We start from the raw sequence: 72,089 nt of genomic DNA, 5'->3' as shown, positions 1-72,089 counted from the left end.
GAAGATACAAACAGGACTGAGGGTAGGACCAGGGAGGTGAGGTAAGGCAGGACATCTCAGGCATGTCTGAGAGCAGGCACATCTCATCCATCTTGAATTTTGGGTGTATAGCAAGTGAAAGAAAGGAGGAACAACGGGAAAATGGTCACTGAATAATAAGTAAATTAATAAGAAAGAAAAATAGGGACAAAAGTTAACAGAACCTGGCTGGAAATTAGTGATATTAGATTCTATTCTGCCTCTGTCACTAACCAAATGCTGGACTTTGAATAGAAATTACTTACATTTTGAGACCATAATTACTCCATCAATAAATCAGTGTGTTAGACTCCTGCTCAGTCACTTGTGCATGAGTGGCTGCTCAGTCATGTCCAACTCTTTGCAACCCTATGGACTGTAGTCAACCAAACTCCTCTGTCCATGAGATTTTCCCAGAAAGAATACTGGAGTGGGTAGCCATTTCCTCCTCCAGGGAATCTTGCCAACCCAGAGATCGAACCTATGTCTCTTGTGTATCCTGCATTGTCAGCTGGATTCTTTACAATTTGTGCCACTTGAAGCCCTGTGGAGAGGGAGGTGGGAGGGGGGTTCAGGATGGGGAATACGTGTATGTCTGCGGCGGATTCATGTTGATGTGAGGCAGAACAAATACAATATTGTAAAGTTATTGGCATCCAATTAAAATAAACAAATTTAAATTAAAAAGATAGACTGTATGACAAATATTAATAATAGAGAACAAAAATATCAGTACAATTGAGGTTGAGAAACCCTCTTCTATGTTGTTAAGGAAAAATATTAAAATTTTTATCTTGGAACTTCCCTAATTGTCCAGTGGTTAAGACCACACTTTCACTGCAGGGGGCATGGGTCTGACCCCTGTTAGGGAACTAAGATCTTGCAAACTGTGTGATGCAGTCAAAAAATAAATAAAAATAAAATTTTTATCCAAAAATAAAAAATAAAAAAAGAAAGTTCGTTTTAGCAAACATTTTTTGCATGACTGCTAACTACAAAGCACTGAGTTTTGAAATAACTGAGATGATAGTAACCAGGAAATGCCAGAGTTCTGGCTGTAAAGGATGCCCTTTGTTCTCTGGTGAGTTCTATAAGCCCTGTTAAGTGGGGGTGTTCCTGGACCACAAGTTGATTAAAGCCAGAAGTGAGAGATGTGGCCTTCTTTGATATACAACAGATTGCATGGCACATGGCCTTTCACGATCAGAAGTATGATTGCAATTTCACAATGATCTCAACAACTCCACGCTCTGTCCCTACACCGTGCATTTATATTGTGTGGAAAGTATGAGTGAATGAACCACAACTGAGCACCTAGTGTATGCAAGAGGAAGAATTGAGTAATTTCACATAAATAATTTCATTTAACTCTTATGCAGCTTAGATATTATTTTCTTCATTCATTTTACAGGTGAGAAACTGAGACAGAGAAGTAAAATGGATTTGTCAAGGTCACTTTAATTCCAGATAGTTTGACTCCAAGGATAGAACCCTTTGGGGTGCACTATGGCACATCATAACATTAGCTTATTCTGAACAACATAACAGATAAACACACTCAAATAGAAGGCTTTTTCTGAAAACTAACCTTTGATGTAAAAGCATTTGGCAGAAAGTTCTGTTCATATGCACATTGAGACTGGCATCTTGTGGTGGATTCCTAGATTCAAATGGAGTTTTATGGGGTTGGGAAATCAGGACAATTTAATCATCATCATCATTATTATTATTATATATTCCTATTTGACATTTACAGAAATTGATTTATATGCATAAATCAATTCCTATAAATACAGATGGAATGAAAACCACAATCACAAAAAACTAACCAAACTGATTACATGAACCACTGCCTTGTCTAGCTCTATGAAACTATGAGCCATGCTGTGTAGGGCCACCCAAGACGGACAGGTCATGGTGGAGAGTTCTGACAAAATGTGGTCCACTGGAGAAGGGAATGGCAAACCACTTCAGTATTCTTGCCTTGAGAACACTATGAACAGTATGAAAAAGCAAAAAGGTATGACACTGAAAGATGAACTCCCCAGGTGGGTGGGTGCCCAATATGCTACCAGAGAAGAATGGAGAAATAACTTCAGAAAGAATGAAGATACAAAGCCAAAGCAAAAACAACACCCAGCTGTGGACGTGATGGGTGATGGAAGTAAAGTCCGATGCTGTAAAGAACGATATTGCATAGGAACCTGGAACGTTATGTCCATGAATCAAGACAAATTGGAAGTGGTCAAACAGGAGATGGCAAGAGTGAACATCAACATTTTAGGAATCAGTAAACTAAAATGGACTGGAATGGGTGAATTTAACTCACCTACTACTGCGGGCAGGAATCCCTTAGAAGAAATGGAGTAGCCATCATAGTCAACAAAAGAGTCCAAAATGCAGCACTTGGATACAATCTCAAAAAAGGACAGAATGATCTCTGTTCGTTTCCAAGGCAAACCTTTCAATATCACAGGAATCCAAGTCTATGCCCCAATCAGTAATGCTGAAGAAGCTGAAGTTAAACGGTTCTATGAAGACCTACAAGACCTTCTAGAACTAATGCCCAAAAAAGATGTCATCTTCGTTATAGGACACTGGAATGCAAAAGTAGAAAGTCAAGACATACCTGGAATAACAGGCAAATTTGGACTTGGAGTACAAAACAAAGCAGGTCAAAGGCTAACAGAGTTTTGCCAAGAGCATGCACTGGTCATAGCAAACACCCTCTTCCAACAACACAAGAGAAGACTCTATACATGGACATTAACCAGATGGTCAATACCGAAATCAGACTGATTATATTCTTTGCAGCCAAAGACAGAGAAGCTCTACACAGTCAGCAAAAACAAGAGTAGGAGCTGACTGTGGCTCAGATCATGAACTCCTTATTGCCAGATTCATACTTAAATTGAAGAAAGTAGGGAAAACCACTAGACCATTCAGGTATGATCTAAATCAAATCCCTTATGATTATACAGTGGAAGTGAGAAATAGATTCAAGGGATTAGATCTGATAGAGTGCCTGAAGAACTATGGACGGAGGTTTGTGACATTGTACAGAAGGCAGGGATCAAGACCTTGGGGATCAAGACATCCCCAAGAAAAAGAAATGCGAAAAGGCAAAATGGTGTCTGATGAGGCCTTAAAAATAGCTGAGAAAAGAAGAGAAGCGAAAGGCAAGGCGAAAAGGAAAGATGTACCCATTTGAATGCAGAATTTCCAAGAATAGCAAGGAGAGATAAGAAAGTCTTCCTCAATGATCAATGCAAAGAAGCAGAGGAAAACAATAGAATGGGAAAGACTAGAGATCTCTTCAAGAAAATTAGAGATACCAAGGGAACATTTCAGGCAAAATGGGCTCAATAAAGGACAGAAATGGTATGGACCTAACAGAAGCAGAAGATATTAAGAGGTGGCAAGAATACACAGAACTATACAAAAAAGATCTTCACAAGCCAGATAATCACGATGGTGTGATCACTCACCTAGAGCCAGACATTCTGGAATGGGAAGTCAAGTGGGCTTTAGGAAGCATCACTACAAAAAAAGCTAGTGGAGGTCATGGAATTCCAGTTGAGCTATTTCAAATCCTAACAGATGATGCTGTGAAAGTGCTGCATTCAATATGCCAGCAAATCTGGAAAACTCAACAGTGGCCACGGGACTGGGATTTTCATTCCAATCCCAAAGAAAGGCAATGCCAAAGAATGTTCAACCTACCGCACAATTGCACTCATCTCACACGCTAGCAAAGTAATGCTCAAAATTCTCCAAGTGAGGCTTCAACAGTACGTGAACCATGAACTTCCAGATGTTCAAGCTGGATTTAGAAAAGGAAGAGGATCCAGAGATTAAATTGCCAACATCTGCTTGATCATCGAAAAAGCAAGACAGTTCCAGAAAAACATGTTTTTGTTTCATTGACTACACTAAAGCCTTTGACTGTGTGGATCACAACAAACCGTGGAAAATTCTGAAAGAGATGGGAATACCAGACCACCTGACCTGCCTCTTGAGAAACCTATATGCAGGTCAGGAAGCAACAATTAGAACTGGACATGGAACAACAGACTGGTTCCAAATCGGGAAAGGACTACATCAAGGCTGTATATTGTCATCCTGCTTATTTAACTTATATGCAGAGTACATCATGCAAAATGCCGAGCTGGATGAAGAACAAGGTGGAAACAAGATTTCCAGGAGAAATATCAATAACCTCAGATATGCAGATGACACCACCCTTATGGCAGAAAGCGAAGAAGAGCCTCTCAATGCAAGTGAAAGAGGAGAGTGAAAAAGTTGGCTTAAAACTCAACATTCAGAAAACTAAGATCATGGCATATGGTCCCATCATTTCATGGCAAATAGATGGGGAAACAATGGAAACAGTGAGAGACTTTATTTTGGGGGGCTCCAAAGTCACTGCAGATGTTGACTGCAGCCATGAAATTAAAGGACGCTTGCTCCTTGGAAGAAAAGCTATGACCAATCTAGACAGCATATTCAAAAGCAGAGACGTTACTTTACCAACAAAGGTCCGTCTAGTCAAGGCTATGGTTTTTCCAGTAGTCATGTATGGATGTGAGAGTTGGATTGTAAAGAAAGCTGAGTGCCAAAGAATTGATGCTTTTGAACTGTGGTGTTGGAGAAGATTCTTGGGAGTCCCTTGGACAGCAAGGAAATCCAACCAGTCCATCATAAAGGAAATCAGTCCTGAATATTCATTGGAAGGACTGATGGTGAAGCTGAAACTCCAGTACTTTGGCCCCCTGACGCAAAGAACCGACTCATTGGAAAAGACCCTGATGTTGGGAAAGATTGAAGGTGGGAGGAGAAGGGGATGACAGAGGATGAGATGGCTGGATGGCATCACTGACGTGATGGACATGAGTTTGTGTAGGTTCCGGGAGTTGGTGATGGACAGGGAAGCCTGGCGTGCTGCAGTCCATGGGGTCACAGAGTCGGACACAACTGAGCATCTGAACTGAACTGAAGTATATAGATATATAACATATATTTAAATAAATTGATATATATTTGGTTATATATATATATATATATATATATCAGTTCAAATCCTGAAAGATGATGCTGTAAAAGTGCTGCACTCAATATGCCAGCAAATTTGGAAAACTCAGCAGTGGCCACAGGACTGGAAAAGGTCAGTTTTCATTCCAATCCCAAAGAAAGGCAATGCCAAAGAATGCTGAAACTACCACACAATTGCACTCATCTCACATGCTAGTAAAGTAATGCTCAAAATTCTCCAAGCCAGGCTTCAGCAATATGTGAACCATGAACTTCCTGATGTTCAAGCTGGTTTTAGAAAAGGCAGAGGAACCAGAGATCAAATTGCCAACATCCGCTGGATCATGGAAAAAAGCAAGAAAGTTCCAGAAAAGCATCTATTTCTGCTTTATTGACTATGCCAAAGCCTTTGACAGTGTGGATCACAATAAACTGTGGACAATTCTGAAAGAGATGGGAATACCAGACCACCTGATCTGCCTCTTAAGAAATTTGTATGCAGGTCAGGAAGCAACAGTTAGAACTGGACATGGAACAACAGACTGGTTCCAAATAGGAAAAGGAGTTCGTCAAGGCTGTATATTGTCACCCTGCTTATTTAACTTATATGTAGAGTACATCATGAGAAACACTGGACTGGAAGAAACACAAACTGGAATCAAGATTGCGAGGAGAAATATCAATAACCTCAGATATGCAGATGACACCACCCTTATGGCAGAAAGTGAAGACGAACTAAAAAGCCTCTTGATGAAAGTGAAAGTGGAGAGTGAAAAAGTTGGCTTAAAACTCAACATTCAGAAAACGAAGATCATGGCATCTGGTCCCACCACTTCATGGGAAATAGATGGGGAAACAGTGGAAACAGTGTCAGACTTTATTTTTCTGGGCTCCAAAATCACTGCAGATGGTGACTGCAGCCATGAAATTAAAAGACACTTACTCCTTAGAAGGAAAGTTATGACCAACCTAAATGGCATATTCAAAAGCAGAGACATTACTTTGCCAACAAAGGTTCGTCTAGTCAAGGCTATGGTTTTTCCTGTGGTCATGTATGGATGTGAGAGTTGGACTGTGAAGAAGGCTGAGCGCAGAAGAATTGATGCTTTTGAACTGTGGTGTTGGAGAAGACTCTTGAGAGTCCCTTGGACTGCAAGGAGATCCAACCAGTCCATTCTGAAGGAGATCAGCCCTGGGATTTCTTTGGAAGGAATGATGCTAAAGCTGAAACTCCAGTACTTTGGCCACCTCATGCGAAGAGTTGACTCATTGGAAAAGACTGATGCTGGGAGGGATTAGGGGCAGGAGGAGAAGGGGACGACAGAGGATGAGATGGCTGGATGGCATCACTGACTCGATGGATGTGGGTCTGAGTGAACTCCGGGAGTTGGTGATGGACAGGGAGGCCTGGAGTGCTGCAATTCATGGGGTCACAAAGAGTTGGACACAACTGAGCAACTGATCTGATCTGATCAGTTCATTAGTTTACTATTTATTTTGTGCTGCACTGAGTCTTCATTGCTTGACAAGGTTTTTCATTAGTTGTGGTACCTGGGCTTTTCATTGCAGTGACTTCTCTTGTTACCCCCGGGCTCTAGGGCATGAATACAGTAGAGTGGTACATGAGCTTTAGTTAGTCTGCAGCATGTGGAATCTTACCAGACCAGGGATTGAACTCATGTCTCCAACATTGGCAGGTAGATTCTTAACCACTGGACCACCAGAGAAGTCCAGTTCATTTGAATGACTATATAAGCAACAGACTTCAGCTTAAATTGGTTGAGCATTTCTAGCTGTGTGTATCAACCCATGTAACTCAGTCATGAGACATTCTAGGACTTCAGTTGACTGGTAAAGATATGAAGTGGAGCCAGAAATGGTGAGAACATGGGCTATGAGAATAAATTCACCTTTAGCACAGGTTCCCAAAGAGGGTGGCCAAATTCTCAAGTCATAATTCCTAGGTGCACTGCATGTGTGCTCAGTCGTGTCCAACTCTTTGCGACCCCATGGACTGTAGCCCACCAGGCTCCTCTCTGTCCATGGAAATCTTCCAGGCAAGAATACTAGAGCAGGTCACAATTTCCTCCTCCAGGGGATCTTCCCAACCCAGGGACTGAACTCGCATCTCTTGTGCCTTCTGCATTGGTAGGCAGATTCCTTACCACTGTACCACCTCGGAATTCCAAAATTCTTAGAGGGGAGATAAAATCTACATGCAAGCTGGGAAAGTCTTATCATCCATTGGGTCCAGACCAGTGGCAGAGGTAGGGCCACAGGACAGGCAACAGCAACGGCAATCTAAGTACTCAGCTGGGTGGAATCTGTGTAACACCAGGAGGACCACCTCACATAAATAAGAATTCCAGCTTATGGCAGAGTTCAGCTTTTGGGGGACCTACTAGGGTAAAAGGAGAGGTGGGATCTCAACAAGCCAGTCAGGGTTTCAGGACAGGCTTTTTGTCTCATTGGGCAAACTGGAGAGACAGTAGCAAGCTAAGTACAGGTCTGGTCCTATTGCCATGCAAAATATGGCAGTTTCGGCACAAGACTGACGTGTTACAGGCAGTGGGGGTTGCATCCCAGGCACACTCAGCTTAGGGCAACCAGATAGACTCTAGACCCACTGTCATGGGTAAGGGTAAGAATGAGACTTCCAACATATTTTGACAAGTTTGATTAGAATTGGCTCATATACAGAACTGTCCTGAGTGAAGACTATAAAGATTTTCAATACTTGCAGCTAAGTCTGGATCTAATATATCAAAAGGGGTTTAATTTTATTTGCATCCATCTTATAACCAAGTGATGTATTCTTTGCATTTTATCTCAGGTATGATGAAGTCCCCAAAGAATTGCATTCATATTCTTTTGTCATTATAATACTCAGTACTTATTGGATCTTTCTGGGTTTTTATATACTTTCATTAACATTATTACCATTGTAATGAAAACTCAATAAAACTGTAATATTGTTCTTGAATTGCTTTGTCAGCATCATTACAAAACCTAATGACAAAGTAATAACACTGTGATATTATGTATGTAGATTAATAAACTATGTTTTAGTTTTCACCAGAATATCAATTCAAAAAATATCACAGTCAAAATTTAACCTTGACTTTACAGCATTTCAATAGGTTTCTATAAATGTCTGCTAAAGCTTTGCAATTTTATGTCCATGTATGCTCAAAGTTCACATTAGTATCAACTCAATCACGTAGCTAAAATAATCCCTTTTAGCTCTTGAAATTAATTTCATTGTGGCTCACTCATGACCTCACAACAAAGTTCATCACAGAGGAACAAGAGGAAACAAAAGTTTTCTAGGTATTTCAAAATATTCTTGGTCAAATCTACTTTGAGGAAAACCATGGTGAAAGTATTATGTGTAATGTACACCTAACCAAAAGAAAGTGACTACATTTGTAGTGTTCTAAAGCCATTCAATTGCTTTTACAAATGCTGATTCCCAGCTGCAAACAAATAATTGGCATATAACAGGGAGCTTCACTGCTTGTCTCACCATTAATTGCCCATTTCATCTATGATTAGAGGTATGACGATGACTGATTTTTCAATAAATTAACCAAAACCAGGAAAAGCCTTGCAGGTGTTTCAGTGTCTAATTGCATCCTCTTATACACAGAAGCTCAAGAAGAAACATTGGACTTATTTAAATGCTTCCCCTAACATAATAATTTAACTCTTTGGTGGGCACATTTGCTGACAGAATTCAGTCATCTAACAATAGAATTTTTTCCAGAAAAATCAGCCTGCCATGAACACAAGCTGTTGGGTCAGTCTGAGGGACTGAGCAACATCAGAGAGCCACCCTAACCTAAATCAGGACCCCAAATCTCAGGAGTCTGCATCTACTTCTGGAATCACTTCCTCATGTCATCTTTTAAAAAATGATACAAATTCAGGAGAGCATATTCTTAATCTTTGCCTTGGGGAATAGGACTAACACCTTCATTATGGTCATTTGCTTTATAACCATTTTTTTCTACTATACTATTCAGAAAACATTTCTTACCTATCAGCACAATATTAGACCCTGGAAATATGAAAATGAATGAAACAAGCCCTTTAATCCTCACAGAGGTAGTCTAAGATAGGGCTTGAGATTGTAGACTTCTCAATATGAATCCTGGTTCTATCATCTCCTGGTCGTGTGCTCTTGCCCAGTGATGCCACTAGCCTGCACTATTTCTCCACATGTGAACTAGTATAGTACTAATACGACCCACCCACAAGGCTATTGGAGGTTACTATATACAAAGTGTTTACACAGTACTGGCTTAGCACAGGGTATTCACTGCTCACTATGTTAGCTATTAGCATTATGGAGTTCATATGTTCATAGGGAGACAGATCATATGTACTAAATATAGTTCAGTAAAGCCCTATAATGGAACTCTGAACAAAATGCCACAGAAGCTCTGATGAGAAAGAGAATCATGAATTTATTAATAATCAGTTTTATTTTGTGCTTTTTTTAAAGTAGTAATCATGGCTGACAGCAAGGCTGAGGGTCTCATAAGAGGTGACCTTTAAGCTGGTCCCTGAAGATTGAATTCACTAGTGGGGAAAAGGTGGACAGGATGTCCAGGGATCTGCAACATGAGGAGACAGTGTGGACAAAGGCTTAGCAGTGTGAGAGTGGGTGGTACATCCAAGGACCAGCAAGTGGTGTGGAAGGCACACAGAAGATGCCACCAGAAGGATAAGTCAGTGCCAATCATCACAGCAGCACCAGAGAACAATGTGATCAAATGTATGTTTTATAAAAATAACTTGGCTACTTCCTGGAGGATGAAATACATAAAAGAGAGACTGAAAGCAGTGAGCCTGTTACAAAATGATCATGGCAGCAAGAATGGAGAGGTGAGGACAGAATTCAGAGGGACCTGGAGAGAGAATAGAAAGCACTTAGTGACTGACTGGATGTGGGGGGCAGAGGAATGATTCAGGGGTGACTTCACATTCCCACATGACATAAGAAAAAAGGAAGAGATGCAAGTTTGGAAAGAGATAATGAGTTTGGTGCTATAAATATCAAGTTTCGGATATCTGCAGGAAGAATACCCAAGTAGGGAGTTTAAAATGTAATTCTGGAGAGCAAGAGAGACCCATCCATGATGATAAGAAGGGAAAGTAGAGTAACAGGAAGGAAGTAACACTTTAAAAAACTATATATCAGCTCAGTTCAGTCGCTCAGTCGTGTCCGACTCTGCGACCCCATGAATTGCAGCACGCCAGGCCTCCCTGTCCATCACCAACTCCCAGAGTTCACTCAAACTCATGTCCATCGAGTTGGTGATGCCATCCAGCCATCTCATCCTCTGTCGTCCCCTTCTCCTCCTGCCCCCAATCCCTCCCAGCATCAGAGTCTTTTCCAATGAGTCAACTCTTCTCATGAGGTGGCCAAAGTACTGGAGTTTCAGCTTCAGCATCAGTCCTTCCAAAGAACACCCAGGACTGATCTCCTTCAGAATGGACTGGCTGGATCTCCTTGCAGTCCAAGGGACTCTCAAGAGTCTTCTCCAACACCACAATTCAAAAGCATCAATTCTTCAGCGCTCAGCTATATATATATATATATATATATATATAGAGAGAGAGAGAGAGAGAGAGAGAGAGACACACACACACATACACACAGCTCAGCAGGTTCTATGGAGCAGAACCAGAACTGGACAGATTCTTTTCCAAAATAACCCATCTACACTAGCAAAATTGGTTCAGTCACAGTACCTTCATATGCCTTGTGCATTCACTCTGCCTTTTTACTCTCTTCCATCCAATATATACTGATTGAGCATCTATTATTGTGCCAGGTGCTGTTCTAGACTTTGGTGACTCAGAAGTGAAAAAGTCAAAACCCTGCCATCAGAGAGTTTATGTTTTACTGTAGGAGACAGTCAAAAAGCAAGTAATCAAATAAAGATAAAAGTCCAACTAAATAAGTGCAATAAGGAAAAAATAAAGTAAGTTAGAGAGTTACCAAGATGGGAGACGAAGGGGAACTCCTGAAATTGAGTAGCTGTCACCAAGGGAGTCAACCCTGATGAAATGACATTTTATTTATGCCCTCTCAATTGCTATTGGATATTTATATTAACTGTGCAATAGCACTGGTTGATTTTGATTTAGTGAATTTGATGGGATTAGAGGATTTGATAAATATCTACATGTGTATTATATCGCAAACATCAACATGCTTGTGTGTGCCGCGACACACACATGCCATGACACACACCACGCCACGACAGACATATGGCGCCTGTCAGGCCATCCCCGTGTCACAACAGGACACGGGCTGTCGCAGCAAACCAGGCTCTGTCGCAGGCCTTGGGTTTTGCCCTGGCATATCTCGCCGTGCTTTTCGTGGCAGAACCCAACACTCATGGTGCGACTTTTTTGTCACAGGGCAGTGGGGGTCACGACATCCCAGGGTCCACCGGGACAGGAAGGGGCAGGCGCGCTCTGGTTCTGTCCTCAGCGGGTCGCTGTTGCGACAGAAATGCCGTGTCGTGTGTCCCGGTCTCCATCCTGACACATCGGCTTCCTTGTTGTCTTGTTGAGATAGAAGCGTAAACGTGATCTTTTCCTTCTTGGAAACTGTGGTCTTCTTAAAGGCTTAGCTCCAGGCCCAACCCTGTGCCTGCTCAGGATGACCTGCCCTGAAAAGGAAAGCCAATTGCTTGAATGCAAAGTGGGTGGAGCTCAAACAGGAATTTACCAATAGCCCCCCAGAAAGGGCAAGAAAGACAGTGAACCCAGAGGGTTTCTCATTGTCTCGGATAGTCATCAGAAGTTTGCTTTGGATCCCCTCAACTGCCACCAATCGACGAAGTAAATTTGAAGATCTTGTCTTTGTTAAATGATTCATGCATTGAGCAACATCTCATCTAGGAAGCAGAGAGATACACTGGTTCTGAAGAGACATTTTAAATGGTGACCTAAAGTAATGGAGAAAGCCATATGAAAATTCAGAGGAACAGTGTTTCAGGCAGAGGGGAGAGCAAGTACAAAGACCCTAAGGTAGAAACCAGCTTGGTATGTTTGAGAGATAGCAAGGCAACCAAGTTGGCTAGAATAAACCAAATAGTCCCAGATGACACTTCTGGTACTGTTGTACTGTTGTCTTGTATTGCTAACTAAATACTGCTCCTAAGATTTTTTTCTGGATTTATATCCCATCTTTCTAACTCCACATGAGCCAACAGAAGGCAATATCTATGTTCCAACTTCATACTTCCACAGTACCTAGAACAGTGCTTTGTACACAGTAGGTGCTCTTTCTCCATTCATTTATGCGTAATTGTAATTAGTGGTAGTCTCAAGGCCTGTCTTGTCCCACTCTTAAACTTTTCTGGGCTAATTCCAGGGGCTGCTAATATGTAGTAACCTGCTAATAAGCTATTTCTAGTACTGCTATGATCAGTAAGAAACTCAAGCTACCTTGAAAGCAACATGCTATGCTATGCTAAGTCACTTCAGTCGTGTCCGACTCTGTGTGACCCCATAGATGGCAGCCAACCAGGCTGCCCCATCCCTGGGATTCTCCAGGCAAGAACACTGGAGTGGGTTGCCATTTCCTTCTCCAATGCATGAAAGTGAAAAGTGAAAGCGAAGTCGCTCAGTCATGTCCGACTCTTAGCGACCCCATGGACTGCAGCCTACCAGGCTCCTCCATCCATGGAATTTTCCAGGCAAAAGTACTGGAGTGGGGTGCCATTGCCTTCTCTGTGAAAGTAACATAGAAAGTCCAAATACAAGATTTACCTTTGCTGCTTGTAAACTTGATGGTTTTACTTCCAACACTGAAGATGGAAATATAAGGAAATTCACATACTTGGAGAAGCTGTCAGTTTTGCCACAATTCTATGCACTTAAACGTTATAGTAATATTATTATTATCCCACAGGGGTGTCATGAGGATTAATAAGACATTTTCAAATCACTTTGAGCTACTCCACTGGGGGGGTACTATAAATAAATGGTATGTGTTCCTCGTGAAGTGCCATTTTCGACATTAATTTGTTGTGATGGGTTCTGGTGTCCAACAGGGCTGGAATTTGCCCACCAACTTATTTCCTATAAACAAGAGACTAGCCATCAGAAGGCAGTGATTTTCAGTTAAAATAAATATGAATTGAAGTGAACTAGTCAGCAATCAGAAGAAAATAGGCTGCTGTTAGAAATCTAGTATTTATTAAGCACTCACAGTGATTAACATAAGAGTTTCACAGTGTGATACAGTAGAGTGAACACTAGATTTGGAAATGATCCAAGATTTTAGGCCCAACTCTGCCACTAACCAGCTGTGTGAGCTTGAACAAACTGCTAAACTTCTCTGGACCTCAAATATAAAGTAAGGGCCATCCTAAGTCACTCATAAGCAGTCTTCCAAACACAGCAAATGGATAAAAGTAATGGAAATAGTCATTTCTAAAGCAGAGAGATCACAGCAGGGAGAAGTTGTGACCATTCATCATAGGACCATCCTCTGTTCTGCTCTTCCTTGCCATTGATTAATATTAATTTCAGGACTAATTCCTGCAAATGGAGAAATTAATCACTTTCTAAGTCAGACATAGAAGTGCATGAAACATTTGGTCTTTAAAAATAGGGTCTTTGCCTTTCTACAAGCCAACCTTGCAGTAAGTCATCTGTCTTATTCTTAAATATATGAATGATTGATTATACTGCTACCCAACTATATTACCAGTTCAAATACAGTGTTTTAGTTTTGTGAGAGAGTATTTTACATGGTTGTCTACTTTTAACATGTTACTGCCTGCAGTACTGACCTGGAAGTGACATGGAAGATAAAAAGACAGTAAAGAACAGGGGTGCTATTTGTACTCAGAAGAGGCAGAGGTGGAAACCCTGTGGAGTAACTGAAGAATGTGCTGTACTGGGAGCTCAGTTTCTCCCCACCCCTCATCCCAGGAAACCCAGTGATCCTGGGCTCAGAGCAGATAGAAATACAAAGCATCACTTGTAGGGAAATTCAATATAACAAAGGTATCCTGAGTTCCTACTCTTTATCAGGGACTTTCATAGTTGCGAGGAATATAAAATTGGGTGAGATCTGGCAAAGAGCTGACTCATTTGAAAAGACCCTGATGCTGGGAAAGATTGAGAGCAGGAGGAGAAGGGGATGACAGAGGATGAGATGATTGGATGGCATCACCGACTCGATGGACATGGGTTTGGGTGAACTCCAGGAGTTGGTGATGGACAGGGAGGCCTGGCATGCTGCGATTCATGGGATCACCAAGAGTCAGACACAACTGAGCGACTGAACTGAATTGAAGATCTGGCTGTGCTCTAGAGCTAGAGAAACTCACAGTTGAGAATGATATGGAAAGCAATGACCACAAATCAGGCTTACTTCAAGTTGCATTGTCAGATGAGGGAACGGTCTACATAAGAGTTCCTCTTTTGTAAATGATTTGAATGATACCATGGAAAACACATTTTTAAGCCTACGGTTGACTCTAAATTGAAGTTGCTGAAATGTCTAGAAACAGAAATTGTGTTCAGTGTGCCCACAACCATTTGGAGAAATAGTTTATGTTCAAAGGGGAGAACTGTAAGCTATTATCTCCAGGCTAAAATCAAGCAACAGAGATACACGTTGCGGAAAGACTGTTGTCCTAGTTTAACAACTAGAGCGTGGCAAATTCCCCAGGCAGAGGGTCTGGCTCACACCCCTCCCACTACGGACTTGAGATGTGAATTTCCTTTCTCTTTTTCCTCTCATATTCGCATGGATAGGAAATCTTACTGGATTGGAATGACCAGGCTGCCCTCACCAAACCTAATTTGGTCCTCGATTCTTCCTAATGGCTAAAATCTCAGCTACCAAAGGTAGTGTCAACTATTCACTGCAGAAGCAAAATCTCCGAATGTCTTAATGACCATCTTCTTCTGACTCTGGGTGCGAAACTCCCATTACTCCGCTGCCCTTCTCAACCAAACAAAAGCTTAATTATCCCTCGCGGCCTGGAGCTCTTTCACCCTCAAGTGGGGCACCTGGCTTACCTCTTGTCCCAGGCGCCCACCTGACCTGCCACTCCATTCCTGGATAACGCGGCAGCCCCAGAGCAAGCCGCCGTCCTCCCCTCCCAACCTGCCTCCGCCTTTGACCACCTCGGCCCCGAGGAGCCTGCCTCCTCTCGCCCACCCAGGTGGCGCGTGCGGGGCGAAATGGGGAAGTCCCGAGATTGGGACACGGCCTCGGGGGGAAAGGGGTGCGGGAAAGGACTGCCTTGGCGGGGCGAGGGGCGTGCAAAATGTGAGCGCTCGTGTGACCCAGACCGGCGGGGAAGGGCTGGGCCGGGAGGCTCTCGGGGAGTGGGGCGCGCGCCCGCGCGGTGGGCCGGAATCCGGAGGGGACGCGGAGGGGCGGGAGCGCGCCCCGCGGGGGAGGGAGGAGGAGGGCTGAGGAGGCGTCTCCTCCGAGGAGCCGCGCGGACCGCGCCAGACCCAGACCGAGCCTCACGGCGGCGGCGGCGGCGGCTGCAGCTCAGCAACAGGCGGCGGGCTCGGCGGGAGGCGGAGGCGGTGAAGGGGCCGGGAGCGCGAGGAGAAGCGAGCCGGTCCCGCGCCGCCGCCGCCGCCGCCGCCTCTCCCCGCCGCATGGACGAGCACCTCAGCCTCCTGCGCTCGCCGCCGCAGCCCTCCGCCCGCCAGCGCGCCCACCCTCCGCAGCAGCCCGCGAGCGGCGGCGGCGCCCACACGCTGGTGAACCCCGGCTACACCGAGCCCGCCGCGGGCTCCGAGCTGCCGCCCGACATGACGGTGGTGCCCGGGGACCACCTGCTGGAGCCGGAGGCGGCCGACGGCGGCGGGGACCCGCCTCAGGGTGGCTGCGGTGGCGGCGGCGGCTGCGACCGCTACGAGCCGCTGCCTCCCGCGCTGCCGGCCGCCGGCGAGCAGGACTGCTGCGGGGAGCGAGTGGTCATCAACATCTCGGGGCTCCGCTTCGAGACGCAGCTCAAGACCCTCTGCCAGTTCCCGGAGACGCTGCTGGGCGACCCCAAGCGGCGCATGAGGTACTTCGACCCGCTCCGCAACGAGTACTTCTTCGACCGCAACCGGCCCAGCTTCGACGCCATCCTCTACTACTATCAGTCCGGGGGTCGAATCCGCCGGCCTGTCAATGTGCCCATCGACATCTTTTCCGAGGAGATCCGCTTCTACCAGCTGGGCGAGGAGGCCATGGAGAAGTTCCGCGAGGACGAGGGCTTCCTGCGGGAGGAAGAGCGGCCCCTGCCCCGCCGCGATTTCCAGCGCCAGGTGTGGCTGCTCTTCGAGTACCCGGAGAGCTCCGGGCCGGCCCGGGGCATCGCCATCGTGTCCGTGCTCGTCATCCTCATCTCCATCGTCATCTTCTGCCTGGAGACGCTGCCCGAGTTCCGCGACGAGAAGTACTACACCGCGTCGCCGTCGCAGGAGCAGTTCGAAGCGTCCAGTAACAGCACGTCGGGGGGCCCCACGGGAGCCTCCAGCTTCTCTGATCCCTTCTTCGTGGTGGAGACCTTGTGCATCATCTGGTTCTCCTTTGAGCTGCTGGTGCGGTTCTTCGCTTGCCCCAGCAAAGCTACCTTCTCGCGAAATATCATGAACCTGATAGACATCGTGGCCATCATCCCTTATTTCATCACTCTAGGCACCGAGCTAGCTGAGCGACAGGGCAATGGACAGCAAGCCATGTCCCTGGCCATCCTGAGAGTCATCCGCCTGGTGAGGGTCTTCCGCATCTTCAAGCTCTCCCGCCACTCAAAGGGGCTGCAGATCCTGGGGCAGACGCTAAAGGCTTCCATGCGGGAGCTGGGGCTGCTCATCTTCTTCCTCTTTATTGGTGTCATCCTCTTCTCCAGCGCTGTCTACTTTGCCGAGGCGGACGACCCCACTTCAGGTTTTAGCAGTATCCCGGATGCCTTCTGGTGGGCTGTGGTAACCATGACAACAGTAGGTTATGGTGACATGCACCCAGTGACCATAGGGGGCAAGATTGTGGGGTCACTGTGTGCCATCGCAGGTGTCTTGACCATTGCTTTGCCAGTCCCTGTAATTGTTTCCAACTTCAATTACTTCTACCACCGGGAGACAGAAGGGGAAGAGCAAGCCCAGTACTTGCACGTGGGAAGTTGCCAGCATCTCTCCCCTTCAGCTGAGGAGCTCCGGAAAGCAAGGAGTAACTCCACTCTGAGTAAGTCGGAGTATATGGTGATCGAAGAGGGGGGTATGAACCATAGCGCTTTCCCCCAGGCACCCTTCAAAACGGGCAATTCCACGGCCACCTGCACCACGAACAATAATCCCAACTCCTGTGTCAACATCAAAAAGATATTTACCGATGTTTAATATATGAAACAAGTGACATGCTGTGCTCAGTATTGTGTGGAACGTGCCCCCTTGGTCTGTGTAATGCCCTTGTTTTATACATTTTCAGACCATTCATCAAGGAAAGGACATGAAGAAGTGGAAAGCACACTTCATTCTCCCTCTCCCTACTGCTTCATACTGAAACAGGTGTCTGTTTTGCAAGTGGGCTGCATTCTCTCAGCTCTCCTTTCTTTAACCCCTCTCTCACTCTCTTAATATTTCAGCAACAAACTTACCTTAAACTTGATTTTTAGCACACGCTCTGTAAGAAAAAAGCAAAAACCAACCCAAAAAAAAAAAAACAAAACTGTACATCCTGGGAGGAAATGAAACTGAAGAGCAGTTAGAATAACTGTTTAACCTCAGAATCGACAGGAGTTGTTTCTTTACTAAGTAAAGCGGGAATAGACTTAAAGGATGCTTTAGTTTGATGGACCCTTCAACATTGTTGAATATTTAGTTGAATTGCCAACACTGTGGATATTTGAATGAAAAGTCTATTTAGAACAATGACTTGTAAACCCACCATAAATTTAGTTGGTTTTCAACTGGAATTTCTATTTGGGCCCTCCCCCCTGGAATTTTAAGGATCTCTAGAACTTCGGACTAAGGGAAATGCCTAAAATGTCCTAATCTGACTAATTAGTTTAACTCTTTGGGGCTTGTTAAACCTTTTAAAAGTATTAAGAGTAACAGATTCCTGTGAAACTCTGTGCATTCCAGCTAGTATCTATCAAAGTCTAGAAACAGATGTTTTCAGCGCTGCTTAGAGAAACAAAAAATTTTTTCCTAATGTGTCTGAGAGATAAGCCTCTGCAGTATCGCAAGAAGATTAAAGTGGCAGACACTCCTTCCAGCGGAAGTTACTAATTCGGACCCGACTGATGCAGTTCCCATAGCAACCCTTGTTTCCCGGGAAACCCGAAAAAGGTCGTCATGGCATCTCTTGCTCTCTAGCCCCACCCCCTAGCCCCAGCCGTTTCCACAGTAACCTTTCCAGATGGTTCCTCCTTACATGATTTCACAAGGAAAACCACTGTTTGAATAAACCGCACAAATAAAGTTAAGTCTGAGGATTCGAGGCGGTGAAATGAATCACAAAATGCTTTTTTATACAAAAATATTTTAAAAATCACTGACGTCATCCCATACTGACTGAATCGAAAAGGAAAATGTCGTCATTGGAATGTTACACATACACCACAATAGGCCGTGATTTGAATGAAATGCCAGTAATTGGGCAATCATTTTGAAAGATGCTTCTCTACTGTTTTCTTTCCCCAAGAAGTTTCAAGCCAACAAATGAAATTAAAAAGCAAATGTAAAAGCATTCTGCACATAAGCAAATGAAATGGTCAATCAGTATACCTGAAACTTTACTACAAGGAACCTTCAGACTTCCTCTTTTTAAAAAAAGTATCCAGATCCCACAACACTCACCATCACAGCCCTTGAAAAACTAAATATATTTGAAAAGTATAAAGGATGCATGCTTTTAACTGAGGGAATTGCAGATAATCAATGAAAAGGAGTCACAGGAAGTAACCAAACCTTGGGAAATACCTGCAAGTTTCAGCCATGTGCCAGGGGTGGCCAGAAGACAGACAGCATCAGGTGAGCACTGTGTGGGCTACTGGAGCACTCTCTTTTTCTACAGGGAACCAGGGGGATGCCATTCATATCTAGATTTGTGCTCACTTGCAAAATCAATAGGTTTATATTTATTACAGGCCAGGTGCCTTTTGAAGATCATTTATAATAGTTTTTCTGTTTGATGTCCAGATTGCCAACTATTGTTTGGTTTCTATTGTTTATTGCAAAAAAGTGGAGAAAAAAGTAATTTCTCTTCAGAATAACCTTCACCCAAACTGAGCTGAAAATGACTCTATTCCTTTTACTAACCTCTTTGGCTTCTGAACAAGCTGTTTCCCATGAAAAAAGGGTAAAAGGCAGACCTGCTGTTAGATTATTGGTCTGATTTCATTTACATAATTATGTAGTAGTATGCAGTAGTACAGTTCTCAAAACAAAGATGGATAAAATTGCAACAAGGGTAACATTTTATTTTAACATGTTATTTTATATACATTATATAAATTATACATTATCCACAATTGCTTTTTGGATTGATAGGTTTAACTCTTTTATCCTAGGGTAAATGAGAGTAACCCTATTTTTAAAGCTCATAAAATATTTTCAGGTAGTCAGAAACCTACTTACTTTATTATTTTGCATTTGAGAGAGTGAAAAATAATGATTAAAACTATAAGGGGGAAAGAGAAAAGGAAAGACAAAAAAAAGAAAGAAAGCAGAAAATCTGTGTACCTGTCATAGAGTCATTGTTCTTGTCTATAAGCTTTGAAATAAGCTTTATCTAGTTCCCTTTGCTACTTATTTGAGCCTTTAACATTGATCCACCTTTTGACCAAACGTTTGGTATTTTTAATGACCAGAAATTCTTTTAAAGACCCATTTTGGTGGTGATATGTTAGACACACAACAGTCATTACATAAGAATAATTTTTGTGTCTGTTCTTAAAAGATGTAAGCATAAAGATAAATGAAGTGCAGTGACAATTTTATTCAGTTATTCAGAAGATATAGAAACCCTGATAGTTCTATAAGTAAATTATGGTTGTGCTATAATTTTGGAATTGTATGGTTTTTAAATAACAGTAATACAAAGAAGACTATTTTTTAGCCAGAAAAATATTGCTTTTGAGTCATGACTTTAAGGTAGTATTATTGCTTCTGGTCGCCATATTGTAAACTCCTTGAAGGTTATAGGTTCCCTAGTCCTGACCAAGTTTTGGCCTCTAGTGCCCGCACCACATGTAGCATTGTGTTTGTATTCAGTACATATTTGACGAGTGAATGGCCATTATGTTACAATAATGTTGTTTTCAGGTTTTTAATGAAGTGATTTATAGCATAAGTTCTGCAGTCATATTGCCAGAGTTTGAATCCTGACTCTACTGTATGACCTTGATCAAATTATATAATCTCTCTGTGCCTCAGTTTCCTTATTTGTACAATAAATATAATAAATAATACCTCATAGGGTTGTTGTAAATATTAAATGTTAATACAGGTATATTGTGTCAGAGATTTTGCCAGAGATTATATTACATTATATTATTTTACATTATTACATTATTTGCTAAGAGATTACATTATTATTGGGATCATTACTCACAGGCCTTATACCTGTGAGCCTTGTGAATGGTGTAAAAAACATAATCAGAGTCTTACTATTTACTTTATATAATAACAATAATAATTACAATCTGTTAAGGGTCAATCACATCTAGAACACTTCTCAACTCTGCAAGGTAAGTGGTATTAACCCCATCTTAGGAGGGTAAAAAATAGATGGTTAAGGCTAAGTCATTTACCCAAGACTTTGCAGCTAGCAAGAGATCTAGCATGATTTAAAGGTAGTCACTGTGGCCCCAAAACCCATGTTCCTTTTACTGAATGACTTGAAAGAGACTGAGAAAATAAATAGCTTATACTTTCAGATTTGACTTCAGCCCATGTTACTAATTAATGAATTCATGGAAAGATCATAGCCCCAGAAACCTAATCATTCAGTGTACTGAAAATTAACCCTTTTTAAACCGTCAGATATTTTTAACCATAGGAACCAAATATGGTATTTAAATCAGATGAAGAGATTGACTTTTCTAGTGATAAAAGATTATTTTCTTACCCGACTGATTTATCTAGATTTAATATTAATTTAATCAGTCTTGGTAGTGATACAATGGTTATTAGGACATTATCCAATGGATAATGGATATTTTTCAGGTTTAAGATTAATTTCCTATTTTTATGTGTTTTACTCTACAATAGATGATAGTATTATGCAGATTATTATTTTTCTATCTTCTCATTCTTTAATTGGACTACTGAAGAACCATGCCAGAAAGTAGTATAAACATTTTGACTCTCCCTTGTTAAGAAAGGGGAAATTACATAGAACAAATGCAGGGAAACCAGGAGATTGCCATTTTAACTGAAATTTGACATTATTGCCTTACTTAACCACTCCATGACTCTTTAAGAACTTCTGTGCTGGGGAAAAAAAAAAAATCAGGATATAGCTGTGTCCTACATAATAATTGTAGCCCCTTCCTCAAGGTCCTAAGGCATTTAGAAAATGAAATTGGATAGTGAATTGGGCTTAGAGCAGGATACTAAGGAGCCTCAGTTTACACATGCTAGTTAACTTTGTTGAACCATAGACTTCACTGAGCTCAGTTGCATGTCCTGGATGTTGAAAGGTACACCTAGGTCTGTATGTACAAGAGATTCATGGGAGGAGATGTGACTTGGATCAGTGCATATCCATCAGCACCCTGGGAAAATATATATACCCTACCGCTGGAGAATCCAGAGATAAAAACAATAGCATTATTTTATTTTTTATATTGTGTTTTAAACAGATATTATAGCAAACTTAAATACCCACCAACTAAGGTGATATAATCACAAATGACTACACATAAGAGGAGTGTTACATTAATTATTTCTCAACTTTGAAATAAAATTTTGGGATTGAAATTTTAGATGCACAGTATGAAGAAATTTAAAGTTATGGTTCATTTACATAAAACTTATTGTTTGCCTCTTTGGCATATAACATACTCAAGTAATTGTTTTGCTGATTGTACATAAATCCAATATATATACTATATACCAATAGTCTATTCTTTTGAGAACCATAATTTCCTGACTTCCTATACATTTAAAATTTCAACATTTTCTACAGCAGTTCCAAGATCTTCCCATCTCTCAGCTGTGAATAGAAGTGCTAATCCCTCACACTAAGAAATGCAAAGAAGCACATGTGTCCCCCAGTTTGAAGACTCATGCAAACACTGTGAGATAGAAGTGAGGAGCATAAGAATGGAGAAGAGGATATTTAGAGATTGCATTTTAGGGTGGGATTTTTTTTCTTCCTGTTTTGTATTTGGCCTTTTAAACTAAGGAAGATAAAACTACTGCTTTAAAACTAATTTCCTAATGCCATTTGCAGTGACATGGATAGTCCTAGAGAATGTCATGCTGAGTGAAGTCAGAGAGAGAAGAAGTATCATATGACATCCCTTATATGTGGAATCTGAAAAGAAATGATACAAATGAACTTATATACAAAATAGAAGCAGACTCACAGACTTAAAAACAAGATTTTGGTGGCCCAGGGGGAGGGACAGTTAGGGAGTTTGGGATGGGTAGGTACACACTGCCATATTTAACATGTGTAACCAACAAGGACCTGCTGTGTAGCAAATGGAACTGGGCTCGATATTATGGATGGGAATAGTCTGGATGGGAATGGGGTTTGGGGGAGAACGGATACATGTGTATGTATGACTAAGTCCCTTCACTGTTCACCTGAAACTATCAGCTATACCCCAAAACAAAATTTAAAAAACTACTAATTTCCTACGTTTCATTTAGTAATTTTATATATAATAAATCACTTTTTTTAAAATAACCTGCTGTAAATGGTTGATAGTCTTTGAGAGAAAGCAAATCAGAGAAGACAGAAAGGAGAGAAAACCACGCAGAGCCCAAACCGTATGGTTGTGACTCAGCCCTAAGCCTCCTGCATGAAAATGGCAATTGCCATATACTAGATAATAGTATTCTTTAAATGATTTAGACAGGTTAGAGCATTTCAGATATTTGTCTTTGTTTTCAGTGATGCTATGAATGAATTTTGTCTTTGACATTGTAAAGAAAAAGCATTTTGCAAAAAAAACTTTTCTGTGGTTTTTCTCTTCTCTTTTTTTTTTGGTCATGGATGTGTTTTTTCTTATATTTCAGATTTTGCACTATTAACCATCAAATGCTTTAAAGAAGTGATCTGAAAAAGAGGCTCCATCATTTTCTTGGGAGCCATTTTATTATTGCTGCAACCTAAACAGTGCAGAATAGGAACTCTTGTCCAAAAAATAAATCTTGGGATTTCTGATTGTTAGTCAGATAGCATTCAAGTAGACAAAAGATCACATTTCATCCTATCTAAAGAATGTTAGGAATAAATCTGTGTATGCAGGGCTCTGACTTTGCAGATTCAGGGATCATAGCCCCCATGGTGCTGGTAGGAAATGGAGAGATACTTTTTCCCTTCTGATGAGCCCCCAACCTCCCCTCACCTCTTCCTTGAGAGTATAAAGGCTCTGGGGAATCTCTATGGCGATTCCCCATTACCTCTTTAGAATGAAAGTCAGCATTGCGCCTGTGTGTTATAGGGCCATCAGCACAGCTCTTTCAGTTGTTTTCTGTTGTTTATTTTAAACTCCTTTCCTTTAAGAATCTTAAGGTTCTTATTTTTATACATTTAAACATTTCCTTAAATTAAAGCATTTAATTTGAAAGAGAAGCCCATGGGATTAATTTATTACATGCACACACTTCACCTTTTCATAAGTTATATCCTGTCCTATATGATTTTTATCTGTATATGCTTTTTATCTGTAGATCTAAAGTCTAATTCATTTTCTGACAATTAATGAATTTCCAAAATATTTGTTTTCATTCATATGTGCAGCATAAACATTTATAAATCATTTTAATTTTTTAAAGCCTTTTAAAAGGAAGATTTATTGCCAAGTAGTCTCAGTGTATCAATATCTATTAATGTAGTAATTCAAAGAGAAGTGAATATATTCAGTCTATCACTGAGTTCTGTCATTTCACCTCCTAAATGTCTCTAAAAAAAACCCACTTTTCCATACTGCTGCCACCACCACTTTACTCCACATTCCTATCATCTCTATCCTGGATAAGTGTGAAGGTCTCTCATTTGGCCTTCCCACATTTCCTGGGGCCAATCTGACCCTTTCTCCACCTGGTAACCAAAATGATCTTTCTGAGACTCAAATCTAATTATATCACCTGCCTCTGCTTAAATTTTTTTCAAGATCTTTTTCTTGTTCTTAGGGTCTCATGTGTGTGCTCGGTCATGTCAGACCCTTTGTGACCCCATAGATTGTAGCCCATCAGGCTCCCAAAGGCTTAACATAGATATCAGCGCCTCACATGATCTGGCTCAGCCCTCATATCTAGTCCTATCCTATACCTGTGTTCCTCCCCTCATTCTATTGTATTCCAACAACCCTGGTCTCCAGTTATAGAATAAGCTCTCGTTTTACCTTAAGCAATAGGGATCTTTGCAAATGTTCCCACTGCTAGCCCCTTCCTTCCCTCCTCACCCCATTCACTTCTATCTTTACTTCAATACTTCCTCCAAGTTATCTCTCATGACTCTGGTCTTGTCTATTCGTCTGTTATGGTGTAGTTCATCAAATTTAAGCTGCTTTTGTTTACTAGAGCCAGCATTATTTTATATGCCACTAAAAAAAAAAAGAAGAAGAAGAGAAAAACTGCCAGTTATAAGGGAAAGTACCAGAGATTTTGAGATACATCCCAATTTCATAGCTGCTCAAATCTGGAAAAGTGTGTCTTGGAATGAATTACTATAGTATATTATCTTGACATAGCTGTAGTTTTAAATTAATTTATGTTATATAATTAGTGTCTGTTTCCTGTATAAGAGTGGGGACTGTGTCTCTCTTTGTTTACCATTGAATCCCTTCCTGTTCTCTCCAGACAGGCTTTCACCCCTACCAGTTCACCAAAATCATACTATTTAGGGTCATGGTGACCTCCTGTAGCTGTATCCAGTGGCCGTTTCTCAGGACTCACTTCATTTGACCAATCAGAAGTATTTGGCCCTATAGAATACATCCCCACTCCTAGGAAGAAATGTTTCATCTAACTTCCAGGATACTACACTGAATTTCCTTCCTACCTCTCTGACCTCTCCTGTTCAGTCCCTTTTATTGGTTCTTCTGCATCCCTCCTGGGTCTTAATGTTCAAGAACCTCATGGGCCATGACTTAGTCCTTAGACCTCTTTTTCTTCTCCATTCAGTCTTATTCTCATAGCTTTAAATGACCTATACATAAATTTGTATCTCCCACTTGGCCTTCTCTCCTAAACTCCAGATTGAATTTCTGACTGTCCACTTGACATCTCCATTTGCATAACTAATAGATATCTCAAACTTAATATGTCCAAAACTGAGCTTCCTTCTCCTCCCCGACCCCTCCCACCGCCCCCTCCAAGCCCATGCCTCCTGCCTTCTTCCATACAGGACAAAACAAAATGCCTGGTGTATTTGAGGAAGAGCAATATGTATTTGAGGAAGTCACTAATCTACCTTTATAAAAAATTGTAATTAAAATCAGTCAAGAGTGACTATATGTCAGATTTCAAAATGTAGTAAGCAACTAAAAACCATAGACAGAAACAATTTCTCCAAGTAAAAACTGTGTTTGAATTGCTTTATTCCTAGATTCTATAAACCTTATACCTGCAAACATTTTAACTCATTATGAAAGGTCAATTTGTATTACTATGTAGCTATGTGCTTTGAGGAGATTTATTTTTAGTAGGCCTAAATACTCCTCTAAGTAGTATTGCTTACACCTCATGGCTCATTTTCTCATGACTTTCAGATTTTTGACAAAGTTCTACATCTTGGCACATTACCAGTTTTAATTACTGAGTTAAAACGTTTTTTGCTTGCCAAGACTATAATTTCCAAGAGGCCAATCAGAGAACTATACATAATTCAGCAAGAACTCTTTCTAGACTTTGGGGCTAATTCATGACCAATTAGTTGGTAGAATTTGTAGAGGTCGTTGATGTGCAGCCAACACCAAGTTATTTAGTGGATGTCAAAGTATAGACTCATGAAAACCAAGTTCCCATAAAACCATGTTACAGAAAGATTTCAAATTTTTCCTCATCAAACACAAATTGTTGTTGGTAAGTCACTTTTCGACCTGTGGACTGCAGCATTCCATCCTTCCCTGTCCTTCACTATCTCCTTGAGTTTGCTTAAACTCGTGTCCATTGAGTTGGTGATGCCATCCAACCATTTCATCCTCTGTCACCCCCTTCTCCTCCTGCCCTCAGTCTTTCCTAGCATCAGAGTCTTTTCCAGTGAGTCAGCTCTTTGCATCAGGTAGCCAAAGTATTAGAGCTTCAACTTCAGCATCAGTCCTTCCAATGAATATTTAGGATTGATTCCTTTAGGATTAACTGGTGTGATCTCCTTGTTGTCCAAGGGACTCGTAAGGGTCTTCTCCAGCACCACAGTTCAAAAACATCAATTCTTCAGTGCTCAGCCTTCTTTATGGTTCAACTCTCACATCCGTACATGACCACTGGAAAAACTATAGCTTTGACCATATGGACCTTTGTCAGCAAAGTGATGTCTCTGCTTTTTAATACACTGTCTAGATTTGCCATAACTTTTCTTCCAATGAAGAATTTGATTTCATGGCTTCAGTCACCATCCACAGTGATTTTGGAGCCCAAGAAAATAAAATCTGCCATTATTTCTGTTTTTTCCCCTTCTATTTGACATGAAGTGATGGAACCAGATGCCATGCTCTTAGTTTTTTGAATGTTGAGTTTTAAGCCAGCTTTGTCACTCTCCTCTTTCACCCTCATTAAGAAGCTCTTTAGCTCCTCTTTGCTGCTTTCTCCCATTGGAGTGGTATTATGTTTATATCTGAGGTTGTTGGTATTTCTCCCAGAAATCTTGATTCCAGCTTGTGATTCATCTAGCCCAACATTTCGCATGATGTACTCTGTATATACATTAAATAAGCAGGATAACAAATACAGCCTTGACATATTCCTTTCCCAATTTTGAACCAGTCTGTTGTTCCATGTCAGGTTTTAACTGTTGCTTCTTGACCCACATACAGGTTTCTCAGGAGACAGGTAAGGTGGTCTGGAATTCCCATCTCTTTAAAACTTTTCCAGTTTGTTGTGATCCACACAGTCAGAAGCTTTAGCATAGTGAATGAAACAGAAGTAGATGGTTTTTTGGAATTCATTTTCTTTTTCTGTGATTTGACAGATGTTGACAATTTGATCTCTGGTTCCTCTGCCTTTTCTGAATCCAGCTTGAACATCTGAAAGTTCTTGGTTCACATACTGTTGGAACTTACCTTGAAGGATTTTGAGTGTTGTTACCTTGCTAACATGTGAAATGAGCACAATTGTATAGTAGTTTGAGCATTCTTTGGCATTGCCTTTCTTCGGGATTGGAATGAAAACTGACCTTTTCCAGTCTTGTGGCACTGCTCAGTTTTCCAAATTTGCTGACATATTGAGTACAGCATTTTAACAGCATCATCTTTTAGTATATGAAATAGCTAAGCTGAAATTCCATCACCTCCACTAGCTTTATTCATAGTAATGCTTCCTAAAGGCCCACTTGACTTAACACTCCAGGATGTCTGGCTCTAGGTAAGTGACCACACCATCGTGGTTATCCGGGTCATTAAGACCTTTTTTGTATAGTTCTTCTGTGTAATCTTTCCACCTCTTCTTAATCTCTTCTGCTTCTGTTAGGTCCTTGCTGTTTCTCTTCTTCATTGTACCCATCTTTGTGTGAAATGTTCCCTTAGTATCTCCAGTTTTCTTGAAGAGATCTCTAGTCTTTCCCATTCTTTCCCATTGTTTTCCTCTGTTTCTTTGCATTGTTCATTTAAGAAGGTTTGATTATCTCTCCTTGCTATTCTCTGGAATTCTGCATTCAGTTGGGTATATCTTTCCCTTTCTCCTTTGCCTTTCACTTCTCTTCTTTTCTCAGCTATTTGTAAGGCTTCCTTAGACAACCACTTTCCTTCTTGCATTTCTTTTTCTTTGAAATAGTTTTGGTCACTACCTCCTATACAGTGTTATGAACCTGCATCCATAGTTCTTCAGGCACTCTGTCTGCCAGACCCAATCCCTTTAATCTATTCATCACCTCCACTGTATAATCATAAAGCATTTGATTTAGGTCATACATGAGTGGCCTAGTGGTTTTCCCTACTTTCTTCCATTTAAGCCTGAAGTTTACAATAAGGAGCTCATGATCTGAGCCAGTTAGCTCCAGATCTTGTTTCTGTTGACTGTATAGAGCTTCTCCATCTTTGGCTGCAAAGAATATCACCAGTCTGATTTTGATATTGACCATCTGGTGATGTCCATGTGTAGGATCATCTCTTGTGTTGTTGGTAGAGTATGTTTGCTATGACCAGTGTGTTCTCTCGAACAAACTCTGTTAGCTTTGCCCTGCTTCATTTGGTAATGCAAGGCCAAACTTGCTGTTACTTCAGGAATCTCTTGACCTCCTACTTTTGCATTCGCATCACCTATGATAAAAAGGACATCTTTTGGGGTGGGGGTGGGGGGTTATTTATAGAAGGTCTTGTCAGTCTTCATAGAACTGTTCAACTTAAGCTTCTTTGGCATTAGTGATTGGCCTTAGACTTGGATTACTGTGATGTTGAATGGTTTGCCTTGGAAATGAACTGAGATCATTCTGCTGTTTTTGAGATTGTCCCCAAGTACTGCCTTTCAGATTCTTTTCATGACTATGACGGCTACTCCATTTCTTCTAAGGGATTCTTGCCCACAGTAGTAGATATAATAGTCATCTGAATTAAATTCACCCATTCCTGTCCATTTTAGTTCACTAATTCCTACGATATTGACGTTCACTCTTGCCATCTGCTTAACCACATCCAATTTACCTTGATTCATGGACCTAACATTCCAGGTTCCTATGCAGTATTTTTCTTTATATTCCTATGCAGTATTTTTCTTTATATCATCAGACTTTATTTTTACCACCATACACATCCACAACTGAGCATTGTTTGTCCTTTGGCCCTGCCACTTCATTCTTTCTGGAGCTATTTCTCTGCTCTTCCCCAGTAGCATATTGAACACCTACCGACCTGGGGGATTCATCTTCCAGTGTCATATCTTTTTGCCTTTTCATACTGTTCATGGGGTTCTTGAGGCAAGAATACTAAGTTTTCATTCAAGAATTCATTTAGGCCTGGGCAGAAGTCTTAATTACTTTGCACAGGCTTGATAGTGTTGCCAAAATTTGGCCTCTGTTCATGGCGCTGAATAGAAACTCAGAGATAGAGTTTTGGGTGAAGTAGAAGAGTAGATCTTATTGCTTTTCCATGTAAATGAGGACACAGCAGGCTAGTGCCCTCAAGTCTGTGTGACCCACCCCCGGGGGGTAGTAAGAAGTTTTATAGTGTTCAAGGAGCAGAGCATGATGAGCTCATGCACAGTTCTCGGATTGGCTGGCATCAGGTGAAGCTTCAAGCATCATCAGCTTTCTGGTTTCAACCAGTCTAGGGTCTGTGTTCTTGTGGTCAATGCTTTCATCTGGAGGGGGTCTGTATCCTGTAAAAGCAACTTAGGAATGTGTATCAGGCTTCTATCTATATCTTTCAGGGAAATGAGTGTTCAAAGATTCTGCTATGTGGCAGAATTATAGTCTAAATTGTTACCAGTTTCCTGGCCCAAGGGCTGTTCTTCATTTCTACATCTTCACATTTCCCAATCATTAACTCTTTATTGAAATTTTCATTTATTTATTTAGGCTGTGCTGGGTCTTTGTTGCTGCATGGGATTTTCCCTAGCTGTGGTGAGCGGGGGCTGCTCTCTAGTTATTGTGCATGGGCTTCTTGTGGTAGCTTCTTTTGTTGTGGAGCACAGGCTGTAGGGCATGGGGGCTCCAGTAGTTGAAGCTCCTGGGCTCTAGAGCACAGGCTCAGTAGTTGTGGCACATTCTCTTAGTTGCTCCACAGCATGTCGGATCTTCCCAGATAAGGGATCGAACCTGTGTCTCCACATTGGCAGGTGGATTGTTTACCACTGAGCCACCAGTGAAACCCCCAATCATTAACTCTTGAGTCAGCATTTTACTTTAAAAGACAAGGACACAGGAGCTTGTACACCGTTTCAGTCGCTATTGAAATTTGACTGTTCTTATCCTGTTTTCTTGCTTTGTTTGTTAGAACATTTATTTGGTGAAATAGCTTCAATTATAAGTCACCATTTTTTATTATACTTCCTTTCTTTCTTTTGTAATTTTGATACGTAAGCCAAAGTCCATTTTTCTAAGTCCTTCAACCCATTTCTTAGCTCCTAATATAAACAATATAAGTGAAGTCACTCAGTCGTGTCCGACTCTTTGCGACCCCATGGACTGTAGCCCACTAGGCTCCTCCATCCATGGAATTTTCTAGGCAAGAGTACTGGAGTGGGTGGCTATTTCCTTCTCCAGGGGATCTTCCTGACCCAGGGATCGAACCCAGGTCTCCCACATTACAGGCAGACACTTTACCATCTGAGCCACCAGGGAAGCCCTAAACAATATAATTACCATCTAAATATCACTTTTGCTTTTTATTGTTTTGTTTCTGTTGAATTACTACTCCTTCTACACCTGCAGACTTATTAATCCTAAGAGCCTTGAGGCAGGTATTAACTCATGAGCTTAAAGAAAGCCCCAGCCCCTTATATAAAAAGAGTGTGTCAAGAAAAGAATAGCTTAATCTCAAGATAGCCAAAGCTGCACTGGCATTGAGCAGAAGTTAGGCACTGAGGATATGAAAAGGTTATTATATCATCATGTTACTTTTCTTGTCATTAGTAGTCATCAGTAACTAGTAGACCATTGTAATTTCAAACTTTTATAATGAACATTAAGTGTACTGTGATGCAAGAATGTACTCTTACTCTTTAACTAAAGACTAGTGTTAAAAAGAAGTTACTTGTTTAATGAAGGATGAGCACATATAATCCAGGCCAAAAAGAGAAGACTTTTCACTAGATAATTTCCCAGCATGGTAGGCATACAACATGTAGTTCAGTGAGTGAATGATTCTTCCATGAAAAGCATACTCAGATTCCAAATTGCCATCATTAAGCATTTATCACTGATTTTGAGATACTTGCTAAAACCAAGAGTACATATGGGAAACAGTCTTCTCTATGTATTATGATGGATAATATTCACATATTGAAACCTGAAGCTGAGTGTAGGATTTTCTGTTTTTGTCTTTCTAAGTTTCACAATAAATTATATATCCAATTTATACTGTACAAAGTAGTAGGGATTTATTCATTCACTCAGCATATAAAGTGTCTGTGTGCCAGACACTATTCTAGATTCTGAATGTAGCAGTGAATAAGACAGTTGTGCTGTTTTATGCTATTTTTAAGGAACACTTTACTGTCTGCATTTCCAAATAATTTTTTTGTAGTTGGTGAGAAGAAAACAATGAACTTGGACTTTTATTTCTTGGTTCTCCAGAAACCCTGGTTAAGTGGTTATTGTTGTCTTAATTTTTTATTTCTTAAAATATTATACAACTATGCAGAGTTCCCCCTGGAGAAGGAAAAGACAACCCACTCCAGTATTCTGGGACAGAGTTCATATTTTAAAGGATCAGTAGATTTGAAAGCTATTTTTTAGTATTCTGGGGCAGAGTTCATATTTTAAAGGATCAGTAGATTTGAAAGCTATTTTTAATATTTGAAAGCTATTTGTAATAATTGGTCATACAGAGTATCTGTAGTTCTAGGTACTATGTCTCTAGTACCTAGAACATGGTTATCAAAACACTAATTTTGAAACTGTTTTGCTCTCTCCTTTTTTCCCTCTTCACAACATTTATCTGAGCATGACTTCAATTCACTTCAAAAGAGTTCTCAGATTACTACAGTGGAATGTACAGAAAAGAAGCAAGCCCTTGAAAATACATTGAGAAAATTGATACGTGTCTTTTTCTAAAAAGCAGTTGGCACTCGGTACATTTCAGATGGTTCTTAAGATGAATATAAATTTTCCTATTCAAAGAACAATCACATTGGTTTAGACTACATTTGGAGGTCAATATTAATAAGGGGGGGTGGGAGTCATAATTCTAGAATACTCTGAAACTTTTTCTGACATAAAAGCACTCAATATGTGGTTAATACATTTCGTAAATTAAATTGCTCAAACTTCTCAAGATAACATTAAATAGTTTTTAAAAGTGTAATGAATAGAATATTTTATATTGACCTAGTCTATATAATTTTTTAAAAAGTAAATTACAGTAAATTATTGTGTTTACTCTGTCCAACAGATACCAGAAGAGCCCCACATAAAGAACTGTAGAGCTGCACTGACCAGTAGAATGCTCTTTTTAAACTGCCTAGAACAATGAATACAGTGTTGATTATATTGCTGATGAGCAGTGATATGTCTGCCAACACATAGTTTCAGTTGACATTAAATAACATGTCTCTAAGAAATGCTTCATATAAAAGAAACAGCTCTGAAGCTGGAGGATTCTCTTCAAATTGTGTGCAGTTGAAAAGGTATTGACCAAGAGATAAAGAAGAACATTAAAAATATTAAAGTATCATTTGACATTTTGATGATATTTAATCATCCAAAAACTAATCAGTACCGCTGATAAAGAAAGCCTAAATGCTTGTTTCCAATAAGCCAACTTATTATACTGTTCTCTTCTTTCAGTTAATTACTGGACTGTGTTTAATCATGATATGTATTAATGTTATCTTCTATGTACAACTTTATTTGTGAAAGTATGTTTTGTACCAAAGGCTTTCATAGAAATTAGTCCATTATGTGTAAATAAGTGAAGTCTACACTGTGCCCAGATGAATGGTATTAAAGACAGACTTGCCTAAAAGAAATGTGCCTTGCTTGATTAAACATTCTTTTATTTTTTGATTCAAAATGATAGATTTGCAAATTAGTCTTGTAGGTAGGTTCTAGCTGAGCTTAACTTTAAAAAATATATTAGTACTTATTACATGTTTAAGTTATCTATCTTAATACTTTTCAACAGATCATATATAATATACTCATTTAATTTAGTTTTTATGCTGTGTTTGATGTAGCAAGACAAAGCACATTCTTAAAGATATATTCGATCTACTGTTTTTAGAATTTCCTTAAAAATCATAGCTGTAAAATGCTTCTTGACTCATTTTCTATTTTTATATTCTTTTAGAAATGGAACTTTTTCAGTTAAAAAAGAAAAGCAAAGTTTTATTTGGAAAAGTAACTTAGGATGTCATGAAAATGATTTCCCATTTGGGGACATTTCACTTTTGTGCCATTATTAATGTATTTACTGTGACATTTCAGCAGAATGGTAGCTATTTGTATATTATTTAATAAGCCTTATAGAAAGTCAAACTGTGAACATTTAATATAAAGAAGACTCTTTTCATTTCTAAAATATGGTGACCAAATACATAAAACTCCCATCTCCTGTTATTTAAATGCATAAGAATGCTAAGTTAAGAGCACTCGTAGAATTTCAATTACTATCAAAATATTGTGGTAGGGAAGGCAAAATTATAATACTTTATGATGTCCCATAGAAGGAAGTATGGGTCAAGGATTTCATTGTTAACATATAAGAATCAGTAACTGAAACAATCTTATACCTACTAGCTGCAAAACAAACAGATAGGAGATACAATCCAGGTACCTTTCTTCTGAGGCAATGTCTACAATGATTTTGCACAATCTGCTGGTAATTTCTCTGGTCAAAACTTTAAGACCAGATCACTCTGGGAAAAACTGAAGTAAAAAATGACAACTATCTCAGATTTGAGCTATGTGCACCTCCAATCTGGATAATTTGTTATTAAGATGAAAATACAGCCACCAAGGTGTTTTTGTTCTGTGTTTGCCCATGTAGTAGAGACACTGGCACAGAGAACAGTCCATTTCCAACCGCCTTAGTAACTCATAACCAGTGATCGCAGCCTGGTCACGTCAGCTATTGGGATGATTGAAACAAACCAATCAACCGTCCTAATAGGAGGTCTAAGACATGCAGATGTTTTAGTAAAGATCAATAGGTGTTACCAAAATAAGACACAGGAGCTACCTTTATAAAATACCAACAACACAACCTTAAGCATTATAGTAGGTTTAATATCATATCCACATTATTATAGGCTACAGTTTCAAATAAAGATAAAATCTGGACTTTTAAGATCAAAGCACAGAATGGTACCAGATGAAGAAACTGTCCTAGCAAATACGTCTCACCAAATGGGTAGTAAAAATAGTATTACTCTAGAGACCAGAATTCTTACCACTTTCTGCCTGTGGGACCCTAGATGCATCACTTACCATTGCCAGGTTTCAGTTTCCTAATTGCAAATGGATGTTCTGGGTTAATCTCTAAGGCCTTTCCAGTCCCCAAACTCTCATTATATGCATTTGAAAAGTCTTGGAAGCAGACTTAAGTACTCAGATTTTCTTAGGTATTTTTGAAAGAATGAATAAATTGAAATGAGATTTAAGTCTTGAAAGTGTCATAAATATATCATTCTTCAAGTTGCTTGTGAGAAAGGATATGGGATTTTTTTTCTCCTCTAAGAATTGTCACTGGTCTCTAAATGGGATCATGAACAAATTAAAAACTCACTCTGCAGAATGGAAACAGATTAATGAAGTACCTGGAAAGGAGGGGAGGTTATTTTTTAAATTTAATTTGACATTTAAGGTGATTTGAAATCATACATGGAATGCTAAAACTGCAACAGACCTTTATCATACTCAACATTATAACCCTGGGAGTAGGAGAAGGTGGGAAAAGGTTGAAGGGATAGGAGTGTTTGCCTTACAATCTCTTGAGCATTTCCACATAAGCCGCAGTTTGGTAAAGCAGGTATCTCTGTGCTTTCATTTTGGCTCTACCAATAACTCTCATGTACCCTAGGAAAGTTCCTTTAACCTCTCTGAGCCCCAATTTCTTTTAGTAATCTGTATATTTCTTTACATTTTTGAGAATTCTATATTGTTTTAGGATTGCTGTAATATACATGTCCATGTCCATGTCGCTCCCTCCAGTCACTTAGATGCCACATCTCTACTCATGGACTGAACAGACTGCAAATCCAAATGTTAATATTTCCAATATTGCTAATAGACCTCAGCAAGACATAAGGCATGTAAATATTTTTTATTTTGACCATGGTTTAATTATTATGATTTATCATTTCATCTTTTAATGTTGCTAATTATCTAAATGAAATGTCTGTTCAAGTGAACCTTATGAAAAAATTTTGTAGTTGAGTAAACACTTAGCAAGTCAGAATTGAATATGCTTCCCAGTGAACTGTAGCTGATTGTAAGGTGTGGTTTTGTCACATTTAAAAGTTGATTTCCTTTTGGCCCCAGAAACAATGGCTGTAATTTAAAATAATAGTCACAAAATTTTATAAAATTTTGTGAATACAAAAGAGGCTTGATAGAGCCATATTGTAATTAATTTTGCTCAGGAGTGCGAAACAAAATTCAGGGATGAACCAATGCTTCTGTTTGGCTTTAGTGCATGATTGGGAAAATGAAAGGCTTATAGGTTTTGCACAACATAGCTAAGAAATAAGTATACCCACTGTAAAAGAAGACTATATTCTGGTTGCTGGTTTATGGTAGAAAGAGATTAGGATAGAAAGACTAAAATATGGACACTAGGGAAATTGTTTAAATGATAGTCTATTTGAATAATACAGAAATATTTTGTCATACTGAGATTATCTGTCCAAAAATATAGTCTTATATCCTTCCATTCAGAAAAAGGGGCAGTTTTTAAAGGCCTCTATCATAATAGGAAATGTATGTTTTGATTAGTGGAACAATTCATTAAAACATTTAATCTGATCATTTTGGTTACATGAATCTGAATTTTCACTTTAGCTGAAACTGAGTCTTATATGTATGTGTTAGTAATCTTCATAAGAAGTAATTTAACCATTTTTTTAAAGTTGATAAAATTTGCTAAGTGGTGATTCCAGCATATTGTGTTAATAGTGTATCTTACAATTTGTGAACTGACCATATGAAAACAAACCATAGTAGTATCTCTTCTGGTAAAATGTTTCCATGGTGTGATCTCTTATACTGGGTTTGGGGTGGGGAGGTTACATATTTAGTTTATGTAAAACTAACTGTTGAACTGTTTTTCCTAAATGCCATAAAATTATATGATTATAAACCAAATAGGAATAGCCTATTAAAGGCACTGTATAGACTATTTTTGAAGTTATCCCATAAAATGACATCGTTTCTGTTAAAAAGTTTCTACACATACAAGGGAAAGCAAACAGTGTATGTATTATTTCTGTGTAATATGCTAAATGTTTTAGAATCCATTTTTCAATCTTATGCAGATAGAAAGTGATTTTGCAGATAACAGAGTAACAAATACAACTACAGCACTTCAGTTTTTTCACAGAGATGTCTCATACATGTTTATTATCTCATAGTTTGCAAAGATCATTCACATATCTTATTTAACCTTTAAAATATCCTTATACAGTAATAATACTATCTGAAGTTTAGAGATTAAACAACCAAGGCTTAGAAAGATCCTGACTTGTCCAAGATCATAAGGGCAGCAAATGATTTTACATTTCATGTTCTTTACACTTTTCAATCTCTGCCAAGTTTTTTCTTTCCTACCACTGCCATGATCTTTAAGACTTTAACTAAAATTTAATTCCAAATGATACACTGGGAAATTTCACAAGGCACTGTTGCTGTTATTGTCAGACCTTTCTAAATGCTTCTAAAATAGAGTCCTCCTACAGGGTGATAGCCAAACATTTTCCATCTAAAACATATTTAAGTCCTCACACTCTGACTACAGACATTAAATCCAGATGATATCAAAATGCTGGACTGAAAAATTATCTTCTCCACTGGTCTCCTTTCTAATTTCCTTTTTAAAAAGTCCATCATAATGACTAACTTATGAATAGTTCAAAGAAACAATAATCAACCCAAGAAACTGCAGACATTCTGATTCAGAGAAAGCATACTCTAAGACCCACCATACTGTCCATTTTTAAGCTTAATGTTTTTCATCAAATGTGTTCTGTGATTAGGGGAGGACAGGGAATGGGGACTGAGTAGAAAAACTGCCTTTCTTTTAAGAAAACCTCATTATTTCCTGTAACTATTCAAAAAGAATTGATATCAAGTATTAGACAACAGGACTATTAACATTTAGCCATAGTTCAAATATATGGTAAAGTTGATACACATATTTTAAAATTTGCTGAAGTAATTTCCTGGATAAAATTAAAATCTGATGACTTCTCAGTTTAAATATGGAGAACATTCATGTGTTAACCAATGGCATAATGCTACATTTTAATTCTTTTTTCAAATAACAGAGAGACACTGAAATTGCTTTCCCTTGTAAATCAACAGTCTGTGATACATTCTGTACTTTTACTGACTAGCAATGAAGTGTTACTGTGAATAATTAAATGAAATATAAACTATAGCATATCAGAATTTAACATTTTGTAACCTTAAGTTTAGTTCTCCTCCTCAAACAGATAAGTCAAACAAGTATTATTTTGTATGGAATGAAATAATAGTCATTCTTAAACAATGACATAATAAATAATGGAGTTCTGATAAAATATAAGATCAAAACACTTTATATTTTTCTACATTTGTCTTCCTTTGACATTGAGTTATGTTAATTTACCACATATTATTGTAAAGTTAAAATAAACTGTTATGTCATGTTCTGTAATGTTCCTGACAGAGTAATTTTGGGCCTTCTGTTAACTAAATAACAGTAAATACCTGTGAGTTAATTGTGTGATATTTTCATATGATTTCTTTTATAAATCTGTCATTGGATTTAAAGTGTTTTCATTGGAAATGTTATGTGCAGAATTCAATAAAATACCAAAAAATCCTAATACTCATATTAATAATTAGCTCCAGATCCTTCTTCCTCCGTCTCTCCCTCCTTCCTTCCTTTTCTTTCTTTCTCTTTGTTTCATTTCTCTTTTTCTTTTTTTTTCAAAATAGGAAACACCAAAGCTGAGCTATTGCCAGCAGTTCAAGTGCCAGCTACCTTTGGACAGCTCTGCACACTGTCCTCTCACGTGGCTGTAGTGACACTCCTGTGCATCACACTCAGCCAGTCTTTTGAATGCCAACATTGTTTAGGTCTCCTTTATTGCTGCCAACTGTACACTGTTGGGGGGCCCAGAAACATCTTAAGGGAGAAAAAAAATGTCATGTCTGTGCCTTGGCACATTCTGTCAGTTATATGAGAACAAGGTGAGAAAGCAAATGTACACCATTTCATCCAAAATATATATTAAGCATCAGTTATGTGCACCCCCCTGTTCAAAGCACTATGCTGCTGCTAAGTTGCGTCAGTCGTGTCCGACTCTGTGCAACCCCATAGACGGCAGCCCACCAGGCTCCCCTGTCCCTGGGATTCTCCAGGCAAGAACACTGGAGTGGGTTGCCATTTCCTTCTCCAATGCATGCAAGTGAAAAGTGAAAGTGAAGTTGCTCAGTCATGTCCGACTCTTAGCGACCCCATGGACTGCAGCCCACCAGGCTCCTCCATGCATGGGAGTTTCCAGGCAAGAGTACTGGAGTGGGTTGCCATTGCCTATGAGAGGATGTAAATGTGAATAAGAAGGTGACCCTGCTCTCAGAGAACTTAGAGTCTAGTGGGTAATGTATTCCTGCATTTATAGGTTAGGATTCTCATTATTTAGATCTAGAACTGTCAAGTGTTAAATAAGATCGTTTTGTTTTCTATAAGTATATAAGTTTCAGGTATGTGAGTCCAATATTTTTTCCATGACACACTATAATTTCTCTGAGTCAGCATTTATATACCCATTGTTCTTATTTTGTACTTAGCCATGTTGATTCTAAATCTTTTTTCTAATAGCAGCTAATTATTCAAATGTGTTTGTGCTTTTGAAATGTCAACAAATGCTACATCACCAATACAGAGACCCTCTTGTTTCCATCTGAAATTTTACTTTGTCTTAAAAAAATTACAGATTTATGCTGTCTTACACATGTAGTAATTAGCTATTAGAGAAAAGAACAAAACATATTTTTCTAAGACTCCAGCTGATATGAGAAATAGCTGTTTTTAAGCTTTCTGGCCATGCAGCTTTGGTTGTGGACTCCATGAGCCATAATTTGTAAGTATTTCATTTTAAGAAGCCAGATCTTAAAAGTCTTTTGCAAACATTTACAGGATGAATTAAGAAATGCAGGTGGTTTCCAATGGATTACAGCCATCCTCTATGAATCATGCCTTCATCCAGGAGAATTGTCACATTTCTGGTGGACTTCGACAGAAACAAATTTGTGCATAGTTTTATAGCTGTACATCTCCTATGGATTAGGGCCCTCTCTTTTGTATTATAACCTTTATCAATACTGAGCTTTTCTCTCTCTTACATCCATTTATCATTTCTTTATAAGTTCCATTAATCACAGCCCAAATGGGTTACATTATTTTGTTTTTAAAACAATCCTTCTTTGTTCACTCCAAATGATATCTGATAACTTGAGTCATGGTAGGGAAAAAGGTAGGAGAAAAGGCCAAATGAAGAACTAAAACCTCTGGTGACAATACTGGCTTTTACAATTTAAGGTCAGTGAAGTCATTGTTTTGGAAATGAAGCCGCAGAGAAGGAACAAAACAAAGAACCCAGAAATCTGATTTCAAAACACACAATTGACAGGGAAATGCGTATACATGGCACAGTCCCTCACTCATGTCTGGTCCAGTTTGGCATAATAAATGCTTTTAGATGAAGACGAGGAACACAAATTGATTGACAAGCACTATCTCATTAACCTTTACAATGTTAGTGAGACGCAGCTGCCAGGTATTACTAGTTTAATTTGTACGCTTTCTGCCGGCCATGAAAACCAGCAGTTATTTCCACATGATCTGAATCTACAAGCAATGATGGAAGTTACTCAGAGGACCTAAGAGGAATCCAGAAACTGAGCTAAAAGATGATAAATATAGCTATGTCTTTAGTTTTCTTTCATTCCTATAGAGAAGCTGGGGAACTCTGCAGAGGGAAATGCTTGTGTTGTCTTTTGATTTATGGTGACGGAGATGGACATAATTAGGAGAGAGAAGGAAGTGGCATTCATAATGCGGATGTAAAGTTTGAGGCAGAGTTAATTTTTGCCTTGCAATTTCTGGAGGCAATTTATAAAGCTGTTTGAATTTTATGTGTCCTAATCTTGAGAAAGTAATGAGTTTGTGATTTTAATATGCTTCTCCTTCCAGGCACTTTCTGTGCCAGCAGGAATGCTCTACACTCTCAGTCAGGCCAAGCTCTCAATATGTGTAGCAGCCAAGAAGGAACCTGGCGCACAGTCCTGTATGCTTAGAATTAGCTCCACGGGGACTCTGCACAAGCAAGCTACACTCTCAGAATGCCTGGAGTATAAATTAATGGGGCCTTATAGCTGCCCTGCTTTACAATATTTATAATACATACACATAGATGTATGTTTGAAAGCATTTTGTGAAATGTGTACTCTAAAGTGAGCAGAGAAGGTCACATCACATACTTGTTACAAATAAAGAAACTAGATACATAGTTACACAATTTGTGTAGGCTCAAGTGGTCAGTAAATTTCAGAAAGTGGCTAGAATCTAGGGTTTCCTGACCCCTGGCAACCCACTCCAGTGTTCTTGCCTGGAGAATCCCAGGGATGGGGGACCCTGGTGGGAGGCCGTCTATGGGGTTGCACAGAGTCGGACACGACTGAAGCAACTTAGCAGCAGCAGCAGCAGCAAACCAAGGTTGTTTATCACAACCATAATCCCTAGTCCTCACGGTCCCTGCTATCCCAAGTTTTGGCTTCCTTAAGAAGTGAGGTAACTGAAGGTGTTGCCATCAGGTATCTTTTTTCTTTCTTTATTCTTAACAGAAGAATAAATGCCTTACAGTATTGTGTTGGTTTCTGCCAAACATCAGCATGAATCAGCCATAGATATACATATGCCCCCTCCCTCTTGAACCTCCCCCACACCTCCCTCCATTGGGGTATCTTGAAGAACAGGAGAAAGGCCTTTCCACTGTGTTTGTCTTACTCAGCATTCAAGCTGGCAAGCCAAGCCCTACCTCAGCCTGCCTTTACCACCCAATTCTCTTGCCTTAAAGTGAGACCCCAGAGAAATGGAATCCAAAGTTCTGCAAACTGGCTCAATCACCACTCCATGCATCTATTCATTTATTATTCAAGAATAGTTGCTGACTACCCCCTTATATGGGCTTCCCTGGTGGCTCAGAGGTTAAAGCGTCTGCCTGGAATGCAGGAGACTCGGGTTCGATCCCTGGGTCGGGAAGATCCCCTGGAGAAGGAAATGGCAACCCACTCTAGTACTCTTGCCTGGAGAATCCCATGGAGGGAGGAGCCTGGTAGGCTACAGTCCATGGGGTCGCAAAGAGTCGGACACGACTGGGCAACTTTACTTCACCCCATTATGTAGTCAGTAACACACACAGCACAGCCCCTGATATGCCATTTCCCCTGTCACTTTGGTGGAAAACTGTCCCAATCTCTGGAGCTCCAGTTCATCTTATTCAACCCCCTCCCGACTTGCCTTCATCAAATATTGACTGTCTTGGCTCTGTCCTTGTTATCTCCCCAGCCCAGAATCTGGGGAGATTTGATTAGTATATAAAAGTTTCCTGGACCATAAATCCATCTTCAGCCTTATTTTCCCCATTCTGTTCAAAGCCAAATTTTTTAAAAAAGATTGTCTCTACTCCTTCACCTCTCATTTATTTGGCTTTCTACTCATGTCATCCCATTGTAATCTGGCTTCTATCTCCGCCTCTCACTGGATATGTCCTCACTACTAGTTTCCTTGCCATTCTTCCGTTCTCATCTTACTCAGCCTCTGTAGGGTTGGACCCTGTTGGTCTCTTCCTCTTTCTTAGTTTTTTTAGCACTACCCTTCTTTTCTTTGTCTCTATCACTAACTTATCTTCCTGTCATTGCTTCTTAAACACTGCTGTTCCCCAAGGTTCTTTTTTCAGTCTTGATCTTTTCTTAGAGTCTAAACTTTCCCCAGGTAATATCAACCAATACTTTGGTTTTAACTACTTCCCCAAATCTTTATCTCCAGCTCAGACTTATGTGGGCTTCCCTGGTGGATCAGATGGTAAAGAATCTGCCGTCAATGCATGAGACCAGGGTTCAATCCCTGAGTCAGGAAGATCCCCTGAAGAAGGGAATGGCAACCCACTCCAGTATTCTTGCCTGTAGAATTCCATGGTGGGCCACAGTCCATGGAGTCACAGAGTCAGACACAGAGTGACTAACACTTTCAAACTTATATACTGAATACTCTTCTCACTGGACTCCAGCCAGGCGCCTGTTTTCTCAGCCCATCATTTCCTACCTGCTCACATTCCATTCTTAGAATCCACAGTCTAGAAGGGACAGCACTAGGACACACATAAGCCCATCCTCTGTCCACATGTGGTCACCTAACCCATAGCGAGCCAATCAGATTCTCTCTCGCTGGAATTCATAACTGAGACTTGGAGACTTAGAGGTAGAAACAAGTAGGCAGAGATCTAAGTCATATGGAGTTGAGCCAAGGTCAGCCTCTTGACAACCCTAGATCCATGTAATCCATGTTCTGGAGAAGCAATAACTAAGCCTGCTAGAGAAGCTTAGAGAATGAAGCAGAAATGAAGCAGAACAACCACACTGCCTCGGTGAAAGAGGAGCAGTAGCTACAGACAAATTTCTAGTATGTGGGAGCCTCAACTCTACCCCCTGATGTTGAGATCTATGAGATTCTTCCATAACCTTCCAAAAAGTCAGGATTTTGTTAGCCAGCTTCACAGAATTTCCTGACCACATGGACAATTCATATTTTGCATAACAATCTCCTCGCTAGAAACATCATATTAGGTGATCTTGAGACTATCCAAGGTACTTCAAACTCAACATGGCCTACCAGAATGACTCATTTCCTGCACTCTGCACCACATCCTACCCAAACTGTTATTTCTTATTTGAGAGAAAGGAACCATTTCTCCTTAATACTACCATTTAGAAATCTGGAAATCTTCTAATCTCAGACTTCTCTTTCTCACTCCTCATGGCCAATAAATCTTGAAACAACTTCCTTTCCCACCACCTCCTCTGAATTGTTTCAATCTCTTGTCATTTCTTGCCTATTTTGCTGCAGTAGCCTTGGAAACTTTTGTACTACTGCAAAAATGATCTATGTAAACCACAAATATGCTAGTGATTTTCCTGGCTAAAATACTTCTGTGACTCCTCCTTTATCCTTTAAGAATTAAGCCTAAACTTTTTAGTATGACATCCAAAGCCTTTCATAATCTAGCTCTGTTGACCTTTCTAACTTCATCCCTTGTCACTCTCCAATAGGTAAGCTCTGTTCCAGTCACGTTGAATTATTATGAATTCCTTGTATGTAACATGCTCTCTCTCCTACATACCTTCACATTTGCTTGCTTCCTCTGTCCACACCTTTTTTTTTTTTTTTTGCCCCCTTCTCCACCCATCCACATTTTTCTCCTTAGCTGGGTAATGGCTAAATATTCAAGTTTAGATGATGTCTCCTCAAGGTAGACATCAACTAAGTATCACTCTGATGCATCTTAAATAATAGCCCTTTGTCAAAGAAAATATAACAAAATATAACTGTCTACTCTTCTGTCTCCTTTGAAAAACTGTGAGCAACTTGAGCGCTGCCCTAGTCACTATTGTAATTATAATACAGTTCCCAGTTTATAGTGGAAGCTCAATAACCATTTGTTGAATAAATAGGACACCAAAAAGATGTAACTTCTGCACTCAAAGACCTTATGCTGCTGCTGCTGCTAAGTCGCTTCAGTCATGTCCAACTCTGTGCGACCCCATAGACGGCGGCCCACCAGGCTCCCCTGTCCCTGGGATTCTCCAGGCAAGAACACTGGAGTGGGTTGCCATTTCCTTCTCCAATGCATGAAAGGGAAAAGTGAAAGTGAAGTGGCTCAGTCGTGTCCAACTCTTCATGACCCCATGGTCTGCAGCCCACCAGGCTCCTCCGTCCATGGGATTTTCCAGGCAAGAGCACTGGAGTGGGGTGCCATTGCCTTATAGAAGTAGTGGAAAATGAGAAAGCCTATGTATATGGCATGGTATCAAATTCTGCACCAAGTAGACATGGGGTGCTACGAGAAAGTTCAAAAGAATAATTGGCTCTGTCCAAGGACCTTCAGGAAATAAGACAGGCATTTCTCCTTTCTCATCAAGCCTGAATGCCTGTTTTATTTCCTGAAGGCTGTTGAGCCACTTGTAACCAGTGACAGCCTACTTATCTTTCACAAGTTGCAAAAGCTGCTACATGTTGATGTACCACAGTTTAAAGGCTCTCAATACTAGATTCATAAAACAAATTTACTCCAAGGAAACTAGATAGCTGTCTTAGCAGTGGAAAACCTTAAAAAACTTTTCAAGCTACTGGAATACTTAAAAATATTTTGGATTCAATAAAACCCCAAATATGTCTCACTCTTGGAAATTTTCCCTCTTAATTTTGAAACATATGAGTAGTGTTGAAGAAATTAATCTGCACTTTCAAGTTAACCACACTCATCTCATCCAGTTGCTGTTTTAGAAGATCTGTGTATTATTCCAGGAAACTCCAGGGTCCTTATTGGAAGCTTTTAGACTTAGAAACAGGAAATCAGATTTTATCTTCAATGTAATTTTAACCTCAGTATTTAAACATTTCCAGTAATTTTTAGGTTTCATCAAAGGGTTACTTCAATCTCCAATCCTTTGAAGTATTATGTTTGGACAAAAGTTCTTGTGTTTAAATTGCACAGAATTTGCCTGTTGATATCTCTATAAATCCTCAGTCAAAATGACTCCCAGTTCAAAAATTTGCATACATTCTCTTATCCTTGTGGAATCTGTGAGAAATTAGCCTACAAGAGATACCAAACTTTAGATCATTATAATTGCCAAGAACCATTGACTAATGTAGGGTAAGATTTTGGTTACTGGTAATTCTAAGAAAACTCCTTAACAAAAATTGAAAATATGGATTTTTCTACCTGCAATAAGAGGGAAAGAATATAGATTTATTAGAAAATAAAATACTGAGTCTAAAAGTTGCAAATGGCTCTTAATTCATATTAATCATTGCAATTCTTTCAGGTCTATTAAAAAGGAATTTAGGGAGCCAAAGAAGAAGGTATAATTAATGTCACCTGGTGACTTATTCAATTACTAACGATAAGGCTGCTACTGTAAACGGTTCCCACTAGCTTAGAAGGAATGGAGCTCTTCTCCTTTAAGGATGAGAGCCATTGTCAGATAAACCTCATTCCATTTTTCCCAGAAGTTATCTGCCAGCTGAGGAGAACTTCATCTGGAATCCTACTGTGTGCTTTTCTTTGAAAAGACTTTTAACATCCAATGCTGCTTAAAAACTTTGTATTTTGAAATATATATTCTTTTTTTAATTTAAATTTATTTATTTTAATTGGAGGCTAAGTACTTTACAATATTATATATGTATATGCTTGTCCATCTATGCCGTATTTGTTCATCTCGAATCTGAGTTGTTACTAGTTGATTGAATAGGCAAGTTGCCACTAAAAAGCCAAATTCCCCTTAACTGGTATCAGTGTATCTTGATCTGTGGGCCTTTTTGAGAATGATGCAGACCTCATTTAATAACCTAGGAGAAATGACTGTCTGCTGTAGGATACAAAACTGCCTTGCAGTAAAGGGGGGATATTAAATGACTAGAAGCCTGAATCCAACTGAGACATCTTTTCTAATGAAATGAGCATACAGAGATGTCTTATCATGCTCTTTCGAATCATGGTCAGTCTAGAATTTAAAGTATATTTCCCGTTTCTTTTTCTAACATCACATTCCTTTGAAGATTGCCCATTCTCCAAAAAGAAGCTCACAACTACTGGGATTTTTAAATCACACAACTTGTAATTGTGAGTCACTGGCTGATCCATCTTGTAAAGTCGTTAAACCCCTCCTCTTATAACACGGGCCTCTAATCCCTCCACTGGTAATTCAGGTGTGAGCTTGCAGCTGTTATATGTCACCACTGCTCTTAGTTGTTAAAAACATGTCAAGAGTTTTGTTTTGAGGTGTTGGGGGTTTTTTGTTTGTTTGTTTAGACTGAAATAAGACATTGCCAGAAAGCAATACTTTTAAGCAAGAGTTGAATTTTCAAGTTAATATTTTAACAGTTGTGTCTTTATTTGCCTCAGTTTCACTTGAGATTTGGTCCAACAATCATCTCTTCAAAATATCCTGAATAAACCAAATACTGAAAAGAGAATCCTAAAAATGATGTGCTTTATCGAATTCTGAAAACACTTCAAGAAAAAAAAAGAAAACACTAATAATCACACACTTGTAAAGCAAGAGAAAGCCCCTTACAAAATTCAGCCAGACAAAAAGCCTAAAAGTTGAACATAGCTTTACCTGACTTCCTTTGTCAGAAAGGCCTCCAAAAAAAAAGAGGCTTCAGGCTTCCATTGGTTACTCTCAATCTCTTTGCCTCATGAGGGCCCAGTTCTGTTATTATTGGGTAATTCCAGCTTTGTATCTGAATAGAAAATGGAAGAACCCTTTCCTCTAAACCCACCCCTTGGTTTCAAGGTGTCTTGGAAGAGCTGGCCTCAAAAATCTCACTATTTTGCTACATACTGGTCTCCAGGTAGCTGCAGCATCAGCATCACCTAAGAGCTTGTTAGAAATGCTGAATCTCGGGCTCTACCCAAACCTACTAAATTAGAATCTGAATTTTAATAAAATCCTCAAGTGATTCACATACCCATGAAAGTTTCAGAAGCAGTATTATCAGTACTACCAGATAATCTCACTGAGACATTGCACCTGTGAACTATCAGAATGGATAAACAGTATCTTCAGTTCAAATTAGACTTAAGCTAAACTAGCTCATCTTGTACCTATATAAATTTATTTTTTTAAGTCCAAAAGTAACATGGCAAAGAACGAGTCATCATTACTGAATTCTAAGTATTGGAGAGCTACTACATTTTTCTGTTTAGAATCAGATTCTACTTCTCAATGAAGTCAAAACATTTTATTTTGTTACAAAATGAATCCTACCAAAGCTCTCCACCAAGCCTGTCCCTCAAAGGCTGTTAATCCTTGGTAAAACCCAGGTTTGAGCTAGTCTTGGACCTTGATAAACTGGTAAAATAGTAGTTCTCATTTATCAAATGACAAGAACAAATGACAACAGCTTCATCAGGCATAGTTCTAAGCTGTTACCTATTTAGCTTATTGAATCCTCAAAACCACCCTAAAATGTAGGTTCTATCATTATAATCCCTGTTTTAGAGATCAGGAAACTGAGGCATACAGAGATTGAGTAATCTATCTCTGGTCATAAAATCACACAGTGTCAGAGCTGGCATCTGAGGCCCCTTCCAGAGCCTAGACACCTAATCCTGAGGCTATAATACCGCTGAATGCCAGGTGTATGTATTCTCTGCCCCTCACAACAGCTCTACAGCGTACATAGTGTGAGAACACCAAGATCGCATAGACTAGGATGTGATGAAGCCCTTGTGTTTTCCCCTGAGTTCATGCTACCTCCCGGCTCTTCCTAACAGGCTGGCCCAGGAGTTCAGTTCCCTCTGGCAAGATAACAAAGGTAAGAACACCTCACTTCGTGCCTCCTCCCCTCCAGCCATATCCAATGTGTATTTTATATGTATCCAGCGTGGTATATTTTCCAAGGATGGGTTTGCAGCCCTGTCAACTGTGATCCTTCATGTTTACAAGTCAAACCCTGATCCTGAACACAAATGATCCTGAACACAAAAACAAATCTGATCACTCTGTAGGGCCTCCTTGCAGCCTCACTGGAAAGCCAGGTTTTAGTCATCATTAGTATTCTGGTCCGGTGAAGGTAATGGCACCCCACTCCAGTACTCTTGCCTAGAAAATCCCATGGATGGAGGAGCCTGGTAGGCTGCAGTCCATGGGGTCGCTAAGAGTCAGATACGACTGAGCGACTTTGCTTTCACTTTTCACTTTCATGTCTTGGAGAAAGAAATGGCAACCCACTCCAGTGTTCTTGCCTGGAGAATCCCAGGTACGGGGAAGCCTGGAGGGCTGCCATCTATGGGGTCACACAGAGTCGGACACGACTGAAGTGACTTAGCAGCAGTAGCAGCAGTATTCTGGTAAGAAAGGAAACCTCCCTTGAAGAGTTGCAGTGGAGGGGAATGAAGCTTTGCACACCATAAATAGTGATTTTAAAATGTAGAAAAATTGTTGAGAAACAGAGAAGTGGTAGGGGTAGGAGGTTGCCATGGCAACTCAACCATTCCCTCAGTTTTCAAAGATTGGGGAAGACCAAGGAATAGTAAATAAAGAAAAGGGAATAGAGGGAGTCTGGATGACATGTGATCACAAATGGAATGAGAGCTTAGAAGGACGACTTTCAAATCGAGTGATGAGCTGGGAAGCAGAACTGGGCTTCAAACGGTATTGCCCTTCCTCAAAGATTAAGGAACCTGGTGAAGGCAAATCTTAGTCATCGGCTTTGCAGTGTAGCTGAGCCATAGAGGCCACCAAACAATGTCGCTCTCGATTTATGGATAGACAACTCTCACAAGGAGGCAGAGATTCTCCTGGCATGCTCCTGGGAATTATCCACCATGATCTCTGTGTATATTTTAATATATTGCTTCTGGGATCACTATTATTCATGCCCACCCCTCACTTTAGCATTGCTGATTGATTCTGGGCAGATCAAGAAATGTCAAGACCATTCAGAATGCTACTACCCACTCATACCTACTCTTTGTGACCCCGTAGACTATAGCCCACCAAAGCTCCTCTGGCCATGGAATTCTGCAGGCAAGAATACTGGAGTGGGTTGCCATTTCCTTCTTCAGGGGATCTTTCTGACCCAGGGACTGAACCAGATCTCCTGCATTTCAGGCAGATTCTTTACCATATGAGCCACCAGGGAAGTTTCTATAATACCTTAGATGAATTCATATATAACAAATTCAAAATATTAAGGGAAACTAGGGTGAAAGGATAACCCTTATTCAGCACTTTACAGGACACCAAGTATACCTGCATTATCTCATTTGATACATGGGGGCAGCTTCAGCAAGCTGGGACTACCCAACCCTGCCACAGCTCACAAAACCTGGTGTGCAACTCAGACTGAAGTAAAGTAATCAAGCTCCCCTGCATGCAAGAATTTTCCATCTCTCCTGGAGAATGGAATTAACGCTGATGGTTTACAGCATTTTCGGTACCTTCATCACACATTGTGACAGCTTAAACAATGCTCTATCCCCATTAATTAACACTTATGCTTTTTGAAATTTGTCTGTGAGTATGTTTGTGTGGTGAGAAAGAAAAGAGAGAGAGACATGTACATGCAGATACACATAGCACTTGACACTATTTCTGCTAACAGAGGAGAGTCATGCTGGAGAAAAACAGAAGACTATCCAAAAATAAGTTTAGGACTTTGTAATGCATGACATAGGCTTCCCAGGTGGCTCAATGCTAAAGAATCTGCCTGCCAAGCAGGAAACACGATTCAACTCCTGGATCAGGAAGATCCCCTGGAGAAGGAAATGGCAACCCACCACAGTATTCTTGCCTGGGAAATCACATGGACAGAGGAGTTTGGCGGGCTACAGTCCACAGGGTCACAAAGAGTCGGACACGACTTAGCAAATGAGCACAAGCACAAATGCATGACATATATTGTAGTAGAGGCCACTAGCAGATATTTGAGATAATTTTTAAGTCAGACTGCATTTCCCCCCATGCCCTCTGCAAAAGATAGCAATGGAAAGTTGGTTAGGAGGGAAAGCATTAGTCGCTCAGTCGTGTCGAACTCTTTGCGACCACATGGACTATAGCCCACCAGGCTCCTCTGTCCATGGGATTTTCCAGGCAAGAATACTGAAGTTGGTTGCCATTTCCTTCTCCAGGGGATCTTCCTGACACAGGAATAGAACCCAGGTCTCCTGCATTGCAGGCAGATTCTTTACCATCTGAACTATCAGGGAAGTACAGGGTTAGGAGGAAAGCAGGCAGGAATTTAAAACTGGCCCCAGATAATCCACTGATCACCTGGCAGAATACCGAGCCATAACACATACATCTGGAGTACATTATCAGCCTCCCCACTGGTCAGACCTCAAGCACAAGCCTCGTAAGCCTTGGGCAGGGCTCAAGAAAGCTGACATGGTGGCTGAAGAGAAAAGTATTGCCAGAGAGAAACTGCCCTCCAGGCAGAGTCAGGGCCTCCTCAGAATGGAAAAACATGATGGACGAGAGAGAAGGTTCTCAGTGAGATAAAGACACACTTGATCATCATGTTCCAGGATGCTCTTCCTGGAGAGCTGAACACTTGGGGAAGTAAGTTCAGTAAGGCCACAGGCATTCAACATGGTACGTATCAGGTCTTTGTCCAGAGGATAGAACTGATGGCCTACAGTGAATGAAGATTTAACTTTGGGACCAGGGACCAGGCTTGATCACTCAGAACTTTTGTGTGGCAGAAGCTTTATTACAGTGAAAAAGGACAGAGAAAGGTTCTGACAGACATCAGAAGGGGGCGGGAGAGTGCCCCACTCACTAGCCTTATCGAGGTCTTAATGTACTTTTACCAAACCCACTTCCACAACATATATATTAAATTAACAAGATTAGAACTAACAATAGGAAGGTCTTACCAGACCCACTCCCACAACATACCTCTTAAGATAACAAGATTAATCAGAAGGTTCCTGTTAAGAAGGAGAAGCATGTCCTCAAGCAAGATACATTTGTTATTATATAAGCATTAGTACAGAGCTTAAGGAAAAACATACCCTGGATCAAAATGAGTTGTTGTGTTGTGTAATCATTAGCTCTAGGCTTAAAGAAAATAATGTCTAATGTGACTAAGAGGAAACAAAGTAGGAAAAAAAAAATGCTTGTCCATTTCTCCTCCTGGAGAGCCCCAGACCCCTTTCTCCTCCTTGGGGACCCTGGACTTCTTTTCAACCTATCTAAGAATTAACTTTCTCAGAACTAAGACTCAAAGACAGTAGACCGTGAGTTTGAACTGTGCCCCCAATCTTTTGCTTCTCTCAATATTCCTCACATTTCTTGCAGTGGCAGTTGCAGCGGTAGGGGTGAGGGGCAGCATAGAAACTCATTAATTATGTAGACATGGTTGAAAAGTCAAATTCAGAGAAATCTGTGGTTCACAGGTTCAGCTGGGGAAGTTGATGAAGAACACCGACATTTACAACTTCAAGTTATGAAGCCGTAAGCAGTGGGTTTCCTGTACTAAGTCAACTATGAAATGGTTAAAATGATCCGTTACTTTTTTTCCGTTTTCTTTCTTTAAACTTTTTATTTTGTATTGGGGTATAACTGATTAACAAACAACGTTGTGATAGTTTCAGATGAACATCAAAGGGACTCAAGCATACATATACATGTATCAATTCTCCCCCAAACCCCCCTCCCATCCAGGCTGCCACATAACATTGAGCAGAGTTCCATTTGCTATACAGTAGGTCCTTGTTGGTTATCCATTTTAAGTATAGCAGTGTGGACATGTCCATCTCAAACTCCCTAACTATCCCTTCCCCTCCAGCAATCATAAACTAGTTCTCCCAGTCTGTGAGTCTGTTTCTGCTTTGTAAATAAGCTCATTTATATCATTAAGTGATCCATTTCTACCAGACATAAAATGCTGCTTAAAATACTCCCTAGTCTTATCATCTCTCGCTACAAACACACACACACACACTCACACAATGTATTCTGTTATTTCCCAAATCTCTCCTTTCTCTTCCCTTTTATCTTTTGTTTAGTCCCACACAGTCTTTCACTTCTTCATCAGCTGCATTTTTTAATCCAGGGCAAGTGTTTGAGCATCTTACCAGCTAAATCTCAGGGCTGCAACTGCCAAACTGCTCCCTCCAAGACTGCAGTAACTAACAGACTGCCAAGAAAAGCTCACAGTAACAATAACTAATATTTACTGAGCACCTACTTAGCATGTGCAAGGCACAGGGATAATAGTTCTCATGCATTCAGATTCCTCAATAACTCCTTCAGTCCCTACTTAGGCAGCCATTTGGGAAGTGTCACTGTCCCTCCTACAGACGTGAGACCCTGAGCCAAAGAGGGCGGTGACTCACAGAAATTCACAGAGCTGGTAAACAGTGGGGTTAGGGAAACATGAACTGCTTTCCTCTGCCTCCCCAACACTGAAGATATCTCTGATGTTGTCCAACTTATTTTCCTTCAGAATAAATGTTTCCTAGTACATTGGTGGATGCCAGGGGCTGCTGGCGGAGGTGGAAAGGGGCAACGGGGACTTCGTGATTAACGAAGACAGAGTTTCAGTTTTGCTTGCTCATCTGCTTCAGTTATGTCTGACTCTTTGCGACCCCACGGACTGTAGCCCACCAGGCTCCTCCATCCGTGGGAGTTTACAGGCAAGAATACTGGAGTGGGTTGCCATTTTCTTCTTGAGTTTCACTTTAGGAAACTGAAAATTCAGGAGATGGATGATGCGGAAAGTTGCTCACAATGTGAATGTACTTAGTGCGACTGAACTGGACAGTTAAAAGTGGTCAAAATAGTATGTTTTATGTTATGTGACTTTTACCACAAAAAAGAACATTAAAAAAAGAATAAACATTTCATATGAAAGTGTTTCACTGATTTAACATTTGGTTCATAATCAAGCTAATCTGTTTTGTGTCATGTTTGTTTTCTCGCTGATAGTTGACATACGCCCTCTCTCCATTTCTGCCACTAACATCCACTAACATGAGCTTCTTAATACTTTGGCATCTGGCAACCACTTGGCATCTTGCTCTGGTTCTCTTCTCTGATCTTAACTTTGCATGTTGGAAAGGGAGGCAGGACTGAATGAGCCAGCAGCTCATCTCTTCCTTTAGTTCCACGAAGGCTCTCCAGTTTCCGCTCTGCCCTGCCTCTTCTCCAGACTCTATCCTCTCATTCTCCTCGCTTTCCCTCATTCTTCAGTCTCTTTTTCCTTCAATAACCAAAAACTACTTAGACCCTCAATAGTGCACTGTCCCGGAACCCCACACAGATGGTGCTCAAGGGTCACCACAGCTTTCAAGTAGCTTACTCCCAAGGCCTTGCCCTCCTGATGGCTCCATCTTTTGGTTTCCGCAACACTGAGCTGCCTTGCTTCCCTTGATGCTAATCACTCCTCTTTTATCCTCCTCGTGGTCCTTTTCATCTGCCTTTCCCTTCAGTGCTATATCTCCAAGGTTCAGCCCTCAGTCCTCTTCTCTTCTCCTCCAATCCCTTCCTGGATCATCAAATTCATTCCAGGGGTTTACTCTCTTTGGACTAACTCCCTAATCCATATCTCTATCCTTAGCCTCACTCTTAAGCTCCTCCACTTCCAACAGTCTGCCGGGAGTGGCCCCTGGAATGACTCACTGGCTCTTCCAATCCCACCTGTCCAGGTAAAGCATTCACCATCTCTCACTGAATCAGCCCCTTCTGTCCTCCTTATTTCTAGGAAATACCACCTTCAGTTACCCAGCTAGAAAAATGTGTTGTAATTTCTCCATCTTCTTCACCTATGGTATTCTATTAGTTTTAAAGTATGAAGATTCTCCTTACATCTCTCTCATTACTACTCTAGTCAAAAACCCTCAGGGGTCCTCTGCTGCCTGTTGATGAAGAGCCGGCTCTCACACTGTCTGCACATTTCATCTCTCCATCGGTAGCCCAAACCAATCCTTCTTACCATAGTTTGCTCCCACCAAACTAGCCACTACCCTCTTCTCAAACACATCCCAAGCCTTCCTGCCTCCCTGTTCTGACGCCTGCTGTTCCTGATACTTGCAACATCTCCTCCAACACATGTGAGGTCTTTCCCAACTCCCTTCAGTTCAGTTCAGTCACTCAGTCATGTCCGACTCTGCGACCCCATGAACCACAGCACGCCAGGCCTCCCTGTCCATCACTCCCGGAGTTTACCCAAATTCATGTCCATTGAGTCAGTGATGCCATCCAACCATCTCATCCTCTGTTGTCCCCTTCTCCTCTGGCCTTCAATCTTTCCCAGCATCACGGTCTTTTCAAATGAGTCAGCTCTTCCCATCAGGTGGCCAAAGTATTGGAGTTGCAGCTTCAACATCAGTCCTTCCAATGAACACCCATGACTGATCTCCTTTAGGAGGGACTGGTTGGATCTCCTTGCAGTCCAAGGGACTCTCAAGAGTCTTCTCCAACACCACAGTTCAAAAGCATCAATTCTTTGGCCCTCAGCTTTCTTTATAGTCCAACTCTCACATCCATATATGACTACTAAAAAACCATAGCCTTGACTAGATGGACCTTTGTTGGCAAAGTAATGTCTCTGCTTTTTAATATGCTGTCTAGGTCGGAGAAGGCAATGGCACCCCACTCCAGTACTCTTGTCTGGAAAATCTCATGGATGGAGGAGCCTGGTAGGCGGCAGTCCATGGGGTCGCCAAGAGTCAGACACGACTGAGCGACTTCACTTTCACTTTTCACTTTCATGCACTGGAGAAGGAAATGGCAAGCCACTCCAGTGTTCTTGCCTGGAGAATCCCAGGGACGGGGCAGCCTGGTGGGCTGCCATCTATGGGGTCGCACAGAGTCGGACACAACTGAAGTGACTTAGCAGCAGTAGCAGGTTGGTCATAACTTTTCTGCCAAGGATTAAGTATCTTTTAATTTCATGGCTACAATCACCATCTGCAGTGATTTTGGAGCCCCCAAAAATAAAGTCAGCCACTGTTTCCACAGTTTCCCCATCTAGTTGCCATGAAGTGATGGGACCAGATGCCATGATCTTAGTTTTCTGAATGTTGAGCTTTAAGCCAACTTTTTCACTCTCCTCTTTCACTTGCATCAAGAGGCTTTTTAGTTCCTCTTCACTTTCTGCCATAAGGGTGGTGTCATCTGCATATCTGAGGTTATTGATATTTCTCCCAGGAATCTTGATTCCAACCCCCTTCGTGACAACTTAATGAGGCTTCTTAAATTTTTGAGCTATCTATCATGTTCTTCTCTTTGTTTCTGCCCTTCATGGATCACAGCCTTGTGGGTACTTGGGCAACTGAGTGAAGCTATGAGCCATGCTGTGCAGGGCCACCCGAGATGGATGGGTCACAGTGAAGAATTCTGACAAAATGTGGTCCATTGGAGAAGGAAATGGCAACCCACTCCAGTATTCTTACCTGGATAACCCCATGAACAGAGACATCACATTGCAGACAAAGGTCTGTACAGCCAAAGCTATGGTTTTTCCAGTAGTCATGTACCAATGTGAGAGTTGGATTGTAAAGAAAGCTGAGTGCTGAAAAATTGATGCTTTCAAATTGTGGTGCTGCAGAAGACTTTTGAGAGTCCCTTGGACAGCAGGGAGATCAAACCGGTCAATCCTAAAGGAAATCAACCCTGAATATTTATTGGAAGGACTGATACTGAATGAAGCTGAAGCTCCAATATTTTGGCCACCTAATTCAAAGAGCCAACTTATTGGAAAAGACTCTAATGCTGGGAAAGATTGAAGGCAAAAGGAGAAGGGGACAGCAGAGGATGAGATGGTTAGCCATCCTCTGCAAGCAGTGAGATCTTTGGAATAATGGTCATAGCTTGTGAGCACTGCCACATATTTGTTTAACTGTTTAAACCTCTTAGCAACCCTGCAAAGTTGGCACTGTAATTCCTGTTTCACAGATGAGGAAACTGAAACACAGACAGGTTCAATGGCATATTTAAGTTCACAAAGCTAGAATGGGGGCACCCGGATTCTCACCCCAACCCTCTGGTTCCAAATCCCATGCTCTGACCACAATGGTGTAATGAAATGCAGATTCTAGATGGTGAGAGTTTACTCCTAGGTTTTCAGATCAGATCAGATCAGTCACTCAGTCATGTCTGACTCTTTGCGACCCCATGAATCTCAGCACACCAGGCCTCCCTGTCCATCACCAACTCCCGGAGTTCACTCAGACACGTCCATTGAGTCAGTGATACCATCCAGCCATCTCATCCTCTGTTGTCCCCTTCTCCTCCTGCCCCCAATCCCTCCCAGCATCAGAGTCTTTTCCAATGAGTCAACTCTTTACATGAGGTGGCCAAAGTACTGGAGTTTCAGCTTTAGCATCATTCCTTCCAAAGAAATCCCAGGGCTGATCTCCTTCAGAATGCACTGGTTGGATCTCCTTGCAGTCCAAGGGACGCGAAAGAGTCTTCTCCAACACCACAGTTCAAAAGCATCAATTCTTCAGCGCTCAGCCTTCTTCACAGTCCAACTCTCACATCCATACATGACCACTGGAAAAACCATAACCTTGACTAGATGGACCTTTGTTGGCAAAGTAATATCTCTGCTTTTGAATATGCTATCTAGGTTGGTCATAACTTTCCTTCCAAGGAGTAAGCATCTTTTAATTTCATGGCTGCAGTCACCATCTGCAGTGATTTTGGAGCCCCCAAAATAAAGTCTCACACTGTTTCCACTGTTTCCCCATCTATTTCGCATGAAGCGATGGGACCGGATGCCATGATCTTAGTTTTCTGAATGTTGAGCTTTAAGCCAACTTTTTCACTCTCCACTTTCACTTTCATCAAGAGGCTTTTGAGTTCCTCTTCACTTTCTGCCATAAGGGTGGTGTCATCTGCATATCTGAGGTTATTGATGTTTCTCCCGGCAATCTTGATTCCAGCTTGTGTTTCTTCCAGCCGAGAGTTTCTCATGATGTACTCTGCATATAAGTTAAATAAACAGGGTGACAATATACAGCCTTGACAAACTCCTTTTCCTATTTGGAGCCAGTCTGTTGTTCCATGTCCAGTTCTAACTGTTGCTTCCTGACCTGCATACAAATTTCTCAAGAGGCAGATCAGGTGGTCTGGTATTCCCATCTCTTTCAGAATTGTCCACAGTTTATTGTGATCCACACAGTCAAAGGCTTTGGCATAGTCAATAAAGCAGAAATAGACGCTTTTCTGGAACTCTCTTGCTTTTTCCATGATCCAGCGGATGTTGGCAATTTGATCTCTGGTTCCTCTGCCTTTTCTAAAACCAGCTTGAACATCAGGAAGTTCATGGTTCACATATTGCTGAAGCCTGGCTTGGAGAATTTTGAGCACTACTTTACTAGTGTGTGAGATGTGTGCAATTGTGCGGTAGTTTGAGCATTCTTTGGCGGGTCATGGTGGAGAGATCTGACAGAATGTGGTCCACTGAAGAAGGGAATGGCAAACCACTTTAGTATTCTTGCCTTGAGAACCCCATGAACAGTATGAAAAGGCAAAATGATAGGCTACTGAAAGAGAAACTCCCCAGGTCAATAGGTGCCCAATATGCTACTGGAGATCAGTGGAGAAATAACTCCAGAAAGAATGAAGGGATGGAGCCAAAGCAAAAAGAATACCCAGCTGTGGATGTGACTGGTGATAGAAACAAGGTCCGATGCTATAAAGAGCAATATTGCATAGGAACCTGGAATGTCAGGTCCATGAATCAAGGCAAATTGGAAGTGGTCAAACAAGAGATGCAAGAGTGAATGCCGACATTCTAGGAATCAGAGAACTGAAATGGACTGGAATGGGTGAATTTAACTCAGATGACCATTATATCTACTACTGCGGGCAGGAATCCCTCAGAAGAAATGGAGTAGCCATCATGGTCAACAAAAGAGTCTGAAATGCAGTACTTGGATGCAATCTCAAAATCGACAGAATGATCTCTGTTCGTTTCCAACGCAAACCATTCAATATCACAGTAATCCAAGTCTATGCCCCAACCAGTAACGCTGAAGAAGCTGAAGTTGAATGGTTCTATGAAGACCTACAAGACCTTTTAGAACTAACATCCAAAAAAGATGTCCTTTTCATTATAGGGGACTGGAATGCAAAAGTAGGAAGTCAATAAATACCTGGAGTAACAGGCAAATTTGGCCTTGGAATACGGAATGAAGCAGGGCAAAGACTAATAGAGTTCTGCCAAGAAAATGCACTGGTCATAACAAACACCCTCTTCCAACAACACAAGAGAAGACTCTATACATGGACATCACCAGATGGTCAACACCAAAATCAGATTGATTATATTCTTTGCAGCCAAAGATGGAGAAGCTCTCTACAGTCAGCAAAAACAAGACCAGGAGCTGACTGTGGCTCAGACCATGAACTCCTTATTGCCAAATTCAGACTGAAATTGAAGAAAGTAGGGAAAACCACTAGACCATTCAGGTATGATCTAAATCAAATCCCTTATGATTATACAGTGGAAGTGAGAAATAGATTTAAGGGCCTAGATCTGATAGACAGAGTGCCTGATGAACCATGGAATGAGGTTCATGACATTGTACAGGAGACACGGATCAAGACCATTCCCATGGAAAAGAAATGCAAAAAAGCAAAATGGCTGTCTGGGGAGGCCTTACAAATAGCTGTGAGAAGAAGAGAAGTGAAAAGCAAAGGAGAAAAGGAAAGATATAAACATCTGAATGCAGAGTTCCAAAGAATAGCAAGAAGAGATAAGAAAGCCTTCTTCAGCGATCAATGCAAAGAAATAGAGGAAAACAACAGAATGGGAAAGACTAGGGATCTCTTCAAGAAAATCAGAGATTCCAAAGGAACATTTCATGCAAAGATGGGCTCGATAAAGGACAGAAATGGTATGGACCTGACAGAAGCAGAAGATATTAAGAAGAGATGGCAAGAATACACAGAAGAACTGTACAAAAAAGATCTTCATGACCCAGATAATCACGATGGTATGACCACTGACCTAGAGCCAGACATACTGGAATGTGAAGTCAAGTGGGCCTTAGAAAGCATCACTACGAACAAAGCTAGTGGAGGTGATGGAATTCCAGTTGAGCTATTTCAAATCCTGAAAGATGATGCTATGAAAGTGCTACACTCAATATGCCAGCAAATTTGGAAAACTCAGCAGTGGCCACAGGACTGGAAAAGGTCAGTTTTCATTCCAATCCCAAAGAAAGGCAATGCCAAAGAATGCTGAAACTACCGCACAATTGCACTCATCTCACACGCTAGTAAAGTAATGCTCAAAATTCTCCAAGCCAGGCTTCAGCAATATGTGAATCATGAACTTCCTGATGTTCAAGCTGGTTTTAGAAAAGGCAGAGGAACCAGAGATCAAATTGCCAACATCCACTGGATCATGGAAAAAGCAAGAGAGTTCCAGAAAAACGTCTATTTCCTAGGTTCTAATGGCGAAAATAAAATGTTGCAAAATGTGTGTTTTGCAACCACATCCTGGTCTGATCTTCACAGGTACAACCTGACATGCACAGATGTGTATTTGATTGTGATTGGATTTTGAGTGTATAAGCCATGCAATGGGGGAGCAGGGTTGCATTCTGCACTTTAGCTGGTGTTTGTATATCTGTTATTTCTTCCCCAACACAAGCTTCCAGAGAGGAGGCAGTACTCTCCATGATTTTATTCTGCCTCTGGAGTCTAATCTAGGGCTTATCATACAGTAGATGACCCACAATTTTAGAACTGAAATGTGTTTTCATGTGTAAAGTCAGTTCTCAAGCTACACACCTCCTTTAAAGCTTCTGTTGTTTGCCCCGGCTTCTCCTAGCCTCCTGACGCACACCTACTCTCTCACAGAACAGGTGCAGTTCAGTAGAATGTAAGCAAATCAGCTACGAATGTCAAAACAGGATTTAATCAATTATTAATTTGGGAGAACCAGGAGAACAAAAAGTAAATACCCCAATGAGGTCATGCTATGAAAAATGTGAAAGTCTCTTAGACCTAATATTTAATTTAGATTTACTGTCTGAGTTACTTCCCAGCTTCCCAGATGCAAGCCAGAGGCCATCAGGCAAGACTTGTGATGATACTCAGCAGCCATAGAGGCCCAATGTAAAGGCCAAAGAGGAACCACTCCCTTGGGACAAGTGCCCAGAGGGCAGAGGCTGCAAAGCTTCTCCAAAGAGACCAATTAGCTCAAGTGTAGGAACCAAAGATCCTGAGCCCTGACATCTGGATAAGTCAGCCTGCCAAGTCAGGGCTTGGTCTGATTCTGTAGGAGGCTGGGCTTTGAACCAGCATCAGCATCAGACTCGTACTGCTCCATTCTCTCCAGGCCAGCCAGAAGGGGTGGGAAGCATGGGCTGAGGCGAGAGGGCTGAGGCTGTAACAGTATTTAGGTGTCAGGGCCACAGCGAATGCCAAAGGGGAGAGGGAATGGAGGATGGAGGAGTGGAAGGGCAGTGAAGGAAGCAGATTCAGAGCATGAGTTTCCCAGCTCACTCAATTCACTTCACTTCCCCTGCTAGTTCTTGCCACCCATGTCATCTTAGCCGCTGTCCCTGATCCCAAAAAACTGCCTTCCTATAGCCTCCCAATGATTTCTCTCTCTCTCTCTCTCTCTCTCTCTCTTTCTCCCTCTCTCTCCCATGCTTCTGCCCAGGGACCTTCCTCCCTTGTTCTGTGCTCACAGCCTCTAGACCCAGTTTCCTCTCCTCTGATCCCTCTCTGAGAAGGGTGTGTCCACTCCTTGCTCAGCATCCCAAATCCATAAAGCAGACTCAGCTCTCAGGGCCAGGAAATCCATAGCGGTTTAGGATACAGAACAGAATCTCTTAGTTATTTAATGATGCTCTAACAGGGGACTTCTCAGAGCCCAGTGGGAACCAGTTACCAAAGTGTCTCTTATCAGGCTGGGTCCAGACCTCCAGAAGGGCATCACACCAACCAGACCCGACCTGGGATGCAGTGGGGTGGGGTGGGGGGTGGTGGCGGTGTGGGGAGAATCAAAGTCTAGGCAGGTCCTAATGTACCAATGCTCTATCATGGAGTTGAGGGATGGTGATGAGTCCAGCTGCCTGCAGAGCTCGCTGATGAGCTGCTACCCAGGGAGGAAGTGCTGCCAGTGAGCACAGAGCAGCTCTGCAACAGAAAAGGAAGTGGCAGGAAGACACTCCCACCTGCCAGTCAGTTGGGGCTGGAACCCCCGCCTCACTGAGCACACTACAGCCTCCCAAGTGGGTGTAAGCTACTTTAAGTGACACATTCTTTCCTACTCCTCACATTTTTTGCCCCAGATCAAATATGATATCAATGAGCATCCAGGACAGCCCTAAACCAACACCATTGACTTGGTCACTGGGAAAGGTCCAAGAAGAACTGGTGCATGGCCCATTCATGTCATAGATTCTCGGGTGGTGGGGTGCAGGGGGGGAGCCTTTCCATCCTCTGCAGTCCCTGGATTCTGCAAGGCTGGTGTTGGTGATGGAGCCCCCAAATCTTTGTGAGACTGACCCTCTCCACTGGTGGACAGTTCCCAAGCAGCTCAGAGTTGGTGAGCTCTAGCTGTATGCCACACTCTGGGCCAGCTGCTTTCCAGGAGTTCTCTAAGTCTCCCAGGTAAGTACTGTTATGATTCCCAGATTCATATAATGAAGCTCTGGCTTACAAAAGAGGACTTCCTTGTCTAAAATCACAATAGCTCAAAAGTGGCCAGACCAAGACTCACACTCTGAGTTCTTAACTAGAACAAGGTTGTGAACTATCATCCCTGCCTGGAGATCAGTGAAATTACACAGGAGGAAAGGTGGAGGGAGGTGGGACCTGTGATGGTCTGGGGTGTATTTATCTTATTCAGAGGAGGCAGCTGCCACCCAAGTTCCATTTCTTGTTCCATGAGAGAATATGAACCTAGGTGACCAGATCTTTAGATCTGAGGTTATAAGTATAGATTTATAAACATAATCTCCCAATTGCATTTGGTTATTGACACAATTTTTTTTTAAAAATCACAGTGCAGACCAACACTGAATAGGTCTCATAACCACATCTGAAAGCAGGCTCCTGATGGTGCTCACTGTAATGTTATTCTCAAGCCCAGGGTCTTGGCCACTGGGATTTGCTGTCTTCAAATGACCGTGTAGGTCTAGCTCTGGTGACTTGGAATTTTTCTTCTTGTTATTTCATCTATGGCCTCAGTTCTGACATCAGGAGCAGCAGGGATTCCAAATCACTCTTCTCCTATCCTCTTCACTAGACTAAATACCCCAACCATTTTAAGTATCCTCTTTTGTCTGGTTGGCAGGACCTTTGTTATGCTGACCCCAGACTCACCCCTGCCCACTCCCGTGACTCCCTAAATCCACTGCTTGGAACTGAGCCCTACCTTCCCTGAATGGTCTTTGCCATGTAGAGCAAGGCCGGCTCTCTGCCCCACCAAGATTCATCCAAGAATGGAACCCAAAGTCACTTGACTTCTTTGGCGGTTGACAATTTGCCTCATGTTTAGTGAAGGGTTCCTAGCCCCCTCCCCAGTGTTCATTGTCTCTCTTGTGGGTAGTGTCACCCCCAGCCACCAGCCCTTCACCAGATGGCCCTGAACAATCACTCCAGTCCTTACAGGGACTGCCCCTGGGCTAGCCCTCTAACACCCATGGCTGTGAAACCCACGCTTGGCTACACTTCCCTTCAGAGAAGAGAGCCCTTGGGACCAATAATCCAGCTTGTTGAGTAGTGAAACAAACCCCGCCCTCCTCCATGCCTCTGTCCCAGTGTTTGGGGGACTTTTCTATGATTCATTATATTCAAAGATTCTCCCCATTGCCTGATATTCATTGTCCAAATATACGCACAGACTAAAAGCCTGGCTGGGTCACCATGGGTCAGAAGCCAAAGGGATGTGTCAAAGGTGAAAACTCAGAGGGTCAGAGGGAACAAACCATCCATACTTGACAGCTGTGGGCTTCACCATCTGCTGCAATGAGGGGCCTCTTTTAGTTCCAGTCCTGCCTGCCAACTTCCCTTATGAAACGGGGAAATGTAGATCTGATGAGCTGAGCTGGAAACTGAGAAAAGCAAAGCAGCCCGTTTTCTGCTCTCACTCTGCCTCCTGGTTCTTCCCCATGACCACCGGGGCTGGGACTGAGCCGAGCAGCTGGATTCTCCCCTGAGCAGACTCACAGATGTCGTATCTCTGGCACAGACTCTCAGAAAGGTCCCAGCTGGGGAGGTTTCCTGGTGGCCAAGTGATCCCTCACAGCTGCTAGCCCAGCGGCAAGGGATTCCAGCTGGTGCAACAGGGTGACAAAATACAGATCCAGGCTTTGTCCTTTGGCTGTGGAACCTGTCTGCCGCAGTCACTAGACTCAGGATGTAATTTATCAGCAAGGTAACTATGGGGAACCTGAGCCCTTGGCCCATCAAACCACTTTAGTAAAAGCAGATTTCTGAGATAACATCACAAGTACCACCAAAGAGCATAAGCTTTTCACTGAGCAGAGAGGTCCTGAAGCTGCCCATGCACCCTGCAAGTGCTTAGGCATATACACGGATGGGGCTTGCATATGGGGACACAGCATCACGGACGTGACTTACAGCACAATGGCATCAGGCTCGTGCAGCGTCAGCATTAGGAATGACCATGAATTCTAACAGTTTTAGTAGCTGAACCCTCAGTCCAAACACAATCCTATGCAGAACCAAGGTCCAAGAGCGGCCGCTCAGGTGGAAACCCAGGTAGAGCCAGAACCATGCCAACTCAGACTCTCCCAACGTCTACCCATAGGGGTCCCTTAGCCTCTTCTGCCGAGTCCTGGGCTCCACCTGACACAGCTGACAACCCACCGCACTGGTTCAATCCCTCATTGTTCAGAGGGAGAAACAGGCCCAGAGCATGTGTCATGCATTTTCCTTACTATGTATGGTGAACACATAGTACAGATTTAGCAGAATAAAAGGACTTGTAAACTGGGCCTTCAGTGAACCAAAACATCTGTACAAATGGTAGCTCCAGCAGGTAAGAAGAGTAAGAGAATCTGCACACAAGATGAATTTTAATTTTGTCTTTGCCACTTTGCAGCTGCCTGTACTCAGACCAGCCCCCCATCTCAACTGGCTTAAGGCTGGGGCTAGGTCCAGAAGCTTCTTGAGGACTCTCCTGATCAAACTTCAGCATCTAGAAAATGACAAGGACTCAGAGGAACAGAGCTGCCAGTGAGTGGAGAACAGGGTTCCAGACAAAAGGGCATGCCCAGGAGGCAGGCGCTGTGGCTAGCCCCTCCACCATGCCCCCCCCCACACCGAGGGTTCAGCATTTCTGTTGCAATTCTTAGTCACTGTGGCTGTCGTCAGGCCACAGACAGGTGCTCTGCTCTGGTTGCAGGAGTGGAGAATGAAGAAAAAGCAGAGGAGAGGAGGGAGGAGGACGCAGAATCCTGGGAGGAAATGCAGCCCCCCAGGGCTTCCACCTGCAACCAGGTTCTGCTCATCCTTCTCTCACCCCATGTCTGCCCCTCTCCTGTCTCCCATAGCTCCCCCTGCACCTGGACCCTCAGCTGCCTGATGATGCTCCTGCACTCCTCACCTTAGGGACCCCTCGTCACTTCTGATGGCACTTAGTTGCTGCCCTTTCAAATGGTGAAGGCTAGTGTTCCCCACGCCCCTCTCCCGAGTCATGGCCCACGGCCCTCCTGTTACAACCCTGCTCTTGGGAGCTCCTGGACCTAGTGCAGCACCAGATTCCCTTGCTTTTTGACCATCTGTCAACAATCTGTCCCTCCCCAGTCCTCGCGAGCCTTGGCACCTGCCCCACAGGCTTCCCCTCGAGTCTAGGCGTCACCCTGACGTCCAGGCTCCTGGGCATCATCATTGCTCACTGACCTCTTCCTTTCTTCCTTCAGCCTATCCGTGACTATGAAGGGCTCTTAAGGGTACAGACTTGGAGAAGGGCATGGCAACCGACTCCAGGATTCTTGCCTGGAGAATCCCGTGGACAGAGGAGCCCGGCGTGCTACAGTCCTTAGGGTCGCAAAGAGTCAGACACGACTGAAGCAACTTAACCTGTACACAAGGGTACAGACTAGGCAGAGAGAAGGGACTTGTTTTTCTTTTAAGAGAAAGACCCATTCTTCCCCCTCCCTTGCTAGGTTACAGGAAACACCTGAAGATTGCTGATAAAGCATTATGTAAACCCAAACCTGAAACCCAGAGAGTAGTTACCAAAAAAGGAAGTGCTGATGGAGTGCACCGAAGAGTAAACCATCATCCGGTGTCAATCTGGAAGATTTCCTAAAAGTAAACCTACAGCTCAGTTTCCAAGGAGGTGGGAGAAAAGAAGTGGGACAGCAAATATGAGCATGGATATTATTCACCCACTCCAGTACTCTTCCCCGGAGAATTCCATGGACAGAGGAGCCTGGCAGGCTACAGTCCATGGATTGCAGAGTCAGACATGAACACGACTGAGTGACCAACTTTTTTCGTTTTCAGACAAAGAATGATGTGAGCAAAGGCAGAGAGGATGGGAGCTGAATCGCAGGTCATGTTGAGGTATATAACAAGACATGAGAAAGTGAGCTTTGGTGGAGGCACCCCTTAAGAGCCAAACAGGCCATTCTGAGTCTTCACAAAAGCAAGAGATCTGTAAGGGAACAGAGGTGAAAGGAAGGTGCTCTGAGAAGGAGTCTGACCAAGGACACTGCAGGTATGTGGTGACCCCAGGATGAAGGGCTAGACTCTGGGCTTTGGAAATGGAAAGGGAGGGGCCAATCCCAAAGCATTAACTATAACTCCAACCAGCATATCAAGGCCAGAGGGGCAGAGGTTGAGTCCCCTTCTCAGACAGAGATCCTGCCCGGAGCTTTGACAGTGCCTGGCCTGCCACAGGCCCAGCTGTCCGTGGGCTTTGTGCTGCCATCTGGTGGTGGTGGAATGGAAGGCCAGTCTGAGTGATTCCAAGACTTGCAATTTGAGGTGCGGCCAGGGAGGGTGTTGTGATTAGCTGTTGGAGTTGGCTGAGGCTCTTAGGGAGAGGTGGTGACACTGGGGTCCTCAAATCCTTCGTTTTTCTAAAAGGGGCAGTTTCCTTGCCCTTTTGTCATCCCTTGTATGGCCACCATTTAGCACAGGGTTTGGCACAGAGTAGGCACTTAGTATTTATTGTTTTTTCTAACAGTAACACGTTAACAATTGTTGGATGCCTACGATGCAGCAGGTGCTTATGTATATTATCTAAGCTATATCTCATAACAACCCTGAGGTGAAAAATAGTATGATTTTTTTAATGTAAGAGGGAACTGAAACTGAACAATGCACTGAATCACTCGGTGAGTATTTGCTGAGCATTCGCTGCGTGTCATATGGTTCTAGACGCTGGGGACGGGAAGGGGAAGGCCAGGAGTGGGAACTCTTCTAGAGTTCCCTGTGAGAAGAGAGGGGTGATGCAAATAACTCCATAGTAATTAGTGGATTTTAATTGTGATAAATACCCTAAAAGTATTCATTCAGGAGGAAAAGTACAGAGTACTTACAGATGCTATTGTGTGCTCCATGCTCAGCCGTGTCCAACCCTTGCAACCCCATGGAGCCCACCAGGCTCTTCTGCCCATGGAATTTTCCAGGGAAGAATATCAGAGTGGATTGCCATTTCCTTCTCCAGGGGATCGATCTTAACTTTCAAGTCCTTCTGATGAAAAACATTTGATTCTCCAGGCCTGACTAACTTACCACCTTCCCTCCTTTTGTTTCTGTCTCTTCATGGGATCTATTCTCTTTTCCTTCTTTCTGATCAATTACTCTTCTCTGCCAATGCAATAACTTTCTGTGTGTCATTATCAGCATCTGGTGAATACACGCTTACATAAATGAATGAATGAATCAATGAATGAATGAATGGATTCATGGACACATTTATGTCACAAACATATGTCACTTATTCACCACGGTCCAGACAGTGTGCTTAAGAAGACATAGCTGCTGTTCTCGAGTTACTCATGGGAACGGAGAAATATGGCAACAAATATTCAAATGTTGAATAAGCACACAAGGAAAGAGAGAACAATTGTGCTAAGAGGAGGTACCAAATGATGCCTACTGCTCAGGGTGATCTGCAAACATCAGCAGCATCTGGACAAGCCATGGCCATCACACCAGTTCTTTGACTCTTTAATAAATGTCCTCTGATGGGACCTCTATTTATGCTGTCTTGTTAAATTTAATTTTCTGGTTTACTGAGACTTATTCAATTTCAATAACAAAAATGCATTTCCCGAATAGGTAGTTCTAAAACTTATCAGCCCTTAGGATCGCCTGGGGATCTTTTAAAATCTCTGATGTCAGCTTCTCATCCCAGACACTTTGATTTAATTGATCTGAAATGTGACCTGGATACCAGGAACTTTAAAATCTCCCTCAGGAGGCTGACTCTGAGAACCACTCTTGAAGATCCTCAAGGATCTGGCTTGGAAGGTGCATGGAACCAAATGCAAGTTTGAGGAGAGCATGGGAGGTCCTGCAGCCAGGGACTTGCTCCTGAGTCTGAAGGGCAAGACCATGACCCTCAAGCAACCCTTGCTGAGCCCTAAGTCAATCAACAGTGTGTGAGGTTGTATCCACTCACCCAGCAATCATCGAGCACTCACTTGTGCCTCCACTAAGCACAAGTCAGCTAATCTGTGGTCTCAAGGATCTGCTTAGGGAGATGGGTCTAAAATGTTCAAGAGAATCTTGTGTGATTGACAATAAGATGTGGGAGGCCCAGGGTGTGAAAAAAGCACTCCAGTGGGACATCATATCTGGCCTCCTTTACCCTTTTAAGTCCTCTCCTCTTCTGCAGTCCTCCACAAAGAGAACTAGACCAATATAAACCCACGGGGCACCCATTATATGCCAGGCACAAGGCGCCAGGCACTGGGTGAAGCCCCTTGAGGTAGTACAGAGATGAGCGAGATGGAGCCCTGCTCTCAAAGGGTTCACAAATTCAGGGCTATGGAGTCTTTCTCTCTCATTTTTCTCATACAAAACAGTGTGGGGTGAACCCTGTCTCCGAGTAGAAACCAGTGCTGTAGGAATACGGAGGATGATCAAGTCAGCCCTCACGCAGTGGGGGCGGGGACCCTTCCCAGCAAACCTTAACAGATGGTGGGATTCAGAAGGGGAACATGGAGGATGGGGAAAGCATTTTCTCCTCCCCTATTTTGCTAGGCCCTTTTCCCTTTTCTCTCTCTTCTTTAAAGCCATGGATCAAACCTGAGATGCCAGCTCCCACTCAGGACAGGCCCATTGTGGAGAACAGAGATGGCGATTGCCTCTTGGCCTTTGTGTGACCCATACCAACTAACGCTTTGGCTGCACACTGCCTTTCCCCTTATCAGGGTGCATGTGCAACCTGGGACCAGTTAAAATCCCTTCAACCATCACCATCTGCTCCAAACAGTAAGGTTTTGTTGGTTAAGGCACTTGGGAACTAATAGTGAATTTTTCATCTCATTTCAATCATCCTTGTGGTACTGAATTCAAGATAAGGGGTAACTCAGTGTTGCCCAAGAGCCATCCTTCTAAATATAAATGTTTGCCCCAAGGCATTCCACTACTTTCTATACCCTCTTTTCCCATTCCTGTCCTTGTTGTTCACTTCCTGTTCACCTCACAGAAGTTTCTGCCTCTCTCATTTCTTCTCTACCCCAAGCCTGGCACTAACATTTTATATAATTAAATGAGTCTTTAGATGTCTCCAGTTTTATCTTCATTTTCTTATCTCACCATTTTTCTTTTCTTTCCCTACTCTCCTTTTTCAGATTTAATGAATTATTAAACACTTAATTGAGCATCTACGAAGTACTGGCTTCAGTCATGGAGTATAGAGAAACCCAGGAGCTAGTCCTGGTCCTTATAATCTAACAGATGAGATAAGGACAAGCATAAGTAGATCAAGATAGCATGGCATTGAAAAAGAATGTAATAATGCCATTTCCAGCAGCATGAAAGGACCTAGAGATTGTCATACTGAATGAAGCAACTCAGACAGAGAAGGAGAAGTATCATATGATATCCATTGCATGCAGAATCTAAAAATAAATGATGCAAATGAGCTTCTGACAAAACAGACTCACAGACTCAGAGAACAAACTTATGATTTCCAGGGTTGGTGAAGGATGGAAGGAAGGGATAGTTAGGGAATTTGAGATCGACATATACACACTGCTGTGTTCAAAATGAATAACCAACAAGGTGCTACTATATAGCACATAAAACTGTGCTCAGTGTTATGTGGCAGCCTGGATGGGCGGGGAGTTTAGGGGAGAATGGATACATGTATATGTATGGCTCAGTCCCTTCCTGTCCACCTGAAAATATCACAACATTGTTAAAAGACTATACTCCAATATAAAATAAAAAGTTTAAAACAAAAAACATGGCTTTAGCCAGCAAACTCTTGTTGATATAAACAGGAGGTTTAGGTGGTTAGGACTTGACATTTCAAGGGAAGGAGGCTTTAACTTGGGCCAGTAGATGGAATATGGATCTGCAAGGTCTTTGTGACTGGCCATTAACTGAACACCTACTATGCGCCAAGCACTGTGCTTTCTTTCCAGTATCTCATTTAATCCTTAACAACTCCTTGAAGTAGTTTTAATTATTCATGTTTTACTGATAATTAAATTAAAGTTTCTGTAGACTACATAACTTTCCAAAGTCACAGAGCCAGGCAAGAGCTGAGTTGGGAGTCTCGCCCAGGCCTATGCGACCCCAGTCATCAAGGTTTGGGCCAAGGGCTGCACCACCTCCAGAGTCGGTTTCCTGTGTGTGAAATAGGGACAGCAATTTCTCCTTCACACGGCTGGTGGGAATAGTAAATGAGATGTAGTAAAGAACTGACTTGGAGAAGGCAATGGCACCCCATTTCAGTACTCTTGCCTGGAAAATCCCATGGATAACGGAGCCTGGTAGGCTGTAGTCCATGGGGTTGCTAAGAGTCGGACATGACTGAGCAACTTCCTTTCACTTTTCACTTTCATGCATTGGAGAAGGAAATGGCAACCCACTCCAGAGTTCTTGCCTGGAGAATCCCAGGGACGGGGGAGCCTGGTGGGCTGCAGTCCATGGGGTCGCTAAGAGTTGGACACGACTGAGCGACTTCACTTTCACTTTTCACTTTCATGCATTGGAGAAGGAAATGGCAACCCACTCCAGTGTTCTTGCCTGGAGAATCCCAGGGACAGGGGAGCCTGGTGGGCTTCTGTCTATGGGGTCGCACAGAGTCGGACACGACTGAAGCAACTTAGCAGCAGCAGCAGCAGCAGCAGCAAAGAACTGACTGAAAATGGACCCAGTAAGCAATAGCCATTTCCACCATTTTCATCATCATCCTTGTAACAGTCTTATTTAAGCTTCACAGGGGAAGCAGAAAGTGAATGATGGATTTTTTTTTTTTTTAATGTGGAAGGGATTGGCATTCCATCCAGGTAGGTGAAAAGAACAAAGACACAGGCCCCAGAGTGCATGGTATTCTCAGAGACTCAGGACCAACCTGGTTTAGCTAGAGCCTGAGGTGTGGGCAGGGCTGAGGGGTGAGGGAAAGCTGGGAAACAGACTGTCAAAAGCATGCTTGAGAGTTTGTACTTAAGCAGAGACATTACTTTGCCAACAAAGGTCTGTATAGTCAAGACTACAGTCTTTTCAGTAGTCATGTATGGATGTGAGAACTAGAATATAAAGAAGGCTGAGTGCCTAAGAATTGATGCTTTCAAACTGTGGTGCTGGAGAAGATTCTTGAGAGTCCTTGGACAGCAAGATCAAACCAGTCAATCTTAAAGGAAATCAACCCTGAATACTCAAAGAAAGGACTGATGCTGAAGTTCCAGTACTTGGCCACCTAATGCAAACAGCCAACTCACTGGTAAAGACCCTGATGCTGGGAAAGATTGAAGGCAGGAGAAGAGGGCGACAGAGGATGAGATGGTTGCATGGGATCACTGATTCAATGGACATGAACTTGGGAAAATTCCAGGAGATTTCGGGGGACAGGGAAGGCTGGTGTGCTGCAGTCCATGGGGTCTCAAAGAGTTGGACACGATTTGGTGACTGAACAACATCAGCAGACTGTGAACACTAGTGTCCTAGTGATGGACACTTGGCATTGTCCAGGCTTTTGCTACTACAGGTCATTCTGCCACGACTGACCTTGTGCATATGTCATTTTGATAAACTCAGGTACACCCGTAGGATAAATCCCTAAGATGGAATTGCTGGGTCAAAGCATAAATGCATTTGTCATTTTGAAAACTATTGCCAAAGTGCCCTGCGCAGGAGTCAAATCAATTAACACTCCCACTGACAATGAACCAATGAGAGTGCCTGTTTCTCCAGAGCCTAGAATGTGAAGATGTAGTCCTATTTTTGAGTTATTGTCAAATTGATAGGTTAAAAAATGATATCTTAGTGTAGTATAAATATCAGTTATCCTAATTATAAGTGAGAGAATGTATCTTTTCACCCATCGAGGGACATTTGCATTTCTTTGCCCGTGGACTGATTATTCATGGTCATTTCCCATTTTTTATTGTGTGGCTTGTCTTTCTCTGTATTGATTTCTTTCAGTTATTTATTTATGAAAGAGATTAGCCCTTTGTCTGGATTATGAGTTGCAAATATTCTTCCTAATTTGTCATTTGTCTTTTGAATTTGCTTACTGTATTTTTTACTATGTACAACTGTATTTTTATTGTTATTGAGTTTATCATTTTTTGTTATTGCTCTGATATTTTGAGAAAATGCCAGTAAACAATTTTGAGTCATTATAGAAAGAAATTCTCTACCTTATGATCATAAAACATTGCCCCATGATTTCTTCTAGTATTACATTTCACTTTTTACATTTGGAGCTTTGTTATTGTTCAGTTAAGTTGTGTCCGACTCTTTGAGACCCCATGGACTGCAGCACACCAGGCTTCTCTGTCCTTCGTTATCTCCAGCAATTTGCTCAAACTCATGTACATTGAGTCAGTGATGCTATCCAACCAACCCATCCTCTGTC

The 72,089-nt window shown here is 41.7% G+C and overlaps 1 protein-coding gene across 1 annotated transcript; it reads left to right on the top strand.

Annotated features, from left to right (window-relative positions):
- Positions 1–15,485: 15,485 nt before the first annotated feature.
- Positions 15,486–38,118, top strand: KCNA3 (potassium voltage-gated channel subfamily A member 3). Its single transcript, XM_086394472.1, has 2 exons — positions 15,486–19,074; positions 32,487–38,118. The coding sequence occupies exon 1, from the start codon at positions 15,709–15,711 to the stop codon at positions 17,437–17,439; it is 1,731 nt and encodes a 576-aa protein (XP_086250598.1). The 5' UTR covers positions 15,486–15,708; the 3' UTR covers positions 17,440–19,074; positions 32,487–38,118.
- The last annotated feature ends 33,971 nt before the right edge of the window (positions 38,119–72,089 follow it).

This window comes from Bos grunniens, chromosome 3 (genome assembly GCF_055505025.1).
Source record: "Bos grunniens cultivar Pamir isolate PY7600 chromosome 3, Bosgru_T2T1.0, whole genome shotgun sequence".
In the NCBI taxonomy this organism is placed as follows: domain Eukaryota; kingdom Metazoa; phylum Chordata; class Mammalia; order Artiodactyla; family Bovidae; genus Bos; species Bos grunniens.
The sequence above is the reverse complement of the archived record's forward strand: the minus strand, read 5'-3'. Positions and strand labels throughout refer to the sequence as shown.

What these genes read in the sequence shown, in the direction of transcription:
- KCNA3 (XM_086394472.1), top strand. Translation starts at nt 15,709, where the DNA reads ATGGACGAGCACCTCAGCCTCCTGCGCTCGCCGCCGCAGCCCTCCGCC.